The 72,089-nt window shown below is 41.4% G+C and overlaps 3 protein-coding genes across 6 annotated transcripts in view; 1 reads left to right on the top strand and 2 right to left on the bottom strand.

Annotated features, from left to right (window-relative positions):
• Window positions 1–9,962, bottom strand: part of LOC308086069 (uncharacterized protein) — a gene marked incomplete at its 3' end in the record, with an annotated part of 16,393 nt that extends 6,431 nt beyond the window's left edge. Inside the window, exons 1-9 of the mRNA XM_080429425.1 lie at window positions 9,793–9,962; window positions 8,112–8,165; window positions 6,248–6,448; window positions 5,569–5,693; window positions 4,910–5,312; window positions 4,551–4,710; window positions 3,191–4,163; window positions 1,982–2,142; window positions 1,054–1,274 (exon numbers count right to left, since the gene is read on the bottom strand). Of these exons, the coding sequence (XP_080285551.1) occupies window positions 1,054–1,274; window positions 1,982–2,074 (314 nt within the window). The 5' untranslated portion in view covers window positions 2,075–2,142; window positions 3,191–4,163; window positions 4,551–4,710; ... (3 more) ...; window positions 8,112–8,165; window positions 9,793–9,962. The remainder of the gene's footprint in view (window positions 1–1,053; window positions 1,275–1,981; window positions 2,143–3,190; window positions 4,164–4,550; window positions 4,711–4,909; window positions 5,313–5,568; window positions 5,694–6,247; window positions 6,449–8,111; window positions 8,166–9,792) is intronic.
• A 12,316-nt stretch (window positions 9,963–22,278) lies between these two features.
• Window positions 22,279–56,352, bottom strand: LOC308085044 (uncharacterized protein). 3 transcript variants are annotated; one of them, XM_080428066.1, is made up of 15 exons: window positions 56,219–56,352; window positions 49,530–49,874; window positions 48,524–48,799; window positions 42,400–42,454; window positions 42,165–42,223; window positions 39,007–39,126; window positions 38,661–38,684; window positions 38,367–38,411; window positions 34,392–35,015; window positions 27,728–27,846; window positions 27,015–27,251; window positions 26,609–26,694; window positions 25,274–25,354; window positions 24,774–24,830; window positions 22,279–24,302 (listed from the first exon to the last, which is right to left on the bottom strand). In XM_080428066.1, exons 1-15 carry the CDS (start codon window positions 56,346–56,348, stop codon window positions 24,233–24,235), a joined length of 2,328 nt encoding a protein of 775 aa, XP_080284192.1. In that variant the 5' UTR covers window positions 56,349–56,352; the 3' UTR covers window positions 22,279–24,232. The 3 variants fall into 3 exon arrangements, with proteins under 3 accessions (XP_080284192.1, XP_080284193.1, XP_080284194.1); XM_080428067.1 differs by lacking the exons at window positions 38,367–38,411; window positions 38,661–38,684; XM_080428068.1 differs by lacking the exons at window positions 42,165–42,223; window positions 42,400–42,454 and having other exon boundaries at window positions 22,281–24,302.
• Window positions 56,353–58,198: 1,846 nt separating this feature from the next.
• On the top strand, window positions 58,199–64,312 carry LOC308085062 (Fc receptor-like protein 5). Of its 2 annotated transcripts, none has more exons than XM_080428093.1 (7): window positions 58,199–58,277; window positions 59,314–59,355; window positions 60,152–60,313; window positions 60,478–60,582; window positions 61,164–61,418; window positions 61,503–61,649; window positions 64,155–64,312. In XM_080428093.1, exons 1-7 carry the CDS (start codon window positions 58,247–58,249, stop codon window positions 64,214–64,216), a joined length of 804 nt encoding a protein of 267 aa, XP_080284219.1. In that variant the 5' UTR covers window positions 58,199–58,246; the 3' UTR covers window positions 64,217–64,312. The 2 variants fall into 2 exon arrangements, with proteins under 2 accessions (XP_080284219.1, XP_080284218.1); XM_080428092.1 differs by having other exon boundaries at window positions 64,149–64,312.
• The last annotated feature ends 7,777 nt before the right edge of the window (window positions 64,313–72,089 follow it).

Here is a 72,089-nt window from a genome sequence, read left to right as displayed (position 1 = left end):
CGAATATAATCGAATATTAAAAATAATAAAGCATTGAAATTCGAATGGGATTATAGAGGAAAACTGACAGCCCTAATACATACACTCTCTGGTGGCAAGCTTGAAGACTTATCTAGGTCCTGTTGCGGACATGGCACCATTTCTCTACTCTATGTCTCATTGGTGGGCTGTGGACAGTACAGAAACCTGTCTACCAGTGACATCATCAGTAGGTTGGTTTGGCCATTTCAAACAAGATTATTTTGTATCTTTCATTAACACGAGAACAATGGCTTCCATTATAACATTGTAACTTTACAGGAATAGAAAGCCTGTAGTTTCTATTAGCTTGGATTCCACATTGATGATGTCACTGGTAGGCAGGGTTTCTAACTGCCCTTAGCCCTCCTCTGAGACACAGACTGAGTCGACAAAACTGGTACAATATTATAATGAGCATTAGTGAGGACTAATTATATGAAGATAAGTAACTAAAAGTACTCATTATGCCATTATGCAGAATGTCCCTTGTTTTCAAAATGTATAAAATCTTTTGAAAATAGCGGATCTACAAGCTCACAACACGTCACAAGCGCGGTAGCTATTTTCAAATAACCAAAGTGCAGGGCTAAAGTGGTTAATGTCGGTTTTTATTAATAATTTTAATCTTCAAAGTAATCAGTAACTAACGTTTTCAAATAAAAGTAGTGGAGTAAAAGTACAATATTTGCCTCTGAGATGTAATGGAATAGAAGTAAAAAAATAACTTGAAAAAAAACAACTAAATATTGAACATAGTGTTGTGTTCAGTACTTGAGTAAATGTATTTATTTTCCACCACTGTATAAACTTACATATAACAAACAGTACGTAGTGGATGCTTTGCCTGAAAAAGACCCCTGCTCTATAGCAATGTTTACTGAGAATATAAAAATTTTACTTCAACAAATGTGTTTTGTTTTAATCAAAAGATATCACTCACAACACTGTTATAGCAGCTGAAATAATGTTTAGACTTTAGTGAATGAATGAATAATATGTGGAAGGTAAATTGTTTGACTGTTTCTATCGTACCTTTCATTTGACCAGAAGAAGGGATGATCCAAGCAGTCCTTCACTGTTGGTCTTTTCTCTGGGTCTGCATTGATCATCTTCTCAATGAGATGCTTAGCCTCCACATCCTGAACATCATCCAGGTTGTACTTTCCATCATAAATGTTGACTCCACATTTAACTCCTGGGCCAAAAGGATGGTGTCCTCCAGACAGGATGTAATATATCAACATCCCAGCCACCTTAAGAATGAGAATGAAAATGATTAAATATATATTTTAGTAAGCTGATGTCATTAATTCAATTGTTCTCACAGAATAAAATAAACAACCTGGATATAACTGCTTATTTTATAAGTGATACACGCAGGGCAAGAATTTCATGGTGGCCACGACGGCCCTCGTTGCCCCTCTCTTTGGCCGTGTGCCCCGACACCACCAGTTGTCTGGTTGAGATTCTAAATTCTAATTGGACAACATCAAGTGAAATGCTGCACATATAACCAGTGGTAGGTTTGTTTTTGAGCCTATATTCCAGTTTAAAATGCTGCGGAAGCCAAGCAACGCTTTTGACAGAGAGAGCGAGCGAGCAAGAGAGAATAATATAAAAAATATTATTTAAATATTATAAATCTCTCAGAGAGAGAGAGAGAGAGTATTCCGTAGTACGATCCGATGTGCCCCCATGTTTTTTTATCATCATTCATTTACCCTACACTTGTCTTTTGGAACTTTGGAACTGCCATTTTACTAGAACTGCTAACAAACGGCATTTGCCCTTTGTGCCCTAAAAAAAAAAAAAAAGGCCAAGTGGCGAAATTCCAGGCCTGGATACAACCATGTTCATTCATCACTAAAGTCTCAGCCACATTAAGAATGAACATAAAGTATGTAAGAACATAATTATGTTGTTCTCATTCATTAAACTATCATGCAGAATAAATAACAACCTGGATGTCACCGCTTCTTTTATAACGGACAGGTTCCCCAGGCTTCCTAGGTTCCAAAGTCTCCTTTGCCATCCAGCATGTCGTTGGTGTCATGGTTGTTTTTCCTTCATCCAATTGTCGGCTTATTCCGAAATCAGCCAATCTTGCCTTGCCTTCAATATCTACAAAGAACATTGGGTAGGATAATATAAGTTTTACAGATTGAGCTAAATAAATTCAGCTTATGTTGCATATTATTAATATTATTATAATTTATACCAATTACAATTATCAATTTACCAATAAAGACATTCTGGGGCTTGAGATCCCGGTGGAGAATTCTAGGATTCTGACAATGAAGAACTCTTAAGCTCTTGAGAACTTGATGTGCAAGTTTTATCCTGTCCAGTTTAGAAAGGCTCCCAGCCAACATGTCCATCTGGGCCCCAGGTGGGTTTTAACTGGGCAGATGGGCATGGGTTACATCTGGTTTTGCACATGGGTTCCACCAAGCACCCACTTGTGGTAGCCCATATGGGCTTAAGTGGGTTTCTAACTGGGTCTTAGGTGGGTTCCAAATGGGCAATTTTATGTCGGAACCATGTGGGCGCCACCTGTGTTTGCCTATATGGGCTTGAACTGGGACCTGAATGGGCCTTAAGTGGGTTCCAGCTGGGCAAAAGTGGGTTTCTGACTGGGTCTTAGGTGGGGTCCAAATGGGCAATTTGATTTCGGAACCATGTGGGCGCCACCTGTGTTTGCCTATATGGGCTTGAACTGGGACCTGAATGGGCCTTAAGTGGGTTCCAGCTGGGCAAAAGTGGGTTTCTGACTGGGTCTTAGGTGGGGTCCAAATGGGCAATTTGATTTCGGAACCATGTGGGCGCCACCTGTGTTTGCCTATATGGGCTTGAACTGGGACCTGAATGGGCATTAAGTGGGTTCCAGCTGGGCAAATTACATGTGACCCATGTAGGCCACACTTGTGTTGGCCCATTTAGGGCTCCAACTGGTTTTGTACATGGGTTCCACCAAGCACCCACTTGTGTTAGCCCATGTGGGCTTAAGTGGGTTTCTGACTGGGTCTTAGGTGGGGTCCAAATGGGCAATTTGATGTCGGACCCATGTGGGCCTCACCTGTGTTAGCCCATATGGGCTTAAGTGGGTCCTGACTGGGTCTTAGGTGGGGTCCAAATGGCCAATTGTATGTCACACCCATCTAGGCCTCACCTGTGTTTGCCCATATGGGCTTGAAGTGGGATCTGAATGGGCCTTAGGTGGAGTCCAACTGGGCACGTTTGAGACCCATGTAGATCCCACTTCTAGCAGCCCAAGTGGGTAACATCCGGGCCCTTTGCCAACATGGGTTTCAAGTTGGTCCTGAAGGGATTTAAATAGGAGAATTAAACAGTATATTGACAAGAACCATGTTTAACTACTGCTAAGTTTTACCAGGGTGAAAAAACAATATCAGACAATATATCTTTTGACAATGTTTATTTCTTTTAACTTTCGGCCTCCTGGTTTTTAATAAACCAAATACAAATGTAAAAAAAACAAATACAAAATGCTTTGGTAATTGTAAAATATAAAATGTATAAATGAAAATAAAGTGCAAAAGCTTTCAGAAATTGTGAAAAAAAAATTAATAATACAAATAATATATATAAATGAAAATAAAGTGTAGACAGTATTATTGGGCCAATATATCTTCAACTCTCGTAAACAATCCCTTTAACTCTCGTAAATTATCATTAAGATAGAACTCTTGTAAAAATGACAAATAACAGTGCAAACTCTAAAGTAACAACTTAAATGTTCTGGACACAAACTAATGAGGAACCCATATCTCTTAACTCAACTTCAACAAAAGGAGGGTTCTTCTCATGAGGTAGTTAATTATTCCAGCAGAGGGCCATTTCAGCCAACACATCCTGAATGATAAACACACCACAAACTTCTGTGTGTGTGTGTGTGTGTGTGTGTGTGTGTGTGTGTGTGTGTGTGTGTGTGTGTGTGTGTGTGTGTGTGGGGGGGGCCTATTGGGCCTGTTCCTGATTTTCCTGTGTGTTTTCGAGGGATCTCCTAGCTCGTAGGGTCCGGTTTCCACCACGGTCTCGAGCTCCGGTGAACCATTTGGACACGGCCAACTCTGCATCCTTCTGGTTTATATGCTGCGTGACGGCGTTCTTCTTTATTGCCCCTAAAAATAAATGACAAGAAGCCAACTTAGTAATGCTGGCTTGATTTTTACATTATGAAACCTTATAAGACAGACTTTTCAAAAGTTTTATATCGCTGAGAAATGTGTATGCTTTTTAAAAACAACCGAGTCAAATCTGAGAACAGTTCAAGCTATTCACACGGCCAAGTGCTACAGGAAAAATGCAGGATTATGTATAGAACCTGACAGCTAAGGTGGCTAAGATGTTCTGATGCATTATTGAGGATTCTTTGCTGAACAGAAAAAGAAAACGGAACAATAATTTTAAATGTCTTGAGCTATGGTGGCAATTTAGTTTTCATGTAGAACAACAAAGTTCAGGTGGCACCATCATATGTTATGGCAATAACACAAAATCTAATTTACCATATAGAACCTCAAAAAGTGCCAGTCCTCGGAACTCCTTCTTGCCACTGCGTCCGAAAAGGTTATGCTCGAGTGCCAGCTTATTGGTCAGGAGGAAACCCATCATCCTCCTGACACAACGGTCCACGGAAGTCCCCCCAATGTCTGCAACCATGGCAACCTGAGTATGATAAAAGTCACAGGAAGGAAATTCTGTATTAAGTGAACAGCTAAGATGTCAATGCCCGTTGTGTGCATGCACTCAAAGGGCAGGTTAACAGACTACCAATGTGATTAGAAAATACAAGCACATTTTGAAGTGAATAAGAGATTTAGAAAATACAAGTACATTTTGAAGTGAATAAGAGATTTGAACTTACAACTGCAGACTTAAAGTCAGGGTCACCCAGCTTTAAGTTCATGGACTCGAGATCTGCCACCGTGTCCAGCGGGAGGGAACACAGCTCCTTCAGGCAGCTCCAGCGCTGGCAGAGATTGTTTCTCCTTCAGCAGTATGTTCAGCATCTGCCCATGGACCTTCTGAGTGCTCTTTACTTGCTCTAGGAGTCTCACGAGCTGGGTGAACATGTGTTCTTCCATGCCTGGTGCTCGTGGTGCTGGACTCGGGCTGCTCATCGGGGTTCCAGCTGTGGGTCGCCTTATTGGGGTTCCGGCTGTGGGTTGACTAGGGGTTCCAGTGGGGTGGCTCATTGGGGTTCTAGCTGTGGGTCGACTCATAGGGGTTCCAGTGCGGTGGCTCATCTGGGTCCCAGTGGGGCGGCTCTGTGTCACAGTTAATAATAATAAACTTTATTTGTAAAGCACCTTTCATGACATGAAATGCAGCTCAAGGTGCTTACAATTACAGTAAAGTAAAACTAATTTAACGATAAAGCAAAAAAAGGTAAGCAAAAGCATAAAACCACATTTAAAAATCAACCAAAAGCCAGAGTGAAGAAATAGGTCTTCAGCTGTGCTTTAAAGCTATTCACAGAGGCTGCCTGCCTTAGGTGTAATGGGAGTTTATTGGGGTGCTCACGTTTGTGGGTTCAGTGGGGCGGCTGATCAGGTTTGCAGTTGGGCGGCTTGCTCTTGGTCTTCCAACTGGGGTGTCCACACTCGGGATTCCAACGGGACTGGGGGTTCTTCTGGGACTCGGGGTTCCTAAACATAATGTAACATTTCAAGATGTTAAATTCTCTGTATATTTTATAAAAAATTACAAAATCTAATTCCATACTTTACATCAGAGGTCTTCAACAGGGGGTCCGGGACCCCTAGGGGGTCCTCAGAGTTACTACAGGGGGTCCGCCAAATCTTTGTGTGATTTTTACATTAACCACTTCACCCAAGCATCCCTATTCTGAGGAGAACTTTAGCCAAAAATAGCAGATCTACAAGCGCACAACGCCGTTGTGCGCTTGTAAATCTGCTATTTTCTGCAAAGTGGTTTGGTGTAGGGGAAAAAAAGAGCAGACTAAGTACAGAGTGAAAGGTCAGGTTTACTAAGTATTGTTTAAGTGCATGGTTAAATGTCTGGAAATACACATTAACATGAATCCAACATGATAGTGCTGTGAAACAAGTCTATGCAGCTGCCGATTAAATCTATGAAAAAATAAATATTTACACAATATATAATGGGGGTCCCTGCTTTATCTCGCTCTCAGCTAAGGGGTCCTTGGCCTGAAAACGTTGAAGACCCCTGCTTTACATACTTGTCTGAGAAGAGGGAGATACACCGGGGCTGCTGCTTGGGCTGCTGCTCGACTGCGGCTCCTGTGTCTTTTGGGGGGGGGGGGGGGGGGCAGCTCACTTTCTTGGACAGTGCACGGGGAGGTGTAGGTGGTAGCTGGTCATCATCGAAAGCTTCCGATTCCTCCTCACTCGTAAGCGCCTCCCTCTGTTTTGGCGTTGGCCTACATTCAGTTAAAAACATAAATTTTAGCAAACATAAAAAAGTTACTTTAAGCAGTAGTTCTCAAAATGGAGTCCGGGGACCCCCATGGGTCCTTGAGGGGGTTCCAGAGCATTCCCAGCAAAATGTATTAAAAAAGTACAGGCAAGAGGGACAAATCAGTTTTACCATGCATACATCAACCATTTGAAAATTGCTGATCTACATGCTCACAACACGTAGCAATGCAAGGCGTGGTGAGCTTGTAGATCGGTTATCTTCATTTCTTTTGTAACGATGAAATAGGGCATTCATTTACGAAAAAACTAAAAGTTTAATTATGGAGATACAAGGTTTCTGCCCGACGGCAACAATATCATGAATAACAGTGATCAAAGCTACAGAAACAACACATTAAATAATGAGTTGATATTTAATTTATACAATCATGCTGTTTGTTGTGCATGGTGAGGGCTTGCATGTCAAACAGCTCATATATGAGAAATATAGCATGACATGACATGGAGGAGCGAGCGAGCAGGAGTGTGAGGAATTGGAATGTGGTCGTCAGTCTAACCTGCTTGCTTCCTCCGGACTCGCATCTAATCTTCACCTCCTGGCTCGGAGGTGGGACTAATGCGTCTAATAATTATAATGGGTTAGACACAGGGGGAAATTCCAGGTTTCAGGGGTCCTTGAGGGGGTCCTCAGATAAATCCCCAGATAAATGAAGAATAGTTAGGAACCAAATGGACCCTTATGTTGCTGTAACTCTCAGGGTTTATATGGTGGTCCGTGGTCTAATGCAGGGGTTCTCAAAGTGGGGTCCGGGTCGACCTCCTGGTGGCGCTATAATAGGGAAATGTTAAAAGGGTGGCATTTGTTCCTCAACGTAGCGCGAATGTGCGTGCAACGTTTCACCGCAATCGGACGCTGCGTGTATGAAGGCTTAATATCAAAATACTTGTTTTACATAAGTCGGCCTCCTGGTGGCGCTATAAAAGGCATATGTAAAAAATGCAGGGCAAAGGTTTTTCCTTGGCCTCTAGGGAGTGCGCATACAAAGTTGTACACAGATCGGTGCAATTATAGGCAAAAACAAGAATCGGCCCGATTATAGCGCCAACATGAGGCTAATTTGAAAAATTGCAAGTTTCATTTCTTCCTCGGCCTAGTGGGAATGTGTTTTCACAATTTCACGGAAATTGCACGCTCTGTTCATGATTTGAGGCATTTTGTTCAAAACGGAGCACGCCTGCATACTTTGGAAGCTAATTTTAGCCAATCAGGATGGAATATGAAAAATCTGAAAGGCCCGTTTTGTTTAATGACTATAGAGATACTCTGTACTGATTTGCAGAATTTTTTGACAAAATCTGTAGGAGTACGGTCAAAAAATGTGTTTAGCATGAATTGGCCTCCTGGTGGCGCTATAAAAGGCCCATGAGAAGAATCTGGGGCAGAGGTTCTGCTCCGGCATCCAGGGAGTGTGTGTGCACAGTTTCGCTGCAATCAAGGCAACGGTGCCGGAGATTAACTGTACACAGACCGAATGACACGGAAGGACGGCCGGACAGACAGGGTGCAAAACATACTCTCTTGTCATGCCTTTCGGCCTGGGGAGACAATAAGGGTGGCTGAGAGCATCACATAGCTATATCTAGCCTATTATTAAGTCTACTTACCATGATTACAGTGGTCAGTTGACTCCAACACTGCCAAGCAGCTTCCACAAAAGCCTAAAATGTGAGAACACAAAACATGAACTATGAATGCTCTAACACAGACAAAGCACATAAAAAAAAAATCACCAAAAAAAAATCACTTACCCTACCTTTAAAAAGAAAAAAGTGTGTGTGTGTGTGGGGGGGGACAGATAAATCATGGTAGGTTTTTCTCTAGTAAAAGCTTCACTGTGCCTTAATTAAAATTTCCTTTGGCAAAAGGATTACCCAAAGTATATGAAGCAGTTTCCATTAACTACCCTTGGCAGTGGTGTAAAGTAACTAAGTACATTTACTCAAGTGCTGTACTTAAGTACAATTTTGAGGTACTTTTTCACAGAAATACTTCCAATTTTAAGTACTTTTACTTCTACTCAACTACATCTCAGAGGCAAATATTGTACTTTTACCCCACTACAATTGTTTGAAAAGAAAAAAAAACTTTGTAGATTTAGTATTACAAAACATACATTAGCCACTTCAGCCATTTGAAATAAGCAGATCTACAAGCTCACAATGCGTCGCATTGCAAAACATTGTGAGCTTGTAGATCTGCTATTTTCAAAAGTTTTTCTGCATTTCAAAACTTGAAATTAGACATTCTGCATAATGAGTACTTTTACTTTTGATACTTTAAGTACATTTTGATAACAAAAACTAGCATTCTAGCTAACATTATGCATTGCTTTTTCCCCCCCCATAACCACTAGCATTCCTATGAGGGAAACATCCGCCCAATTCTCCCAAAATAGCAGATATACAAGCCAAAATAAATAAAGTACATTTTTAATTCCGGACTTTTACTTGTAACAGAGTATTTCTACATTGCAGTATTGATACTTTTACTTAAGTAGACGAAGTGAGTACTTTTTTTTAACACTGAACCTTGGATAGGCTGGCTTGATGCTGCTTAAATGCAATCTAAAGCCAGCCTGGTATATCCGGTAAATTCACACATACACACACATGCAAACATGATGTCGTTTCCGTATCCGCTCTAGACCGGAACTGTTACCTACTAAGTGAATTGATACCAGACCAGTCCAGTTAGCCAGTTAGCTCCGTTCATTCTTTTTCTTTTGGTTCACCATTATAAATTAACGAACTGCTTCACAGTGGTGCTGGTTACAACTATGCTTATGCAATTATTAAAAACGCTAAAAATCTATAATTTTATACACACAGATAAACTAATGAGAATGCATTTTAATCACGAAACTTGTCAAAATGGCGGGCAACGTGAACTAGCATGCTAGCTAATATTATGCATTGCTCTCCGGACTAAGTTGCCACGGCAAAATAATACATAATAATAATAATAATAATAATAATAATACGTTTAATCAAACGATGACAGCCAGATGATGGTATCTGAACGGGATAATACATACTATTCTCCATACTAGGACTCACTTACCAGTTAGCTATCATGCTAATAATGACTACCAAGCATAGACTGTGCAACCAAGCTAGGCTAACAAGCCACAATGAACCTCCAGTCTGCACATAATTCACAAAACATTTAGTCAAAGGATGACAGCCAGATGATGGTATCTGAACGGCATAATAAATGGTGGTACAAACTATATTACTGGCCCCAAAAAATGGAGGGAAAACAGCTTGTTGTTACTTAAATACATACATATCTCTCAGTTCACTGCTCCAACACTCCGTCTCCTTGGAGTGTATCCAATCCAAGAAATAGATCGGGAGATTCTGGAACTACTTCTTTTAATGTCCAACAACCTTTTATTGATTTTATTTTGGTTTGTTTCATCTAAAAATCTCATTCTAACGAAGGGTTGGCGTACGGTTAATCCACCGGGCGGTTTGAGAATTCAAACGGGAATGACTGACGTGACGTCAGTTCCTGTAGTTGCCAGTGTTTCCATATTTTGCGAAAGAAATAAGCAGACAGGTCTATGAAAACAAGCCGAAAACTGTGTATTGGCATAAGGTCATGTGGTGACTAAAGGCCACATGGCCTATATATACATATATAAAATTAAGGGATCAAAGCTTTCCCTTTATTTTTATTTTTTTGTATATTGAAAATAGCCGATCTACAAGCTCACAACGCGTCTTCAAACAAGCCGCTTATAATAAGCAGACATGGCAACACTGCCGTGGGCTTACGATGCACGGCTGCAATGCATTCAGGGACTTGAAGTTGACTTTAAAAGTGTTAATGATACACACTGTTTTTAGCCAAACGCGGTAATGTCCGCTCTGCATTAGTTATCGACGCAAGTCGCGTTATTACTCTCGTAATTTTCATGTATTGTACATCCCAAAATAAAATTTATTAACCATGTTATGGTGCTGTAATGACTTTATATTTGCGCAACATAATACTGTTGCGCATTTTCTTCTTCGTTGGTGTAAACAATGACACGGTTGCCAGATTCTTGAGAGAAATAAGCAACCAGTTCAATGAAAACAAGCCCAAAGATTTAAGCGACTATTAGGATATATGAGCACTTTAAACCTATATGCATCGGCTATTTGAAAATAGACGATTTGGAAATAGCCGATCTACAAGCTCACAACAAAATAGTAATAACAAATAAAAAGCAGCTACCAATATTTGCAAGCAACTTTACAGAAAACGAGGTCGCTTATAATTAGTATACATGGCAACACTAGTTAGAAACAGATCTGCTATGAAAATAGCAGATCTACAAGCTCACAACGCGTCGCCGCATTGTGAGCTATTTTGTATTTTGATTGAATACTTTATTTAGAAAAGACATTAATGAAACCAAATGGACCCATTTGGGTATTTTTTTCATGTAAGCCAGTAGTGAAAAAAACAATTATTATTCTTCAACCCAACTTTTTGTTACTTGTAATTGAATTTATCTGCAGGTAGGAACCAACAATCTGATACAGTACCAAACTGACACAGAGGCAGTTATACTTATTATAGGCAGGAAAATTATTAAAGTTTTTTTAAGGTTTATATTATGTGTAATAAACCTTGTCTCAGGTATGAGAAATGTAAAGAGCCCGCCCACAGAATATTTCTACTGTAAGCATTAATAACGGAGGCAGAACTTCCAATGGACATTAACAGGATACTTTATTTATTTAACTATACTAAAGCAGAAAACACTAATAAAAGACGAGAGGTAACCATAGGCAAATCGTATTACAATTCATTGAATGATCAGTTATAAACTATAGTCCTAATTAAAACAGCTCGAGCATGAATTCATGAACACCTAGAATATAATCAAACACATTTACTAGAAACTAAAACTACTACTTAACTTTCCAAGGATAGGAAACCCCCCAACGGGTCTGGGCTTTGGCGCTGGGTCAGCAGACTTTGAATGACAGTTTTGTGTGAGTTGCCCCAGCCAGCACGCCCACGTGGGACCCATATGGTTTCAATGCGGGCTACTTGGGTACCAAGTGGGAATGGGCTTGAACTGGGCAAATTATGAGGGTCCCAAATGGTCTGCATATGGGCTAACTGGGCACGGGCTTGAACTGGGCAAGCCCATGCCGGGCCCACATGGTCTGCATATGGGCTAACTGGGAGTGGGATGGAAGTGGGCAAGCCCATGTGGTTCCCACATGGTCTGCATGTGGGCTAACCGGCATGGGTTGGAAGTGGGCAAGCTCTAGCCTCTATGTAGATGAGACGTAAACGTAATCTGTCTGTGTGTGTGTGTGTGTGTGTGTGTGTGTGTGTGTGTGTGTGTGTGTGTGTGTGTGTGCGTGTGTGCGTGTGTGCGTGCGTAGGTTTGCTGTGTTCAGCGCATAGATATCGATTCACATAGAACTGTTCTGACTGCTGCTGCTCATTCCAACTGCAGAGCTTCACTTTCTATGCTTATTATGTCTATGCTGACTGAGCTACGCTTCCACGCTCGACGGGATCATCGATGTACAAGCCCACAAGCGTTGTGGAGGCGAGTTGTTGTGCGTTTGTAGATCGGCGATTTTTGACGCGCGATACCGTCGTGCGTCGAAGTATAAACCAAGCTCATTGAGCCATGAAAAGCATCACAACTCATTGAGTTCTCAACGGATTTACACACGGTTTGGTTTGTATGATACAGGATTATTCTGGCTGTAAACATAATATAGTATAGCCTAACTTATAAAACCAAAAAACTTTTTGTCTGTTAGTTATTGCAGTGAAAGGATATGAATCATATAATACAGCAGTATTTTATTATTAGTCAAAAAGGTACAAAAAGGTATGCTTGCACATATTTTTACAAATTGGTACCACCCGTGACCATATATATATTTTTTTGTATTACTATGTCATAGCTTATATTTTGGTATGATAAATATGCCAATATAGTAGCACAAACCTACCCCCATGCCCACTTAGCCCATATATAGCCCTTATGGAACCCACTTTTGTGATACCAGTCCTAACCCATGCCCACTTCGCCCGTACATAGCCCATATGGAACCCAGACATGGGTGACCAGTTCTAACCCATGCCCACTTAGCCCACACATAACCCTTATGGGACCCAGACATGGGTGACCAGTTCTAACCCATGCCCACTTAGCCCGTACATAGCCCATATGGAACCCACTTTTGTGATACCAGTTCTAACCCTCTAATCGCTTTAAAAATATATATGTATATATATATTCCCACTTGCTTTTTGACGCTGAATCCAACGGTGCCAGTCTCAAAGCTGCACGACCCCTAGGGGCCAAGATAATCATAAATAACTGTCTCAAAGGCTTGGAAAAGTCATTTTTCAAAATCAAACACCAGATTCTGGGTCAGTGTGTTGCCCAGAACGCGCCCATATAACTTTTGTCATACACAGCCTTACGGTTCTCCTTAATTAGCTGGGGTCAAGGGGCTATCTTCTGCGCGTTATATCTCGATAGCGATGCGTTTTTGGAATCCGCCTTTTGGATATGTCGTACAGCTCATTAAGGCGCACGTGTGGATGCCCTTGGTGTCCCAATCCGACATTCCTACGAGAAATTTGTTTTTAAAAGTTTGCATTCACTATGGTCTAAAGGTCTAACACTCTATGTAGCTCCCTGAAAGTAGAGGACTCTGCGTGGGAGTGTCGTACGAGAAAGGCGAAGACATCGACGCGTGCGCCTCTGCGAGCTTTACAACATATCCGAAAGGCGGATTCTAAAAACGTATCGTTATCGAGATATTACGCTTTATTGCGCGTTCTAAGTCGACATTTGGTGACCAGTTCTAACCCATGCCCACTTAGCCCACACATAACCCTTATGGGACCCAGACATGGGTGACCAGTTCTAACACATGCCCACTTAGCCCACACATAGCCCATATGGAACACACTTTTGTGCTACCAGTTCTAACCCATGCCCACTTAGCCCATACATAGCCCTTATGGGACCCAGACATGGGTGACCAGTTCTAATCCATGCCCACTTAGCCCGTACGAAACCCATATGAGACCCAGACATGGGTGACCAGTTCTAACCCATGCCCACTTAGCTCGTACAAAGCCCATATGAGACCAAGTACAGGGTGATCAGTTCTAACCCAAGCCCACTTAGCCCATATATAGCCCATATGGGACCCACTTTTGTGACACCAGTTCTAACCCGTGCCCACTTAGCACGTACATAGCCCATATGGGACACAGAAAAGGGTGACCAGTTCCAACCCATGCCCACTTAGCCCACATATAGCCCATATGAGACCCAGACATGGGTGACCAGTTCTAACCCATGCCCACTTAGCCCATGCATAGCCCATATGAGACCCAGACATGGGTAACCAGTTCTAACCCATGCCCACTTAGCCCACCCATAGCCCATATGGAACCCACTTTTGTGATACCAGTTCTAACCCATGCCCACTTAGCCCATACATAGCCCTTATGGGACCCAGACATGGGTGACCAGTTCTAACCCATGCCCACTTAACCCACATATAGCCCATATGAGACCCAGACATGGATGACCAGTTCTAACCCATGCCCACTTAGCCCGTACAAAGCCCATATGAGACCAAGTACAGGGTGACCAGTTCTAACCCAAGCCCACTTAGCCCTTATATAGCCCATATGGAACCCACTTTGTTACACCAGTTCTAACCCATGCCCACTTAGCCCATACATAGCCCATATGAGACCCAGACATGGGTGACCAGTTCTAACCCATGCCCACTTAGCCCACACATAGCCCATATGGAACCCACTTTTGTGATACCAGTTCTAACCCATGCCCACTTAGCCCATACATAGCCCATATGAGACCCAGACATGTGTGACCAGTTCTAACCCATGCCCACTTAGCCCACATATAGCCCATATGAGACCCAGACATATTTGACCAGTTCTAACCCATGCCCACTTAGCCCACACATAACCCTTATGGGACCCAGACGTGGGTGACCAGTTCTAACCCATGCCCACTTAGTAGGGCTGTATCCAAACCCTGTTTTTAGGATTCGAACTTCGGGGAGGAATTTCGAACGGACGTTCGAACCATCGTATTTAATTATTTAATTAATGAAACGATGGTTCGAACGTCGAACCATCGTTTTTAATCAATTAATTAACAAAACGATAGTTCGAAAGTCGAACCATCGTTTTATTTATTAATTAATTAATAAAACGATGGTTCGAAAGTCGAACCATCGTTTTATTTATTAATTAATTAATAAAACGATGGTTCGAAAGTCGAACCATCGTTTTATTTATTAATTAATTAATACAACGATGGTTCGACTTTCGAACTATCAAAGGACGTTCGTTCGAACCATCGTGTTTATTTAATTAATAAAACGAACGCGCCTTTAACCAAGCTGCAATTCATTATAGAGCCGACATTGCATAGTCTATTGGTTTTTAAAAAAGTGGTTTCATAATGCCCATAATGTATTGAAAGGATTTAAGGATCAAACAAGACAAGATATTTCCCAAAGTTTAGGATTTATTGCTTAAGTCGTTCGCTCCCAGAACCAGACAGTATACAAGCAATGCAGAAAAATAAAAAATAAAACAGGCGCAATGGCGCATTCATTTTCAGTGTCTTTTTTTTTCTCCAGACAACTCGGTCTCTTTTTGGCCAATATCTAACAATACGACAGACACTATTCTGCACAGGGCTGTTAGTTACATTAAACAACTATAAAACATAAGTATGGCAGGGCGTGGAAGCTTGAAACAGTTAACAAACAATGACTTTTAAAATAAAATGTCTCACTCTCGTCACTCTCGTCTCGTGACGAACCAAAAAAAAAAGTCTTGCCGATTCGGCCCTCACCTCTCCTATACTCTCTTCATGTTGTGTGCCAAGAACACTAGTTTGTCCACATTGTCAGGGAGGAGGCAGCTCCTGGTCTTATTAACTATATATCCTGCCTTGGAAAAGATGCGTTCCGATGCTGTGGAAGTGGCTGGGATACAAAGGCAATGTTTTGCTGCCAACGCAAGTTTCGGGTAGCGGTCAGAATTCGCCTTCCACCACACTAGCGGGCCGGACTTTACTTTGGACCTGTCTTGAAGGTAACGCTCCATCTCTTTTTTAACAGAGTCTCCGTCGCCTTCCTCCCCCTCCTCCTCCTCACCCCCCGACTGAAGCAACATTTCGATCTCATGGTGTTTCTTTTTTTTGGGCAGTGGTCCCGCTGGGGCCTCAGTCTCCTCTCCCTCGCTCGCACCGTCTTCCTCCGGTGCGCCGATACTTACATTTGTTACATGAGCAGCCAGATTTGTTGTGCCACCGTGGAATGCCATATGTTTGTCGCATATTTGACACACAGCCTTTCTTTTATCCTCTGTTAATGAGAAGTATTTCCACACTAGGGATTTCTTCCCACTTGTTGCGCTTGCAGCTGCCATTATTGATATCCTGATTATGACCCAACTCGCTGACTGTGTGGAATCATTGGAGAGACACACTGTGCGTGCGAGCGTGCGTGACTTTCGTGACTTTCAAATTATTGTCAACACAACATAGTAGACCTACTGTGATATTCTGATATATATCACATTCTGATATATATTTTTCATTTTTTTTTTTTTTTTTTTTTTTTTTAATATATTTATATAAAAAAAAGCGGAGGTTCGAACTCATTAATTAAAATTCGAATGCTGACATAACGAACGAAGGTTCGAACCTTCGAACGTTTGGATACAGCCCTACCACTTAGCCCACACATAACCCACATAGAACCCACCAAACTTGCCCAGTTCAAGCCCGCGCCCACTTAGCCCATATAGAACCTATATGGAACCCACTACAATTGCCCAGTTCAAGCCCATGCCCGCTTGGTACCCAAGTAGCCCACATGTGCCCCACATGGGGCCCAGGTGGACATGTTGGCTGGGCTGTGTTTAGTGATGTATTCTTCCAGGGTGTATTCACATAACTGAAGAGCAAGGTAACAAAAGTTCTCATCCTTTGCCCAGTCAACATATTAGTACAATAGAAGGAGCGACAAGCTTGTGATATAATCTTATCTCATTCTCCAGAGCATGGAGATTTCTACTTCTCATTCTCTTCACTGCGACTTCAGCGCCATCATCTGTTAAACCCAAGAAGACCTCAGTTCCATTACTCCCCGTTCCGATGAGGAATGTGTTGTCTTTCCCGAACAAAAAGCTCCCAACTCTGATAACTTCACAGTCAGGGTCTGCAAGCTTCTTCAACTGTTGCCTCCATCTTTGACTGACCGGCTTCCATTTTTGTGGTTTGTCATCTGTATGTATATCTGTATGACATGGAAACATAACATTCTGATTTTATATATATATATATATATATATATATATATATATATATATATATAAATATATATATATATATATATATATATATATATATATATATATATATATATATATATAAATATATATATATATATATATATATATATATATATATATGTATATATATATGTATATATATAACCCACCCGAAAATAACAGTGGGGTCCTCCGAGCGTTAGCCGAATTTGGCTAATAGTTAGCTTAATGTCGTGACTAACACACTGTTTTTAGCCAAATGCGGTAATATCCGCTCTCCATTAGTTATCGACGCAAGTTGCGTTATTACTCCTGTAATTTTCATTTAATGTACAGCGAAACAAGCGTTTTTTGGCAAACAAAGGGGGTCGGCGACCCCTTAGTTCTGGCGCTATGGGGGCTGGGGGGCTGGGAGCTCCACATGCAAGCGCGAGCACGCACCGTCAGCTGCGGTCTTTAACACCTTAAAGTTTAAACAATAGCCTCTCAAGGTTTGCGCCGTCAGCGGCGAGCCGTTCTCAATAGCGTCTACCTGGCTGCTTTGCATAACATTAGCTACTCGAGAAAAGCCATGGACTTGAATTGAATGTGTTACATTCCTCTCACAATGAGAGACAACACTCTCTGCACTGCAGAGCGTGAAGGGGATCGCTTAGAGGACCCAGTTCTCTGAGACAAGACAAGTTGTCTGATTATTTTAACTACTTATGTGTGGGTGAGTCTATGTAAAGGGCTTTTATATAAAACTAAAAGGAAAATAAAATAATTAATTGAAACAAATAAAAACAACAAATTAACAATGCAACTAAATAATAAGATATAATTACTGTCAAGCATTCGAGCTGTGGTGCACAGTGTCCATGCGTAAATGGAGAATAAGCAAAGTAACTCTTTTAGTATCTTTAGCCTGCTGGCATATTTATTAGTAGTAGCGCATACAAACGCTCAGTGTGTTTACACTCTTCCCTCCGGAATGATCTGGCGCGCTCACTGAGAACGTGATGACGTCACATCCTGAGTGTACCGTAAGCCCTGTACAAGTTGTGCAACACAATACAATAGGCTACCGTAATAGACAGAGTAAGGGCGCCATCAAATAACAACACTTAACACCCCCACTCGCACTTAGCTCACTGGGTTATCAAAATAAAATACAATTTCAAAAAATCGGGAAAATAAAATATCAACCACATGGTTTCCCTTTCCCATGTAAACAAAAACACACTGCACTTTTAAGTGCCAAACATGTCCTGAGCAAAACTCTTTAGCTTCCTCTTGGTGGCTGGCTTTGTCAGTATATCTGCGATCATTTGCTCAGTAGGACAGTACTCCAAAATCACTCTTCCACTATTTATAGTTTCTCTTATGAAATGGTACTTGATATCTATGTGCTTGCACCTTTGCCTGTGCACTGCGTTTTTGGCTAGTGCTATAGTACCTTGATTGTCTTCAAACACTTTTGTTTGTGTATATTGGTATTTGTCAATATTCCTGAGTAGCTGCTCTAGGTAGATACATTCCTGCATGGCTGAAGCTAAGGACATGTATTCTGCCTCACATGTAGATAGTGCAACAGTTGCTTGCTTTCTTGCCTTCCATGAGATCAGAGAGCTTCCTTCACTTAGACTGGCACAATATCCTGATATGCTTCGCCTGTCTGTCACATCTGAAGCCCAGTCAGCATCACTGTACACTCTCAGACCTAGTTTCTCTGTCTCATTTCTTTTGAAGCATAACTCCTGTTCTGCTGTACCTTTGAGGTACCTAAACACATGTTTTACTGTGTTCCAGTGTTCTAGTGTTGGTTCAGCAAAGTTCTGAGATAGCTTACTAACCACAAAACTGATGTCTGGTCTAGTGCATGTGGATAAGTAAATCAGGCTTCCCACTGCTTCCCTGAACCTTCTTGGATCTGTCATTTTTTCTGCATCTTCTAATTTGGGCTCACAAGGGGTCTCTCTGGCCCTGCAATCCTGCATTTCAAATCTCTCTAGAATTTTCTTCACATATCTCTTTTGTGACATTTTGACTTTGCCTTCTGTTTGGTCAAAATCGATTCCCAGAAAATACTTCAATTTCCCTAGATCTTTCATTTGAAATCTTTCAGTGAGCATCAGTTTCACACTGTTAAGTACACCCTTATTGCTAGCTGCTATGATGAGATCGTCAACCCATACAATTAACATCACCTTCTCATCATGTTTCTCTCTTGTATACACACAGTAATCAGCGGGATTCTGTACAAAACCATTCTCAGTTAAACATGTGTGTAACATTGCATTCCAATTTCGGCCGGACTGCTTCAGGCCATAGAGAGACTTATGCAGTTTGCAAACTAGATTTTCACCTGTTGATGATTTTTTCACATAACCTTCTGGTTGCTCTATATAGATTTCGCAGTCAATTGGTGCATGCAAATAGGCTGTCTTTACATCCATTTGGTGCAGGACTAAGTCCTCCTGTGCTGCCTTTTGCATGATCACTCTCACACTTGTCATGTCGGCTGTGGGTGAGAATGTCTCTTCGTAGTCAGTCCCTGGTCTTTGACTGTAGCCTTTTGCTACGAACCTCGCCTTGAATTTATCTGATCCATCAATGTCACTTTTGAGTGCATAGACCCATCTGCCCCCCACTGCACGTTTGCCTGGTGGCAACTGGGTGAGGCTGAAGGTCTCGTTCTCCTCCAGTGATTTCACCTCATCATCCATGGCATTTTTCCACTGCCTTGACCTGTTTGACATTACGGCTTCTCTGTAAGTTTGAGGAATGTCACATACTGCTCTGTAGCAAGAGTCCACGCATGTCTGCAGTTTGTCCACTGCATCCTCAGACTCATAGTCTTGTAGATGAACTGGTCTCATTCTATTTCTCTGTGGGTATCTTCTGTTTACAGTCTCAGTGACTCTACCTGGCTGTGTGCTTTCAGTCTGTTCAGGTAAAGTCCCAGATACACCACCCTGTATACCTTGACCAGGTACATTTTCCTTGTCATCAACACAAATTTCCCTGTTGTCATTAACCTTGGGGTGTAGCTCCCCGTCACCATACCCCATGTCTGACTCACATGTTTGTGTTTCTTTTTCTGTTACCGTTTTGGTTGTGAACTTTACCAATCTGTGCTTTTGCACCTTTTCTTTCTCTGGGTAGTACACCAGTTAAGCAGGGCTGTTTTTATCATAACCCACAAAAACACCTTGCTCACACCTAGAGTCTAGCTTCCCTTTGTCTAGTTGCTTGTAAGCGTAGCACACTGATCCAAATGTTTGCAGTTTGGATATGTTTGGTTCTTTTCCTGCGAACAGCTCGTATGGCGTTTTCTTAGTACGCCTACTGTAGCATCAGTTCCTCACATGAGCCGCTGTCTGTACAGCATAGTTCCAAAGCTTATTTGGTAAGTTACTTTCTAACAGTAAGCACCTGCCCATATCGTAGAGGGTTCGCCAACCTCTCTCTGCAGTGCCATTTTGGTGGGGCGAATAGGGTGCAGACGTCTCATGTCTAATTCTATTCTTTATTAACAGTGCCTGGAAGTCTTTACTTGTGTACTCAGTGCCGTTATCTGACCTGAGACACCTGACTTCTCCGTACGGTGCTACATCTGCCAGAAATCGTTCTGTTGCCTGCACTGCATCACTTTTTGACCTTAGAAAATACACCATCATGGTACCCGAGTAGTCATCAGTAAAAGATTGGGCATATCTGTGCCCCTCTATGCTAGTTGTTTGCATGGGACCGGCTAGGTCAGTGTGGACTAATTCTAAGGGTTTCTTTGCCCTTCTGTCTGGTTCCCTGTTTCTCGTCTGAGTGAATTTGCCCTTTGTGCACACTTCACATAAATGTGCTGGTCTGACCGCACTCCCCTTGATCTCCATACCTTTCACTACACCTTGTAATTTTTGCACGTCTTCATAATTACAGTGACCCAATATTTCGTGCCAGGTTTGTACATCATGACATACTTTACATTGATCCACATTATCTTGAACAGTTGGCAAGTAATACAAGTTACCACTCTCGTGGATGTCAAACCTGCTACCATCCCTGGTGACCATGCGATTGTCCCCTTTTCGGAAGGTGATCGTCGCTCCTCCATTCGTGGCTCTTGCCACCGAAAAGATGTCATGTGGGTATGAAGGCATGTACAGAGCATCTCGTAGCTGTGCTCTGTGCTGTCGTCCGTCTATGTCGAGTAGGCTGATTGTCGCCGTTCCTCTTCGCTGTGCTATTCCACTGCACTTCGTCCCGTCGGCTAACTCCACAGAATGAGAGTCAGGTTGGAACGTGTCATCAAAACTGTTAAACTTCTCTAAGTCATTTATGATGTGGGAGGTCGCCCCTCCATCCACCATGATGCCTTTCATCTTCGTGTTGGCTGGTGGTCTCTCATTTCTTGCGTCTGTGGCCTTGAAGAAATGGTCCTCTTTGTCACCGTCTAGTTCCTCGCCGTCTCGTCCCTCTACGACCTTCCTGGCGCCGTCTCTTCCCCCCTTTTTCTTGCAGAGGGATTCTTGGTGTGTATTACTCTTACAGTAGTCGCACCACACTTTTCTGGTACACTTTCTTGCTCTGTGCCCTTTTATTCCACACCTGTAGCACGTCACGTTGGCATCTTCATCTTTTCCATGGCCAGCGTGTGCCTTGGTGGGGCCTCTTCCTTGTTTCACATGTGTCTTCATCACATTATCTGTAGACTCTGCTTTGTTCATTTTCTCACTCTCTTCATAAACCCGTAGTCTTCTTTTAAAGTCTGCAAATGTAACATTATCTTCATTTTGTGTTACATGGACTGCTAGGGGTTTGAAGGAGTCTGGTAGCCCGTTTAGTACCATGGCTACAATTAATCCATCGCTTATGGCTTCACCTGCATCTTTCAGGGCCATTATTATGTTCTCTGCTCTGATGATATATTCAGTAACACTCTCACCATCTTCCATGCATAGCTTGGTTAATGATGTGTAGAGATTAATGATCCTTGGCTTACTTTTCCCCGAGTAGTGTTCCCTCAGTATCTTCAGGGCTTTTCTGCCATCATCAGCCGCCTCGTGTCTTATTATGGATAAACTTTTGTCATCAATAAGTCTGATTAGCTCAGCGTAACAGTCAACGTTCTTTCTTCTGTCTTCAGCTCGTTGTTCTGCATCCCCGCCACTTTCATTCAAGAATTAATTTTAGAATGTGTAGGTGACCTAAGAACCTCGTTTCCCATAGGTCATATCTTTCTTCAGAGCCATCAAAAAGAAGTTGTTGAGCAGGGGCTGCCATTCTGTTAGCCATCTGTCTCACGTAATTCGTCGCGAAACTTCTTCCGAGTTTTATTCACTTATCTCCCAGTTGTCCACAGAAGCTCCGTGTAAATCCGTCACGTTTAACTTCTTCCGTGTCCAAAACAACTCTGCCTGGGCCCATAACCTGTCAAGCATTCGAGCTGTGGTGCACAGTGTCCATGCGTAAATGGAGAATAAGCAAAGTAACTCTTTTAGTATCTTTAGCCTGCTGGCATATTTATTAGTAGTAGCGCATACAAACGCTCAGTGTGTTTACACTCTTCCCTCTGGAATGATCTGGCGCGCTCACTGAGAACGTGATGACGTCACATCCTGAGCGTACCGTAAGCCCTGTACAAGTTGTGCAACACAATACAATAGGCTACCGTAATAGACAGAGTAAGGGCGCCATCAAATAACAACACTTAACAATTACATTAAAAATCACATGTTGAATACAGTATTTCAACTAGCACTGAGCTGATTGGCTATGTGCACATGCGTGTGCACGTGACGTCAGAAAATATAGCCCCCCTAGTTCAAAAATCCACAGCTCATCACTGTATTTACACTAGCGTGTGTGTCACCTACATAGTCATATATATATACCATTTTAAAGGTACGGGCCTTGTGATTAAAATGATGCAAACCATTCCAAGATCAAAACTGACGCTAAAATCAGCGTAACACAAAACATGTTTCGCGAAAATAGCAGATCTACAAGCTCACAACGCGTCGCCACACTGCAAATAATGCCCAAATTAAAACAAGCAAAATATTTTTAAATTGAGACATATCTTTTCATATCAAGCAAAAAAATCTGCCAATGGCGTCAGCATTTTTTTCTATACTAGAATTCTTAAAACTAGAAACAAAGTCTAGCCACTAAAAGAGCATACTGGTGCTTAAAACTAGACAAAAAGGCCTACATCTGAAGCAAGTTCTTGCTTAATACAAGCAATGAAGACTGTTATTTAGGAAATATCTTCTTAAATGTGGTATTTTCATCTATTGATTAAGCCGATTCTGAGGATTTTTTCCTTAAATCTAAGAAAAATAATAGCCCCAAAACTCTTACAATAAGAAGCAATTCCTTCAAATAATAGAATGAAAAGTCTTAAATTAAGACACCAGAAGCATTCTTATTTTCAGCATTTATTTTCTTTTATAAAGCAGATCAGGCCCACATGCTATAAAATAGTGGTTCTCAAAGTGGGGTCCACGCAGGGACCCCCCAGGAGTCCTTGAGGGGATTTGAGGGGGTCCTCATGAACATTTGTTGGCATAGCCTCAATGACAGTTTTACTACTTTAACTACTTTACTACTGATATAATTTTATCAACTGAAATCGTGTATGGGGACGCCCTAGCTGGCACATATTATTTTCAGATGGTGGTTCAAAGCCAACTATTAATTTGGGACTAGAATAAGTTTGAGAACCACTGCAAAGTTGGGCAGGGGGAGGACTTCACAGTTTACACAGCAGACACTCAAGTCCGGACACTCAACTGGAAACAATCAATTCTAAAAACATTTGAAACAAAATCCTTAACCAAAATAAATATATTTGACAAAATAATATGAAAACACGTGAAACAAAAAAAAACTACAGCACAAAGTAAAATGTCTATTCTCACAAAATAAATATATATATAAGTGCACTTTGAATGATCCTTGTATGTACATTTTCAATTAAGACCCGAAAAAAAGAATCCATTTTAAACAAAAGACCCCAAACAGGAATCCAGAGTGACAATACAACGTATATATAAAGTGCTTTGAAGGAGAGGCATAACTGAGCCTTACTTCACAGGGTCCATCAGTTCAAGAATAATTGTTACCAAGACGTCTTGGCGGTAATAAAGCAGTACCAAGCTCTGTTGGTGACTAACCTGAGTAATCAACTAACCGTATTACAGCAACATCGAGGAACTGAACTGGTGGCGTTTGGTCTTTTTCTAAGAGTCATGTTCCACTTGGGGTATGTGAGGTGAACGGTGTAATCACATGAGATACATAATGCTGACATAGGTGTCCTCTTTTGGGAAGGTCAACACAGGCATGGCTCCAATGGCATGTGCAGATGGTTTCACAGACAATCACGGCAGGGCTGAGTGGAGTGGTCTCGCCTGAAGAAAGGTGTTGGGGTCTTCTGCAGACTGACACAAACACAAACAGAAAAAACTAAGAACAGGGTCCCCACACATTTTTAGCAATGAATTTCCAAAACTTTTCCAAAACTTTTCCAGAATATTTAGCCCAATTTCCAGGCCTATAAAACAATCATTCAGCGCAATAATGTGTCTCTTACTCCTATGTACAATGCCCAAAGATAGGCAGTGTAGCAAAAATAAAGCATAGAATATAAAATAGTACAATTTCATTCAACATTTCGTGCAAAATTAGGGCATATTGACCCTGCGAGCAAAAATAGGAGGGGTGGACGACGTCGTTGCACGGTTCGGTTTACCATTTATCAGATGATAATATATTGGCTTCCAATATAACATGAACCCCTACTTATGATATATTGGTTGTTTGTAAAGCTGGTATTACTCTAAATAATGACACTCACTGGAAAATGGTGTGTGTGTGTGTGCGCGCGCGTGCGTGTGTGTGTGTACACTTACGGTTCAGCATCTAGTGTGTCATTCTTCTTCCTTTCAAACTGGTCTTTCGATATCATTCTGAACAAGCAAGACAAGTGGCAAGTGAGAGAGGTAAAGCCAAATATGAAATTATCATTACTCAAGCTTAAACAGATGCATTAAATTGCAGGCATGCAAACAGCCCCGAGGTGAAAAAGGTGACAACATGTTGTTTTCTTTCGGGTCAGGTGTCACACAATTGCCCTATTTGGGTTAAAAAAGGTGACTGTAGCTGAAAAGTGACACTTTTGCATGTCTGAAATTGTATTATGGTACCATTACTGTATGACATGAATGATTTGTTGGAAGATTTGTAAGCCACTTCAAAATCATTTGGTAAGACAAAATGAAGGACGAAGACGACAAACGATGAAATGTGTAATGTTGGCTCACAAACAAGCAGTTTAAATCATGAATGTCTGTGATGACAAGTGTATTAAAAATGTGAAATAACTGAAGTCAGAATAATTTCCTGGTCTTACGTCTGTGGTTGAGCGGGGTCATCCCCTAAGGTCACGCTCTCCCCCTGGATCTCATTGAAGCACTTCTCACAGAAATGATACCTGTTGGGCGGCACAATTAAAAGAATGTCATAATAACTCAAAGAATAATGTTTAGTTGCATAATTGTCGCTGTTGGAAGTAGTTTCTGCCCCCACATTCATCGTGAATGTAAAATAATGAAAATTGTGACGGTAAGTTCTCAGTGTGCATTGTGTATTTCTGAGATAGGATGAGCAACAGAGAGATAGAGAGGGAATCCCTGTGAATGGACCATGCTGCATGAGCCCATGCTGCCGGTCTGGCTATGCTGTATCATTACAGCCGCTGCACAGCTCCATTCTCAAAGTACCCTGTCAAAATGCCAAAGGTGCAGTTGCCACATTCATACAGCAGGGGGTGCAGGGGAACACAAGACAACTGGTCATCTGCTGGCTTACAGAAGAAGAAATCAAAATGCAATGATGCTTATGGCTTCATCCAAGGCAGTATATTTTCTGGTGATATGGGGGGGGGGGATTTTAATCAAACACATCACCTTGCAACACTATGGGTGGGGGTACAGTGTAACTGACTGTCTTTTAGCAGAGTCTGTCTTTGTGCCAATAAGAGAGCATGGCTGATTGTTGCTATAAGTTAAACGACTATGTTGTGCTGTGCTGCTCCGGTGGTGGGGGGGACCAACATCAGTGATGGAGTCCCTCCCAGAAAAAAAGGCTGTGTGTGTATGTGTTTCTCCCTCTGCGCCCGTGTTCTTCGCTCGTCTGCCACTCCTAAAGACCCATTTCATTTCTAGGCTATTTGACTTATTCAATATAGAAAATTCAAGCATGCTCGATTGTTAGACCATCATGTTAGATCCCCCCCCCCCCCCCCCAAAAAAGGACAGCAAATTAAGCTCCCTTTTCATGTTGTCATGGATGGTAGTGTACATGACAAAGAGCTGGTTGTGACATACCAGCCCACTTCAATTGATGTTTTAGCTTGTGAGCCTGACGCCATGTAAGTATGTGCATTACAAAACCAGACTCAAAAAAGACAAAGAAAAGAAGTTGGACAAAAAGTGGGAGGACAAAGTGGGAGGACATAATCAGACTTTCATGAAGTGTTTTGCACCCATGCACACAGGCTCCAACAGTGAAGGCTGAACTGCACCTGGTTTATATTGCTCCGTCAGTTGAATGACTGGGTATTGTGGTTAATGTGAGCATTTGGTTGTTTGAATTTTGTGGCATGTTCAAAAAGTTCAAAAGTGTATGGAAACGGTAAATAACAACATGCATGAATGTTGAGTCACAAACATGAACATAAACACACCTGTTCTGGTAGCTGTAGTATGTGCCTCCAGTAGGTATAGTGCACAGCTGTTTGCCATAGCCATAGGTTTGAGGGGAAAACTCGTACTGCAAACAAAAAGGGAGACGGATGATATAATCACATAAAAACTTCTAAACAACAGAGGCGCTTGCTCTATGACACTTGCTCTATTTTTCAATACATGCTCCAAACAGCTTTCCTTTTTTTTGGCAATATGGTGAATTCTTCCTATTAATTCACAAACACCATCTGCTTTTCTAATTAGAATCACCCCATGCTAAATCAATATTCCTCATCCACATGCCCATAGCAATAATCACACTTGTGTTCAGAATACAAGAAGCTGACATTCTTTTCATCATTATGAAATTATCCATACGATGGGTTCTCCACAGTGTTGCCTTACCTTCCTACCGCAGCAGTAGCCCAGGCCCTGCATGACTGGGTCGATCGCGGACTCAAACACCTCGGCCAGCTTGCAGTACTTGAACACACGAGATGTCTTGCGGTTGTACAGCCAGGCGTTGTTAAACATGATCCAGATGTCCTCCACATACTGCCAAGGCTCTTGGTACTGGCCAGTATCCAGCTTGCGCTTTATGGTCGACAGGTCTATGGGGGTCTTTACGATGTCAAAGTAATCCTGGAGATGAAGGATATTAGAGTAATGCCACGTCATTGAGCGCATGGAATGATGACGTGAAACGATGCGTTTGACATCGTTTCACAACGTCAACACCTTGCTGATGATATACTATATTGCCACACTATATTATTGACCTCCTCACATCAAAACAATGAGATTTAGTTAGCAAGTTTTGGTTGGTACATTTTTTTTTTAAGAATCAAATATAATGAGCTTTCCATGTAATGGAATATAATGACATTTCTCTGTTCAATACTACCAAAACTGATGTTCAGATGTTAATTCTTTAGTTACTTTGAATGACCCATACCAGGTCTTGTTTTAGCTACGGTAACCACAATTATCACTTGAGAGTTATGCAGTCAGGAAACAAAGCTGGGGAGTTATTACTCCCCCACAGTCAGCTAGATCTCCCAGAAAGATTTGGTCCTTAAAGAAAAAAAGCTTATCAAAGTTGTGAACGTGTTGCCTACCGGGATGCCCAGCTGCATGGGGTCTACAGGTAGTCTGAAGGGCAGCGACTCTGGGTCCTGCCTATAGAGAGATTCCATGGTGGGCATCAGAGCCTGGCGCAGCTTCAGAGCCTGGCGCACTGGAAGTGGTATAGAAGAGAGAAATAATTGGAAAAAGTCAAGTTAGAAAAAAACACACACACAGAGCCTCAAACGAGAGGGGAGATAAACAAGCGAGATAATGTAGGAGTCAGAGGAAAGGGAGAGAGATTGTCAGAGGAAAATAAGTCAAACTATTAAGGAGGTGCACCGATATAAATGAAACCAAATGGACCTATTTGGGTATTTTTTTCATGTAAGCCAGTAGTGAAAAGGGCAAACTTGCAGTTATGCATTAACAACTCAAGCCCTGTTTCAAACAGTGAAATAGAAGACAAGTTGTGAGCTTCACTTAAAGGCTAAATAATAATAACTTTAGTGTCAACTGTATTCTTGACTGGTTATGCAGGAATGCACTAGTACTTAGTGACTAAGTACTTCAGTTAATTGTGATGGAGATAAAAATAGATCTTTCAAATAGGCCAATTTGCAGGTGATCAGGTGCAGATTAATGTAACATTGTACCTCTGTTACTTACTGTATGTCTGCAAATGTTTGAGATGATGTTTGAACACTTTAGATTTTTTGCAATTTTTTTTATTTTATTTGCACAGTCAAGATTTTAGTCTGGTGGATCATACTTGATGTTCAGTGGTCGTGGTGTAAATACTTTCAAACATTTTAGTACTTTTACTTTTGGTACTTTAAGTACATTTTGATACCAATACTTTTGTACTTTTACTCAAGTCAATTTTGAATTCAGGACTTTAACTTGTAACAGAGTACTTTTACATTGCAGTATTGATACTTTTACTTAAGTAAAACATTAGAGTACTTTTCCCACCACTGTTGATGTTTTTAACATGACTGCCCTGTTTAAAAATGAATGAATAAACACTAATAACAAAGGTTACTGTAGCAACATTTTTCATGTAAGGTATTATGCCAGTAGCAACTAAGTCACTTTGTGAGCTCCCTGGGAGCTGAGCTCCAAGCTATCAAGTTTCAACCCCCCCCCCCCCCCACCCCCTCATTTGAGAACAATGCAACCTGGGACAGCACCTGGCCCCCCTCAGACCCCCACCTTTCAGCAATGCATGCTGGGATAGGTGTTAATGTAATAGACCTGTAAATGGTACCTGTACTGTTAACTTAATAAACATGACTGTACTATACCTGTACTGTTAATAAACATGACTGTACTATACCTGTACTGTTAATAAACATGATTGTACTATAACCTGTACTGTTAATAAACATGACTGTACTATACCTGTACTGTTAATAAACATGACTGTACTATAACCTGTACTGTTAATAAACATGACTGTACTGTAGCGCTGCCACACATGTGTAAAAGAGGATTTAGTTTTATAATGGCATTTAAAAGTTTATGCCTATGAATTAAAATATTCCTTAATTTAACGCCATCCTTTAAGGGTAAGGTCCTATCTTTTGTGATGTCTATGTTTCATTTTGTTATTGTTTGGGGGGGTTAAACGTTTATGCTTTCATTTTGATGTATTGTGATTGATTGATTGACATTGATTGACGGGTCTGTCTGGGAATGACTGACGCACCATATAGCGTGCGGAAGCTGCCGGCTCGCGGCCCCGAAACGAGACAACAAACCGACAGGGAGTCCACGGGAGACCTGGTCCAGTTTGATTATTTATTTGTCTAGTTCTAAGCTATAGGTGGAACATAGCAAAGGCCACATTAACTGTCAATACTCACCGTTTAAAGGGAAGAGCTGCGGGACATTCTTCTGACTGGTGAGACCGTTTATATTTTGTTTATATCCAGCGTGGATTACTTTTCTTTTCTCCGTGGAGATCCGAGCTTTTTGGATTATACCGCTTCTGGAGTGGATTAAGTTTCTTTTGGATTTCTTTTGGATTACTTTTGTCGTGCTGTTTGGGGAGCGTTTGGAGACGCTACACGGAACTATATTGGAACAATAGGAGCGTGCGCGCGAGCGTGCGCGAGACGCGGACTTTACCGTCGGCCGCTTCATGATCTGCTATATTTGGGCAATGCATGTATTATTTTCCTGTCATTAAGGAGTAGATAAAAGGGTTAAAATTGACACAAACTTTCGTGCTTTATTTCTGGCTGTGTTTATAGGCTGTATATTTATTGAAGTGCACTACTCACAGCCTAATCAATTGTATCTGAAGAGATCATTCACAACCCGTGATTTAAAAATTAGTAATAGTCAAATATATAATATCTGACCGTTACATATGGTGGCCCGTACGGGGAATGATTTAAATTGATTTTGTTTTGTTTGTTTTGTATTGAACATTGAGCAATATGGCAGAACACCCAGTAGATACAGCCGAAGTTATTGCTGCTCCCTCTACTCCAGTGAATGAAAGTATGCCTTTATTTGCTGACCCAGATTTCACTGCAGGACCTTTTGTCACAAGGAGAAATCCTACTGATGAAATATCCTCTTTGTCTGCCTGAGAAATATTTTAATCTAATTCTATCTTTTCTGTTGTGGATATAGTAGGGGAAACCATTTCATCTAGGAAGCACTGTATTTCCTCCACAGAACCATTATTTTCAGACCTGTAGAGTTTTTGATAGAAAGATCTAAATGTTCCATTTATAATCAAAGGATCTCTTGTAATGCTTCCATCAGGGCAGGTTATACTATAAATAGCTCTTTCCTCCTCTGCTTTTTTAATTTGCCATGCAATTAATTTGCCTGCACTTTCCCCATGTTCAACATGGTTCTGTTTGGCTTTTAAAATAGACATTTCAGCTACTTTAGTGTCTAACGTACACAATTTTAATTTTGCTTGATTTAATTGTTGTAAGGTGGCTTCATTTTTATCATTACTATGTCTTATTTCCAATTCTTTAATTTCCTTTTCTAAGACAAGCGTCTCTTTTTTAATTTTCTTTTTTAAGGAGGAGGAGTTAGAAATGGTACAGCCCCGGCAAAAAGCCTTAAAAGTTCCCCAGATTAATATGGGACAAGTGTCCTGTATCTGGTTAGCTTCCATAAAAATATCTATTTGATTATTCATGAATTCTATAAAATTTGTATCTGTTAGTAATGTAATATTGAAACGCCATGTTCTAGTTGGTTTTATTGTAGTATTGAGTTGAATATTAATAAACAAGGGAGAATGATCAGATATAATTCTAGGTAGATACTTACATTCTGAAGTGCAATTTATAAGAGTGTTACTTATCATAAAAAAATCGATTCTTGAGTATGAATCATGTACTTGGGAATAATACGAATATTCTTTCCTGGTAGGGTATAACGTTCTCCATATTTCGCATAAACCTATATCTTTTAAATTCTCACTTAGCACTTTGGACACGTTGGAGACAGGATGTCTCCGACAGGATGTTGTATCAAACTGATGAAAAATACAGTTAAAGTCCCCACCCCAAATAATAGGTTCTCGATAAGAAGACAATTTCAAGGTCAAATCGTTTATACATTTGGGGTCGTCATAATTAGGACAGTAACAATTTAAGAGAACAATTTCTACATAATCGAGAAAGCCTTTAACCAAAACATAACGACCACATGGGTCAATCACACTTTCTACTAATTGAAAGTTGACCCCTTTTTTCATTAAGATTGCTGCCCCTCTGGATCTAGAATTGAAAGGAAAAAAACATCCCTTCCCATTTGCGCTTGAATTTGTTGCTCTCAATTATTGAAACATGTGTCTCCTGCAAAAACTAAATATCTATTTTATGTTCTTTTGCATGTGATAAAACACGATTTATTTTCACTTGCTGATTAATCCCTCGAACATTCCATGTTGCAAATTTAATATTCTTCATTAAATCGTTTTAATCCTGCCAGGATCGAATGGTGAACATGATGGCGCTTTACAAGAAATGGCCGAAAAAAGGGAGTTCATAAATGTAACAAAGTCTCTCCTATAGGCAGGGCCGCATTAACCGCGGAACTTAGTGGAACTTGTGTTCCACGGCCTGCAGCCTGCAGGGGCCCTGTGTGAATTATGTATTTAAAAAATATATATATTATTGTAATTTTTTTTTAATTTATATTATTTTATTTTAATATTATATATATTATTATTATTATTATTTATAAAAATGTATACATTCGGGCCCTGCTGTGTGAATTATATATATTTAGAAACATATGTTGCTTTAGTTTTAATGTTGCGCGGCAGAACAGATGCAAACCTCTTGCATACCGTCGCTGGTACTGATGTGTCACTTCTACTTCCTGTAAGTAAACAAAAAAATAAAACTACTGTCGAGTAATCTTTACAAGCGGCTCTTATTTTGAAATCCTCCGCTTTTAGCGTAAGTTTGTTTCTGTTAACCAGTTTTACTCTGCTATCATGGTCTGTGACAGCGACACAAATAAACAAGAACCATGTGGATTAAACGCAAGATTTGGGCCAACGTTCATATTTACGATATGAAAACCAGCTCCTGTGACTTAAACATTGTACAAACTTTGGAAGTGCCGTGCGTTAAACTCTTTGAACCTCGGCGCAGCATGGTGAGTTAATCTTACAATGAAGATGTGTGTGTGTGTGTTTGTTTGTTTGAAGTTAGCTCCATAAAGAACCTCTCACTCCGCTAGCGGAGTGAGAGGTTCTTTATGGAGCTAGTTTGAAGTAGGCTTAGCTTAGACTGTATCATTCTCACGTGCTGTGTTTGAATAATGTAGCTCACAGTTGTTAATGTCATCTCTGTCTGTCTGTCTGTCTGTCTTAGTGCTACCTAATGTACACTGTGAAAATCTAAATGAAATATTCTTAATACATTTGTACTGCGCAAATAGCTGAATAGGATGGGGTAGGTCTACCTACTGTATTTTAACATCAGTAATGGTGAGCCATAATATTATTTTCTGAGGTGGTAAAAAGGTTGAGAACCACTGCGGTAGACTTCAATAGGTCTTTTTGCTTTAACTTTTCAAGTATATTTCAGAGCCTGTACTTTTGTACTTTTACTTGAGTAATTATAGTTGAATGAGTACTTTTACTAAAGTCGCTTTTTACATAAGTAAATGTATCTGAGGCTACTTCTACTTTAAGTAAAGAAAGTGAGTAGTACTTTTCCCATCTCTGCTGAGTATTGTTTTCTCAATTCTAAACTTGAATTGTTGAATTTCTTATGAAGAATAAGAAAATAAATATGAAACATTTGTTACCCATCTCATCACCATATGTCTAGTAGGCTACGACTGTAATGACCATAAAGTAACCTCCTTAATAATAAATGTAATTTGTAATGATAGACACTGTAGTTATAGCATAGACTGAAGTTGGAAAGGCTGTGCCCAGTGCCTGTGTCAGCACCGATCGTGCTGGCGGTGGCACGTGCACCAAACGCACGTGCGCGTGAACGCACCCAATATTGTTGTGGATGTGACTAGTTCAAAAGTTTGAACACAGTGGCTATGTCAGCAATGACTTCCTCTGAATCCTCCATCTTTTTTTTAAAGAAACTTTGAGCGACCAGGATCTCTTCTTTTTTCACTCTAATACCATAATGGGAAGCAAGGCTTTGCAAGGCTTTTTCAGAGAGAAAGGTCTGTGTGGTTGGGTTGCAGGCTTAAATAGCTGACATAAGTTCGTCTCCCACATCAGAGAATCGATGAGTGAGCTCAGCTAACATTCTGTCCAGGCACGGATAAAACAGCTTTTGTCTGAAATCCTCTGAGGTGGTCGGATTGGAGGCTGACTCACAGCTCACTCTACCACAAAACCAGCAAATCTTTTTGGTTTCTGCTGCCTGGGATCATCACGGAGAGGGATGTCATTTGCCTGACATAAGGCTATGGTCCTCTTGTACAGTTAGGAGCAATATAAGTTACTAAGTACAAGTATCTAGATGAATGTAAATTAATTTAAAATAAACGTTTTTATCAGCTAGCTACTCATTGTTGGTGTAATTTAGGTCCACTTGTCTTTCATTACAAAAGAAACATGTTTTATTAGCTGCTACAGATTCGCAAACCTGAAACATTAACAACGTCTGCTTCCTCGTTCTCAGTCCACGCCTGGGGTTCACTGCCTGTAGCTGGTTGCAGCCTCTTTAAGTAACGCTGTATGTCCATGTTGTTGATGTGACTCTGCAGCTGCGTCCGTCTATGGCGGGGTCCATGGAGGAATGAATGAATGAATGCTCACAGTGTCTTCTTCCGCCTTTTATGGCCACCTGGTTGGCTGTTTAATACTGTGTAATACTGCCTCCATTGTTTAGGAGTAGTAGTACTGCATGTTCACGTCGCAAAATAGGTCCAGACTGCAGACCATGCTGCAGACAGACTGAATTCACTGAAACCTTGGGGCTAGTGCAAAATACACTATTGAATTTGTAATAATATGCTTACTTTTTGTTGCTTCTGTAATACTCTGTATATAGATATAGAATAGATATATCATTTAAAATAAAAAATAAAAATATATATATATTTTATTGGTGGCTTTGGATAAAACATTGGTGTCTATAGCCACCGAAGCCCCCGCGTAAAGCCGCCCCTGCAGTATGACAAAACTCTTCCACCAGTTATTCCTCCAGTATCAGCTCACCTTAATGAGTAATGACTTGTTTCTCTCACCTTGTCTCCTTACTTCTTCCTGGAACATCTGGTTGGTGTAGTGGCTTCCACCGTTCTCCTTCACCATCTTCTTGATTTTCTCCAGCAGCTCAGTGACCTGAGAGGGATCCTCGGTATTGTTGTTGTTAAAGACATGATAAAAACCACTATATTTGTTGATTAATTCATGTAGTTCTGGAGATTCATTCACAAATTCATCAATTGTTTGACCTTCTAGCTTGTCACCATGAGTGAAGAGAATCATGGTGTATTTATCTGAACTTTGTCCAAATGCTTTCTGAATCTTTGCCACAACGTTCTTCTCCTCATCTGTGTATCTCCCTAGTTGGATCACAGCCAAGAACACATGAGGACCAGGAGCAGCACAAGTAATACAGTTTATGACCTCTTTAATGGTTTTAATATTACTGAACCCAGTGTCAAACAAGCCTGGAGTGTCAATAACAGAAACCTTTCTACCAGCCACTACACCACTGGCCTTATTACAGGTCAATGTCACAGAATCGGGTGAAAAATTGGATTTAAATGCTTCAGGACCCAGGATGGTGTTTCCTGTGGCACTCTTTCCTGCTCCAGTCTTCCCCACCATCACAATACGAATTTCTTCATCATTTGTTATGAGATCTGAGGAATGAAGAAAGAAAGACATTAATGACGGCATCCGTATTGCATAAGTGAATGTTTAGGCTCTCTACGTTATAGAAGTAACTTAGAGACCCTCACTATAATTATCATTGTATTTTGTACACATTTTATTTAGTGAAATACTGTTGTAAAAACAGGCCTAGTCAGCAATGTATTTCCTCCCCTTTTTTTATTACTATCAGTCAGATTGTTGATATTTTGTGACTAAGAAATTACTAATTCAATACCATATTTTTTCATGTTTTTAAGTTATTTTACATGGAACACTAATAACTAGAAAATGTGCTCCTCGGAGCACAAGTCTCCGCCAGCAGACTATAGCAATTATATTATCATAGCAATAACTAATGAGATACAGTAGAGTAAAAGATATATACTGTAGTTAAATAAAAAGGTGTATGTTAAAGAAATATTTATTTAAAAAAAAATGATTTAAAAATCATATTTTGTCTTCTAATGTTTAAAAATATGTTTAAAAAAATGTTTAAAAAAATGTTTAAAAAAAGATAGGATGAAAAAAAGAGATCCAGAAAATTATTTATTTATGTATTTCTTACAAAAATGTATATACTATGACGCATCTGATATATATCAATTATATTATAATAGCAATAACTAATGAGATACAGTAGGGTAAAATATATATCTTTTAGTTAAACAAAAAGTTCTAATACTTCCAATGTTAAAAATAAAATAAGATGAAAAAAGAGATTAAAAAAAGATTAATATATTTACGTAATATTTACGTATTCCTTAAAATAGAACAGACAATAATATTAATTGTCAGAAATGTATTATGCTTTCTTAGCTTTGGCCTTCTGCGCCTTTGCTTGACCAATGTCAGGTGTTCTCAAAGGGACACACACACGCACGGACGGGTGATTTGGACTAGAAGATACTGTTCCAATCAAGACTGATTGATCCTGTCTTACCTCGCTTCAAAAACGTAAACGGCTTTTTGAAGTGACACACCTTTTTATTATAGGATTGTATTTCGTCATGCGTCCCTCTAGCCAATCAGAGACATTGATGTCAACATATTGACACGTATTAAGAGTTCGGCTTTGTTGTGGGATCATTTCAACTCTAGTCCTCTTCTACGTTACAATTGTAGATGAGTATGCTTTCTTAGCTTTGGCCTTCTGCGCCTTTGCTTGACCAATGTTAGGTGTTCTCAGAGGGAAACACACACGCACAGACGGGTGACTTGGACTTACTGAAGGTACTGTTCCAATCAAGTCTGATTGATCCTGTTTTACCTCACTTCAAAAAGTAGGTGCTTTTTGAAGTGACACACCTCTTTATAGAATTTTATTTCGTCACGCGTCCCTCTAGCCAATCAGAGGCATTGGTGTCAACATATTGACACGTGTCACGTGGAGCTTGCCCAATGTTAGCTTGGCTAACAATGTTTGCTCACACAAAGCGAAAACATATTCTCCACCTTCGGCGGAGACAATAATGTCATGGCAGTTTGACTGTCCTCTCTGCTCTGACATTCTATACTTCTCTTTCTTTGTCTACCAGGTTGGAGCTGCATTCCACAGGTGTGTGTGTGGGGGGGGGGGGGGGATAGAGTGTGGAGGGCAACGATTCAGGAGTCCAGAGTTTGTGTTGGCTAGACCACACTCTAACATTGCATCGATAACAAAGACTCTGTCACCAGGTCATCAACATAGACTTAGGAACAACCAGTAGAACTGAACTAGAAAAAGTGCTCCTCGGACCACAGGTCTCCTCCAGGTCAGGTAGGTTATTGTGGGCCAGCAATGTTCAAAATTCGCCAATCAGGATGGAATATTAATAATCTGATCGGTCTTGATCACATGACTATAGAGATAATGTGTACCGATTTGTGATGTTTGGACAAAATCTGTAGGATTAATATCAAGAAATGTGTTTTGAAAATAAATTGTTTAGCAAAAATCGGCCTCCTGGTGGTGCTATAAAAGGACAATGTGAAAAGGGTGGCATGTCTTCCTTGGCCTAGTGGGAATGTGTGTGCAAAGTTTCACGGCAATCGGACGCTGCGTTTATGATTTGAGGCATTTTGTTCAAAACAAGCCACTCCTGCAAACTTTGGAAGCCATTCTAAGCCAATCAGGATGGAATATGAGAAATAGGACAAACCCGTTTGGTTTAAAGGAGTAGTTCACCCAAAACATTTCTTGTTTTCTATCAATGACCCAGGTCTCCGCCAGGTCAGGTAGGTTATTGTGGCCTCCCGGTGGCGCTATAATAGGCCAATGTGAAAAGGGTGCGATTTGTTCTTAGGCTTTTCACTGCATCGGACACTGCATTCATGATTTGAGGCATTTTGTTCAAAAAAATGTGTTTAGCAAAATTAGATCTGCTGGTGGCGCTATAACAGGCCAATGGTAAAAGGGTGGCATTTCTTCCTCGGCCTAATAGAAATGTGCGTGTGAAATTTCACGGAAATCGCAAGCTGCGTTCATGATTTCAGGCATTTTGTTCAAAACGGACCAATCCTGCAAACTTTGGAAGCCAATTTAGGCAATCAGGATGTAATATGGGAAATCGGACAGATCCGTGTTGATCACATGACTATAGAGATACTGTGTACCGATTTTGTGATGTTTGGACAAAATCTGTAGGAGTAGTATCAATAAATGTGTTTTGCACAAATCGGCCTCCTAGTGGCGCTATAACAGGCCAATCTGAAAAGTTTGGGCCAGAGGTTCTGAATTGGCATCCAGGGAGTGTGTGTGCACAATTTCGCAGCGGCCGGGCCAACGGTGCCAGAGATTAGCTGCTAACGGACGGACAGGACACACGGACGGACACACGGACGGACACACGGACGGACGGACGGACGGACTGGGGGTAAAACATACTCTCTCGCCATGCCTTTCGGCCTGGCGGAGACAATAAGTACTTTTTTGGGTGAACTACTCCTTTAATGACTACATTCGGTACAGATTCGGTACATTCAGTACAGATAATCTGTACCGATTTGCATGATATTTGGAAAAAAATCTGTAGGAGTACTGTCAAAAAATATGTTAAAAATCGGCCTCCTGGTGGCGCTATAACAGGCCGATGTGAACCATTTAGGGCAGAGGTTCTGCTCTGGCATCCAGGGAGTGTGTGTGTACAGTTTCACATCGATCGGTGTGAGAGATTAGCTGTTCACAGACGGACACACACACACACACACACACATGGACGGACGGACGGACGGACGGACGGACGGACGGACAGGATAGGGTGCAAAACATAGTCTTGGCCATGCCTGCCTGGTGGAGACAACCAGTAGAACTGAGTAAGAAGACCTCAGAATACAGAGTGATAATAAAACAGAAGACCTACCTGAATACGTTATAGGCTGGTCTGCTGGATTCAATGGAATCATCTCTGAAACACATAAGAGTAAAATCCTGTTTATTGATCTGTTCTAAATCTGTAGACTGGAGCTTACAGTATGTGTGGTAACACTTCATGAATATTACATTTAATTAAAATGTTGCTTAAGGGACAGAGCAAATGAATATATATTTAATCATTATTTAGACTGAAATTTATTTAACCATAATAAAATAACAGATGCAGTACAGCAGTTAATTGCATGAAGTGGAATTCAGTACATCATGGATTTGATCTTACCTGCATCAGGAGTCCTTTTCACATCTACAGGGGAGAAAGATAACAGGTATGTTGGACATAATGTTATGTAATGCTCTTACAAACACTATATATACAATTAGCCTACTACATGAACACATGTTTGATCAATATAATCAATATATAGACGAAGGTTTGATATGTTCTGTACAAGTACAGATGTGAGAGTGATCAGTCAGTGTGGAGAGACATTTACATTTTCACATTGTTATCATTATAGATACATAGATGTTATCATTATAGATACATAGATGTTATCATTATAGATACATAGATGGATGGTTTTATCAAATATAGATTTAAAATAAATAATCAGTTCAAGACTCACCAGGGTGCTTCTTCTTCCAGTATAAATATCCCAGTCCTGCTGCCACTAAGATGATGATGGGTGTAAAAATCCCTGCAATCACTGATCCAGTTGATCCTCCCTCTGTGGGAATGTCACTCTCTGAAACACAGTGAGATTGATTGATTGATTGATTGATTGATTGATGGATTGATTGATTGATTGATTGACAAGTTGCAAACAGTACAGAACTACAATGACACAAGTAATGTTAAAATAATAACACAGAAAAGCCTTGTTTCCATTGTGGTCTATGTGAGTCATGACACAACTGTTACAACATTATACAATGAAATCAATCAAATCAACAGTTGTGTTAAAGGAGAAATCCGGACATTTTAAGTGTTATCTTTGACGTGTAGTTACTCACTCACGAGTTATGAAGTGGCGTTGAGTTTTTCGAGGAGCGCAGTGAGCCGAGGACGGGAAATCTCGCGAGACGCGAGATTTCACGCAAGAGGAAAACATTCACGTCGCTGACTGTAGGAGCCGATCTACAATAGGCCACATTTATGTGCCATGTCTAATACCCCTGTCAGTGTGCTTTGTCACCCTCTACAGACATGGAGGAGAGGAGAGCATAAGAACCTGGCCTAGAGAGGGCCAGGTGTAGTTGATTGGAGGTTCACAGCTTTTTACGTCTGGTTTTGTTGCTGCTGCCTTTTATTCTAAGTTATGCTATATGCTCCAGTCTATTTATGTTATGTTTTCAAGCCTGGAACAACACAATATGGAATAAACCTTTTTTGAGTTCAACTTTAACTTTTGGACATTCCTCATTTCCCTTTTTTGGTCATGTTTGCTGCACAAAGCCAGTCAGTGCAAAAAGGTACTCTCAGTCAACCACCACAAGGACAAAAGGTCACTACATTGGTAAAAAGCTACCTTTTTGGAGTACAGGACTGAATGGACAATATGGATTCATGGATTGTTTGATGGATTTCTGGATTGGAAGCAAAAGGCCAAGGAGAGTGGTATGTAAGAAGTGAACATGTCATGCAACTCAAAAATGAACTTTGCTGCCTATGGACATGTGAACTAATGGATTTTGTGTTGGCATTAATGGACTAATGAAAATGATCATGACATGCTCTGATGCAAAGATGGAAAATGGCACATGAATGAACTATGATACCTATGTGAACTGAAACAGTTGAATGAAATCAAACAAAATGAAATGAACTTTGAATACTGAGGTCTTTGAAAAATGGTTGAAGAAATGGCTACTACAAAACTGCCTACTGAGTCTGCCTCACTGGACTCAGGAGAGGAACCAGGAAACAAAGGCAGTCTGACTGAGGAAATGCAAGAAATGCGCCATACTCGGAAAAAGAAAGTGACACAGCTCACTCGACGCATGAATATAATCAAAGACCTGATGAAAGATGCCACTAATGTTCACTGGGTTAAAGAAAACGCTTCCCAGTATAATGGCACATTGGAACAGTTTAAAGATGCTCACACACAATATCAACAAATGTTGAGTGAAGAGGAATGTGAAAATGATACTAAATCATGGTACCAACCCAAATGGGAAATTATTTCTGAATTTGTTGATTCTCTTTCTAAATGGATAACCAGTTTTAATCCAAAGCCACCTGCTGGTGATCTAAAAGAAGTGGCCTCAACAGCCTCAAGTCATAGCTCAAACATGAGCCACAGAAGTGAAAGAGTCCAGGCCGAGGCTGAAAGGGCAGAATTGATGGCAAAAAGAGCAGCGCTTAAGGAAATGCATGAATTGGAATTGGAAGAGGAGAAGTTGAATCTTCAGAAGGAAGAAATAAGGAGAAAAAAGGAAATGTTGGATATTCAGGGAGCACTGACAGCAAAGTCAGCCAAAATTGCAGTCCTGGAAAATGCAGATGCAAATACGGATGGCATGAATGAGTACTTAAAGGAAATGATGGATAAAAATGGAACAAAAACTGAAATCAAAGATTTTACTTTACCATCTACAACACAGCCTGCAAGTGTGAGACCAAAGACTGAAACTCGACCTCATCCCACTATCTCTAGAACACCAAGACAACCAGCTCAAAGTACATCTCAAATGCAGAATGCCAGTTCTCACCTAACTGCACCAACCCCAGGGGCAGCACGGGGTCCTGTGGGGTCTGATCAGCTCCACAGAGTCCTTGAAAGGCAAAATGACCTCACAAGTCTTCTTGTAAAGCAAAATGAAAATGCCTTTCTGCCGAAAAGAGACATTGTTACCTTTGATGGGGATATTTTGCAGTACCAGACATTCATTAAATCATTTGACCAAGTCATTGAGTCTAGAGTAGAGTGTGATGAAGAAAAACTGTATTTTCTCGAACAATACACAAAAGGTCCAGCTCAAACCCTTGTTAAGAGTTGTCGATATATGGCTCCTAATAGAGGTTTCAAAAATGCTAAACAACTGTTGCAAGACAATTATGGTAATGAATACAAAATTGCAAGTGCCTACATAGAAAAAGCCCTAAGCTGGCCTTTAATCAAAGCTGAAGATCCAAAAGCTTTACAAGCATACTCACTCTATCTCAGAGGCTGCTGTAATTCAATGCAAGACATGGCATACATGGATGAGCTGAATGTGGCATCCAATCTTAAGGCCATAGCACTCAAGCTACCATTCAAAGTGCGTGAAAAATGGAGATCATTTGCCTGTGATTTGCAAGAGAGGAGAAATGGCAGAGTGAGATTATTGGATCTTGTAGATTTCTGTGACAAGCAAGTTCGAATTTTCTCTGACCCAATCTTTGGCAATCTTTCCCAAGACTCATTACCATATCAAGCCAAAGCAAGAGAGAAATTCAAAACTCAGCCCCCCAAGCCCAAATCAACTGGAAGTTTCGCCACAAGTATTGATTCATCAGCTCAACCAGCCCACTGTTCATTCTGCAATGGTGAGCACCAAATTGCAATATGTTCCAGCTTTAAGTCAAAGTTGAACAAAGATAAGATAGACTTTTTGAGAACAAATGGAATGTGTTTTGGATGTCTCATGAAAGGACACATGAGCAAGGATTGCAAAAGGCGCCTCAAATGTGATGTGTGTAACAAACTGCACCCAGGAGCTCTACACATACAGTTCAAGGAGAAGATGACAAGCCCAGGGACAGAGCAACGTCCACAAGATGGAGACAAAAACACTTCACCTTCCAATCTTGCAGCCATATTGGGGCCGGTAAGAATGACATCACACTTTCCATTGTTCCTGTCCAGATCAAAAGTAGCAAAAGTGACAAGATTATTGAGACATATGCCTTCCTTGACCCCGGAAGTACTGCTAGTTTCTGTACAACACAATTAATGTCAAACTTGAACATCAAAGGCAGAAAGACCAGTATTATGTTGCGTACCATGAGCCAGGAGAAGAATGTGACATCTCACCTTGTCACAGGTCTTGAGATCTCTGGATTGGATAAATCAGATTTCATTGCTTTGCCTGAAATATACACACAGAAGGAAATGCCTGTAACTAAAGATAACATCGTCAGAAAGGAGGATCTTTCCAAATGGCCATATCTGAACAATGTGCACATTCCTGTCATTAATGCTGAAGTGGAGTTGCTGATTGGAACAGACGCCCCAAAAATCATGGAACCCTTAGAGGTAATTAACAGCAAAGGAGATGGTCCGTTTGCTGTGAGAACACGTTTGGGGTGGATTGTTAATGGACCACTTGGACGTCATGATGGCACAGACACAGCCTGCCATCCAACTGTCCAATGCAATAGAATTTCAATTGCCAAAGTAGAGCAGCTCTTGATCAGCCAATACAACCAAGACTTCAGTGAGAAGGCATCTGAGGATAAGCCTGAGATGTCAATGGAAGACAGGAAATTCATGAAATGTGCAAATAATAGTGTAACACTGAAAGATGGACACTATTATCTGGATTTGCCTTTCAGGAGAAATGACCTCATCATGCCAAATAATCGTTCAGTTGCAGAACAACGCCTCCTAGGGCTGAAAAGGAAATTGGAAAGGAATGCACACTTCAAGAAGGAGTACATTAACTTTGTAGCTGATGTAATTGAGAAGGGCTATGCCGAAGTGGTACCATCAGAGCAGCTTAAAAAGACAGACGGGAGAGTTTGGTACATTCCACATCACGGTGTGTATCACCCCAAAAAGCAAACTTTAAGAGTTGTATTCGACTGTAGTGCTTCCTACCAGGGAAAGTCACTCAACTCTGAGCTGCTACAAGGCCCTGATTTGACAAACAGCCTAATTGGAGTGCTTCTGAAATTCAGAAAGGAGCCAGTGGCTGTGATGGCAGATATCCGCTCAATGTTCCATCAAGTGAGGGTGTCTGCAAAGGACATTGACTTTCTAAGATTTCTGTGGTGGCCTAATGGTGACGTCAGTAAAAGCCCAGTCGAACACCGCATGCTTGTTCACCTATTTGGAGCTACTTCATCACCCAGCTGCTCAAGCTTCGCATTAAAAAGAACTGCAGAGGACAACGAGGCTCATTTTCACCCAGAAATAGTAGGCACCATTAGAAATAACTTTTATGTTGACGATTGCCTAAAGTCCATGCCCTCAGAGCAGGATGCTCTACAACTGGTTAAAAACCTATCAAACGCCTGTCACATGGGAGGATTTCATCTCACAAAGTGGGTGAGTAACAGCCGCGCTGTGCTCTCTGCTATTCCTGAGGAAGACAGAGCCAAAGAAGTAAAAATGTTGGATTTGGATAAGGAGGAACTGCCCATGGAAAGGGCACTGGGACTACAGTGGAATGTTGAAAATGACACATTCATGTTCAAAATCACACTGAAAGAAAAGCCACTCACTCGAAGAGGAATGCTGTCTGTAGTAAGTTCAGTTTATGATCCACTTGGCTTCTTAGTCCCACTAACTCTTCCTGCTAAAAATATGCTCCAAGAACTGTGCAAACAAAAGTATGGATGGGATGAGAAAATTCCACAAGCAACATCTAAAAAATGGACTGACTGGACATCTAGTCTGACCAAGTTGACTGATTTCAGTGTGCCTCGCTGCATCAAACCAAAAGACTTTGGAGAACCAACAAGTTTCCAATTACATCACTTTTCAGACTCCAGTGAGGATGGATATGGCACTGTGAGCTACCTGCGGATGAAGAACAGCAAAGGGGAAGTGTCTGTTTCATTTATGATGGGAAAAGGAAGAGTGGCTCCCTTGAAGCAGATCACAGTACCCAGGATGGAGCTCACAGCCGCAGTGTTATCCGTAAGAGTGGACAAAATGCTGAAGTCAGAGCTACAACTGGAACTTGAAGATTCTGTCTTTTGGACAGATAGTCAGACAGTGTTGAAATACATCTCCAATGAACAAACACGATTCCACACCTTTGTAGCCAATCGCGTAGCTGCGATCCGGGCGAACACCAGTGTGTCACAATGGCGGTTTGTAAGCACAAAAGTCAACCCAGCTGATTATGCATCCAGAGGATTAAGTGCCAAGAAATTTGTTGAATGTGAACAATGGATACAAGGTCCAATGTTTCTCATGAATTCTGAAAATGACTGGCCAGCTAACTACATTGATTTACAGTTCAACCCAGTGGATGACCAGGAGGTCAAAAGAAAAGTTGTCTCATATACAACCAACGTAAACAAACAAAGCCCAACAGACCAGCTGCTGTCACACTTCTCAGATTGGCTGAGACTCAAGAAGGCAGTGGCATGGTACTTGAAGTTCAAAAATGTTCTGAGAAAACTTGCAAAAAAAAGAAAAGAAATGGAACTCAAGAAAATTGGTGTAACTACACGTTCCCAAAGCAAAAAAGTTGCTTCAAAAACGCAAGTATTCAATTCCACTGTGAGTGGTCAGAACATCACTGTGGACGACATGGAAGAGGCTGAAAAAGTCATCATTGGAATTAGCCAGAGTCGAACATTCCCTGAAGAATTGGCAAAGTTGCAAACTGCGCCATCTTGTGTGCAAAAAACAAGCTGCATATTCAAGTTGGATCCAGTGTTGGACAATGGCTTATTAAGAGTTGGTGGACGGCTCAACCGTGCTGCCATGCCTGAACAGGTAAAACATCCCATCATCCTGCACAAAAATCACCCAATTTCTTCTCTGATACTACGTCACATACATGAGCGCACAGGCCACAGTGGAAGAAATTACATGCTTTCTGAGCTTCGTAAGAACTACTGGATCACGAATGCAAACTCAGCAGCAAGAAAGGTGATCACCAAGTGTACTGTGTGCAGACGTGTAGCAGGAAGGACCAAAGTGCAGAAAATGGCAGACCTGCCCCAAGAACGACTAATGCCTGATCTTCCACCCTTTACAAATGTTGGAATGGATTACTTTGGACCATTCCAAGTAAAAAGAGCAAGAAGCCTTGTCAAACGTTATGGGGTGATCTTTACTTGTATGGCCAGTAGGGCGGTGCATTTAGAGATGGCATACTCATTAGACACAGACTCTTGTGTTCATGCCATTAGGAGGTTCATATGCCGGAGAGGTCAAGTATCTCACATCCGTTCAGACAATGGCACCAATCTGGTCGGTGCAAAGAAAGAACTAGGTGAAGCCCTAATGAGTCTAAACCAGGACAAACTCAGAAATTCTTTACTGAAAGATGGCATCAAGTGGACTTTTAACCCTCCTGCAGCATCACACCACGGCGGAGTGTGGGAAAGACTCATCAGAATGGTGAGAAAAGTTCTATTATCAGTTATACACCAGCAAGTACTCGATGATGAAGGCCTATTTACCATCCTGTGTGAGGTAGAAGCGATTCTCAACAGTCGGCCCATCACCACCATGTCATCTGACCCACATGATCTGGAGGCACTGACACCCAGCCACATCCTGACCTTAAGATCTAAACCCACTCTCCCACCGGGGGTCTTTCAAAAGTCTGACATGTACCTCAAGCGCCGATGGAGACAAGCTCAATACATGGCCGACTTGTTTTGGAAGAGGTGGACCCAAGAATACTTGCCATTGTTGCAGGAGCGACAAAAATGGTCAAGTAAGAAGAAAAACATTCAGACCGGTGATGTTGTCATGATTGTCGACTCAACAGCACCTCGAGGGTCTTGGATGCTGGGAAGGGTGATGGAAACCATGCCAGATGCCAAAGGCCTAGTTCGTTCTGTGAAGATCAAGACTAAGACCAGTGTTCATGAACGCCAGCTCGTGAGTGATAAACAGTGCATGTGAAAGTATCAGGAGACACCATGAGGAGGATTTGTGGGAAAAAAAAGAAGTTTGGAGCTGTGGAATTAGGCGATTTTCACTGAGCCACGCGCCTCCCACTATGCCAATGTTGGGGGTCGACCAGACTCACAGACAGGGGAATCGCTGGAAAAACTCAACGCCACTTCCTAACTCGGTGAGTGAGTAACTACACATCAAAGATAACACTTAAAATGTCCGGATATCTCCTTTAAATGACACATCCATGTGTCCTACATGTTACACTAACACTGTGGTCTATATTAACGTGTGTCCTACATGTTACACTAACACTGTGGTCTATATTAACATGTGTCCTACATGTTACACTAACACTGTGGTCTATATTAACATGTGTCCTACATGTTACACTAACACTGTGGTCTCTATTAACGTGTGTCCTACATGTTACACTAACACTGTGGTCTATATTAACATGTGTCCTACATGTTACACTAACACTGTGGTCTATATTAACATGTGTCCTACATGTTACACTAACACTGTGGTCTACATTAACATGTGTCCTATATGTTACACTAACACTGTGTCTACATTAACATGTGTCCTACATGTTACACTAACACTGTGGTCTATATTAACGTGTGTCCTACATGTTACACTAACACTGTGTCTACATTAACATGTGTCCTACATGTTACACTAACACTGTGTCTACATTAACATGTGTCCTACATGTTACACTAACACTGTGTCTACATTAACATGTGTCCTACATGTTACACTAACACTGTGTCTACATTAACATGTGTCCTACATGTTACACTAACACTGTGGTCTATATTAACATGTGTCCTACATGTTACACTAACACTGTGGTCTATATTAACGTGTGTCCTACATGTTACACTAACACTGTGTCTACATTAACATGTGTCCTACATGTTACACTAACACTGTGTCTACATTAACGTGTGTCCTACATGTTACACTAACACTGTGGTCTATATTAACGTGTGTCCTACATGTTACACTAACACTGTGGTCTATATTAACGTGTGTCCTACATGTTACACTAACACTGTGTCTACATTAACATGTGTCCTACATGTTACACTAACACTGTGGTCTATATTAACGTGTGTCCTACATGTTACACTAACACTGTGTCTACATTAACATGTGTCCTACATGTTACACTAACACTGTGTCTACATTAACATGTGTCCTACATGTTACACTAACACTGTGGTCTATATTAACATGTGTCCTACATGTTACACTAACACTGTGGTCTATATTAACGTGTGTCCTACATGTTACACTAACACTGTGTCTACATTAACATGTGTCCTACATGTTACACTAACACTGTGGTCTATATTAACGTGTGTCCTACATGTTACACTAACACTGTGTCTACATTAACATGTGTCCTACATGTTACACTAACACTGTGTCTACATTAACATGTGTCCTACATGTTACACTAACACTGTGGTCTATATTAACGTGTGTCCTACATGTTACACTAACACTGTGTCTACATTAACATGTGTCCTACATGTTACACTAACACTGTGTCTACATTAACATGTGTCCTACATGTTACACTAACACTGTGTCTACATTAACATGTGTCCTACATGTTACACTAACACTGTGGTCTATATTAACATGTGTCCTACATGTTACACTAACACTGTGGTCTATATTAACGTGTGTTAATAGAGATTTCAATTACTGCTCTAAACTGATCAAACACATAATATTAAAACATTGGCCTATTTACAGATGCTTAAAGTCAATAACATAACGCAGGGGCGCAGCCATGGGTAGGCACCCAATCGATTTTGCAAAAATAATTGAAAATAAAATGTTTTTATAATTACTTTTTTGATAAAAAAAAGAATCGGTAAAAACAGGCAAAAATAAGAATTAAATAACCTAACCCTAACCTTAACCCTAAAACCAAAATGAAGTTTTTAAAAAATGCCCAAAAACACCCAAATCCACCCAATAACCGCACATTTTCGCACGAGCGCAACGGTCGGGCATGCGCGTGCATGCGTGCCCACCTGCTCCTGCCTAAGGCCAGCCTATACTGGCGTTCTAGATGATTTCAACCATGATTTATTATAAATAATTAAAACCAATAGTGTCTGTGATTTCTTCATGATCTGTGATTTTGTGTACTGATATTGTGAACTGCTGTATTGATTGTGATTGTGTTATTGTGTAACTGATTAACTGCTTTCCAAGCAAGGACCATTCAAAATGGTTCAGAATGCAGCTGGTTCAGAATACAGACTCATTCATGAATCTCTAATGGGGATCCTTTAATAAACATTAACATAAACATTACCTGAGATGTAACGTTGTGTCACAACAGTGTGGTTGAAGTGTGGCAGGTGAACTCTACAGGTCACATGACCTGGTAGTGTCACTGTCAAATTGCTCTGGACAATGTAACAGTGTTGAGAAGGTTTCTGTGTCACTGAGGGTTCAACAGAGATGTTGTTTTCATCACCGTCCAGCCAAGATATCTCAGGTTGTGGATACCAGCACCCAGAATCACATGACAAAGATACACCACCGTCTGTTGGTGCATTTGAAGAGATCACTGGCTGAGACACTGACCCTGCAAAAACATAAACATATAAATATGATAATAAATCAATACATCCATCTATCTATCTACAATGCAGACAATATTTACAAATCTAAAATCTAAAGCTATGGACGATACAACAAGAGAGAACATGTAAAACATTATTTACAGACACAGCTCAGCGAGTTCTACTGTAATTACATTAATTAATTGATTGATTGATTGAATACTTAATTAGCAACAGTGTTTCCCCTAAATGCATGTAACAGCGGCAGGTGAAGCTACAAGGTTTGATAACCCCTTCATTTTTATATAAATTATTATTATTAGTATTTCTTAATGATGGAAGACAGCTCTGTCTCACGTCTTTACAAACTAAAGTTATACTATTTTGTGCTATCAGTAGGCCTATGGACGCTTCACGCTTCAAGGTTTTTAACGGAAGATTGGGAAATTGTCTGTCTGTCTGTCTGTCTGCCTGCCTGCCTGCCTGCCTGCCTGTCGCCCCTAGAGGAAGGCAGAGATAAAGTGATGCTATGAGTGATACAGGTATTTAAGGGTTTTCTTAACAGGCAGGTAGGAAGTTACCAATGTTTGGGTCCTCACAACACCACACAGGTCACAGTGTTGTGAGAGGGAGGTTTCCTTGCTCTATGGAGTGCAGTGTTGTCTTTGATGTGAAGTGTACAATGTTGTGTTGAAGTGTGACTCAGGCCTGTTGGCTCTCTGGTCACAGCATCACTAGAACAATAACACTTACCAACAAGGAGCTGGATCAAAGTGAAGCTGTTCTGTAGTGGAGCAAAACATCTGTACTTCCCCTCGTCTGAGAGCTTCACCCTGGACAGCTTCAGTGACATGTTACCAATAGGAAGCTGATTACGAAACAGAGACGTTCTATCTTTGTACAACGGGTTCAGGTCTTCGCCATGTCTGTAATGTCCATCTTGGAGGAGATAAATGAGGTACGGCTTCAGGTCAGGTCTGGACCACTCCACTGTCTTCGCCTTCATATTGACTGGTGGTTCAATACGACATGGAAGGATCACCTCATCTCCCTCTTTGACCAGGATGTCCTGAGAAGACCCGATCACCTGATGTTGTCCTTAAAACAAAACAAATGATGCATAGAGTTAGTTCATGATGCACACTGTAGCCAAAGCCTACTGATGCCTTAAAAGTGAGCATATACACATTTAAAGACACACAGGCATAGGCCTACACAACAAGGAAGCAAAAGTATAAGAAGGACCAGTTAAAAGATGAACTTGTATGAACTTAATGAAAACAGGCACAATGATTAGTCCATCAGTGGATACTATAGTATTAATTGTTTGCCACCGACTTGAAAAAAATTGCTGCTGGTGCTAATTAACAATAATGCATTGCACCTGTGCTGACCTACTAAACCGGGGAATATACCATTTGTTAAGATAGGGGGGATACTAGCCCTGAAACATGACTGTCATGGTGCCGAGTCCCCCTGGTCTAAAGTTGTGTTCGATTTTTTCACATTGCCATCTCTCACATAAACATAAACGTTCAGATTTCAAATATAAAGTGCTTACCACCGAGCCACGGATGTTACAAGGCGATGCGGACCGCGATGAGTACCCGTATCTCCCGTATTGTTCAACAAAAAGCATTTTAATCCCATCGCCGGCCATTTTTTTTGTTTTGTTTTTTTTGTTTTGTAATGTATCAGAGTGCAATACACCTCCCAACCATTAGTGTCGCATGGTTGAAAGTATCGGAGACAATTTGGAGAAAATGGCCGGCGATGGGATTAAAATGCTTTTTATTGAACAATACGGGAGATACGGGTACTCATCGCGGTCCGCATCGCCTTGTAACATCCGTGGCTCGGTGGTAAGCACTTTATATTTGAAATTTGAACGTTTATGTTTATGTGAGAGATGGCAATGTGAAAAAATCGAACACAACTTTAGACCAGGGGGACTCGGCACCATGACGCTTGTATACAAGCGTCATGTGAACCATGGCTAGGGGGGATACAAGTGATGTGGAGAATATAATAGTGTAGTGAACCTGCACTATGAGTGACGTTGACAATGACGCGTGTCAATCACAGGCTGATGGCACGCACCTGATTGTGACTGACAGACGCTGATCAATCACGGCTGGACATGATTGTGTTGAGGGTGACGGGGGACTATAAAAGTGTGGACTCAGAAGAGACAAGTGTGTCTGGAGAGCGGAGCTCGTTCAAGTTTAAGGGCGAAGCCAGCTGAGCTTCTGTCTTGCACTCACTGTGGGGGGTGGCTGCTGCTCGCATGCCGGTTAGGGCTGCCGGCAGTGAAGATAGATAGGAGGGCGAGGGACAGGTTGCTGTGCTAGGCAGGGCGAGATATTAGTATAGCGGGGACGAAATAGGAGTGCTTCATCCCGCTCTCCAGTTGTGCGAGTGGTCTCCTAAAGCCAACGGAGGCTGCTCACGGCGTTGGACGGGTAGACGCAACTCACACAAAACTGTCAATCAAAGTCTGCTGACCCAGCGCCAAAGCCCAGACCCGTTGGGGGTCTCCTATCCTGGGAAAGTTAAGTAGTAGCTTTAGAGTTTAGTACAATGGTATGATTATGTCTATGTGTTCATGAATTCATGCTCGAGCTGTTTTAATTAGGACTATAGTTTATATCTGATCATTTAATGAATTGTAAGGTGATTTGCCTATGGTTACCTATCGTCTTGTATTAGTGTTTCTGCTTTAGTGTAGTTAAATAAATAAAGTATCCTGTTTATGTCCATTAGAAGTTCTGCCTCCGTTATTAATTCTTACAGTAGAAATATTCTGTGGGCGGCATAGGCGGCGGGTAATGAAGGCTAGGGTAGGCTAAGCCTTCCCAAATGTTATGCTGGGAAATTCTGGGAATTGTGCTAATTATATATAATATACGTGCGCAGCATTATTTAGTAATTTTTTTGACAATAAAGCAATAAAAACAGGCAAAAATAAGAATTAAATAACCTAACCCTAACCTAACCCTAACCCTATAACCGAAATAAAGTAACCAAAAATCAAAAAGAAACTAACAAAATCCACCCAGAAACCGACTTCGCGCGCGTGCACGGATTTCGGCGCACGGCCGACCCCCAGCCTTCCCAATTGTCAAGCTCACCCGCCGCCTATGGTGGGCGGGCTCTTTACATTTCTCATACCTGAGACAAGGTTTATTACAATACGTTCATTTTGTTCCAATTTGCATTTGTAGTTATTTTACAATAATTTAATAACAAAATTATCAGCCCAGATAGTCATAGAGACATTCATGAATCTGTTTTAAAAAGTAAATGAATAGTTTTTTCCCCTGGAGCCAAGGTATGGCAGCTACCATACCTTGCCATACCTAATTGACGCCCCTGCAGTCAGCTGGTTGTTTATAGTCACACTTTTCTACATGAAGCTGCGTAAGAGCCTCCACGCAGCTGCGCAGTAGCAACCCCGCTACGCACTATCTTCATTAGTAGCAGCTGGTTGTGCCCTACGTGTCTATCTAAACTGGCTTCAGGAAACACCATCGTCGTAGGTTCTCAAGTGCACGGCGTTACGTGTCTGCTAAACTAAATTCGGGAAACAGCACGCACGTAAGACCTCCTGGACGAAGCCTACGTAAACTATTACAACGCTTAACGTGCAACGCTTACCCATGCACCTCCATGCATGAACCCGGCGTTTACAAATTGTACTCTCACACGGATGATTCGATCATCTGATAAAAAATACTGTAGGTGACAGCCTACTGTCAGATGTCCTGAAGCAGTCCACTCCAAATACAACGTTTGAATAACATTTATGAATGAAATTACAGCGGTGAGGTGACATCTGCAAGGTAAATGTATATGAAAACACTAAAGTGTCCCCATTATGCAAGTAAATTAAATGTACTTAAAATACCAAAAGTAAAAGTAGGCTACTCATTATGCAGAATGTCCCATTTCCTTTAGTATGTATTAAAATATATACTATGTCTAACCCTAACCTTATTCCTAACCTTAACCTGTGTCTGTGTCTTAATCTCTCAAGAACAGATTCTGCTCTGCAACTAAACAGCAGAGGGTGCTGTTTTTCCTTTTCATTTGGCACTGGGTTCCCAGATTGACTATGTCTAAACCTAACCTTATCCTAAACTTAACCTCAGTAAAACTAAGTCTAAAGCTAACCTTATTCCTAAACATAACCTCAGTAAAACTATGTCTAAACCTAACCTTATTCCTAACCTTAACCTCAGTAAACTATGTCTAAACCTAACCTTATTCCTAACCTTAACCTCAGTAAACTATGTCTACACCTAACCTTATTCCTAACCTTAAAGGGATACTTCACTTTCACATAAAATAAACATTTAAAAAATATATTAAAAATAAATGAAAAAAGTAATGGAAAAATCACGGCCCCCTCATGCATTAGAGTGTCCTACTAATGTGTGAGGGGGCCGTGATTTTGCCATAACTTCTTTCATTTTTTTTAAATATTTTTTTTTAATGTTTATTTTATGTGAAAGTGAAGTATCCCTTTAACCTCAGTAAAACTATGTCTAATCCTAACCTTATTCCTAACCTTAACCTCAGTAAACTATGTCTAAACCTAACCTTATTCCTAACCTTAACCTCAGTAAACTATGTCTACACCTAACCTTATTCCTAACCTTAACCTCAGTAAACTATGTCTAAACCTAACCTTATTCCTAACCTTAACCTCAGTAAACTATGTCTACACCTAAACTTATTCCTAACCTTAACCTCAGTAAACTATGTCTAAACCTAACCTTATTCCTAACCTTAAAGGGATACTTCACTCTCGGGCCGGGGACACATTTAAAAAAAATATTAAAAATAAATGAAAAAAGTTATGGAAAATTCATGGCCCCCTCACGCATTAGTAGGACACTCTAATGCGTGAGGGGGCCATGAATTTTCCATAACTTTTTTCATTTATTTTTAATATTTTTTTTAAATGTGTCCCCGGCCCTAAAGTGAAGTATCCCTTTAACCTCAGTAAAACTATGTCTAAACCTAACCTTATTCCTAACCTTAACCTCAGTAAACTATGTCTAAACCTAACCTTATTCCTAAACGTAACCTCAGTAAAACTATGTCTAAACCTAACCTTATTCCTTACCTTAACCTCAGTAAACTATGTCTAAACCTAACCTTATTCCTAACCTTAACCTCAGTAAAACTATGTCTAAACCTAACCTTATTCCTAAACGTAACCTCAGTAAACTATGTCTAAACCTAACCTTATTCCTAACCTTAACCTCAGTAAACTATGTCTAAACCTAACCTTATTCCTAAACGTAACCTCAGTAAACTATGTCTAAACCTAACCTTATTCCTAACCTTAACCTCAGTAAACTATGTCTAAACCTAACCTTATTCCTAACCTTAACCTCAGTAAACTATGTCTAAACCTAACCTTATTCCTAACCTTAACCTCAGTAAAACTATGTCTAAACCTAACCTTATTCCTAACCTTATTTCTAAACGTAACCTCAGTAAACGATGTCTAAACCTAACCTTATTTCTAAACGTAACCTCAGTAAACAATGTCTAAACCTAACCTTATTTCTAAACGTAACCTCAGTAAAACTATGTCTAAACCTAACCTTATTCCTAAACGTAACCTCAGTAAAACTATGTCTAAACCTAACCTTATTCCTAAACGTAACCTCAGTAAACGATGTCTAAACCTAACCTTATTTCTAAACGTAACCTCAGTAAACGATGTCTAAACCTAACCTTATTTCTAAACGTAACCTCAGTAAAACTATGTCTAAACCTAACCTTATTCCTAAACGTAACCTCAGTAAAACTATGTCTAAACCTAACCTTATTCCTAAACGTAACCTCAGTAAACGATGTCTAAACCTAACCTTATTTCTAAACGTAACCTCAGTAAAACTATGTCTAAACCTAACCTTATTCCTAAACGTAACCTCAGTAAAAAGGGTGCCAGGATTTCCACTGGTTCCTAAACAGTAAAACTCAGTAAACTATGCCCCTAAACGTATTTCTAACCTTATCCTCAGTAAAACAAATACAAGAATACAAGAACCGCCCCAGTGTGCGGTCGGCGGGACAAAAATGGGGGCGAGCGTGTTTTGGGTTGAGCCTTCCGGTTACCCCCAAATTAATATGTATGCTGTATGGCTGCAGAGCCAGAGACCCATCTGATACGTTGTGCCAGGGACCCCCAGATAGAAAGATTTGTGGTTCCAAAACATTATAAATGATTCCAAATGTTTCACATAAAAAATAAAAAGTCGATCTACAAGCTCACTTGCATTGCTATGTGGTGTGAGATTGTAGATCAGCTATGTTTGAAAAGTGGAAGGATAACGTAGGTGGCTTAAAGCGGTTAAACCCTTCAAGGACCCCTGGGGGTCCCCGGACCCCACTTTGAGAACCACTGACATGTTTCATGTTGTTATGACTGACACAGGGTCTAAAGGAGATATTTAGTCTCTCAGCAGGCAGAGGAAATCACATTAAAACTAAATGAAAATAATATAAAAATGAGAATGAAGAGGAGGTGGTTAGGCCTGTCACAATGATTACATAAACATCTCATCGCAATTATTTTGTCATAATCGTTTCTACATTTCCACATAGGCCTACATTTATATAAAAAATGATATTTCAATTATTTGACATTTTCCCACACAATGACACTGACAGTTTACATCAACCAGCTGTCTCTCGAATCTCACGCATGCACGCGCGCGCGCGCACGCAGCACGTACGCACGCGCACGCACGCACGCGCACACACACACACACACACACACACACACACACACACACACAAGAACACACACACACACGAGAGTGTGCACGGCCTTTTGGCGTGTAGATGAAGCGCAACTGCGCAAGGGGGCGGGGGGGGGGAGACTCAGCGCACAGAAGTCGCAGCACTGAGCACAGAGTATAGCCTACTGTGTTGTTGACAGACAACGGATGCACGCTTATGAGAAACAACACAAATAAAACCTGGCAAATTAAACAGTTGCGTGCATTAGCACAAGATGAGGATAAAGGAAACATTCAGTCTAAATGTACAGTTTGATAATTATGTTTGGTGATTATCTGGCACAACGACTGTGCGCTTCAACTACAGACAAAAGTCGTTCGCAGTGCGCACTCTGTGTTAACTGAGCGTCACCCCCAGGGTCCTAGTGCTATTAGCATACAGCACTCAAACACATTAGGCAGGCAGGTGCACAGAACAAAATATATTTTATATGCATCTTCCCTTTACCCAGGACAACCGTACGGGATGCGCCTCTTTTGGTCAAAATACGGGACCGTTATTCCCGGCTAATACAGGACTGTTGGCTGACAGACACTTCCTTCCCTGACATGTGTCCGTGACTTCACTATTAACACGTTTAATAATAAGTTATAAAATGTAAGTTTTAGTTATAAAGTTACCTGTCACAGTGTAACAGCTGCTCATCATCACCATCAGGAACATGTAGAAATGAACACACATGGTTGACTTTACTGTTAAAACACTGACTGAGGAGAACAGAGAGACAGAGAACTGTTGAGCCGCCATCATCTCTACTTTTACCGTCAAGTTAAAAAGCCTGAAAACAAAATGGATTCTTTACTTTCATACTTTCGGTTTCTCCATAGAGTTACTTATAAGGACCGTTATATCAACGTGATGACCTATTCTACTGTGTGCCAGTAGAGGTCACTGTTCCATGTTCTATTGTAGACTATTCTAGTCCCCACATGATATTTTTTGGGGGTCCCCACATGACAGTAAAGTGATAATTTAAGGACTTTCAACACCTTTTTAATACCTAAGAAAAAGACCATTACTGCATAAAAAGTAATCAACAAACTATACTACACAAACTGATCAAACATTGACCAAATTGTCAAATAATATAAGAAAGAGGCAAAACTTGTGAAAATAGTCGATCTACAAGCTCACACAATGCCTGCATATCGTCTATTTACACAATATGTATGTGTGGAATCAGGGTGGGGGGGTCCCCAGTTCAAATATGATTATTTTGGGGGTCCCCAGTTCAAATATGATTATTTTGGGGGGTCCCCAGTTCAAATATGATTATTTTGGGGGGTCCCCAGTTCAAATATGATTATTTTGGGGGTCCCCAGTTCAAATATGATTATTTTGGGGGGTCCCCAGTTCAAATATGATTATTTTGGGGGGTCCCCAGTTCAAATATGATTATTTTGGGGGTCCCCAGTTCAAATATGATTATTTTGGGGGGTCCCCAGTTCAAATATGATTATTTTGGGGGGTCCCCAGTTCAAATATGATTATTTTGGGGGGGTCCCCAGTTCAAATATGATTATTTTGACAAACAAGCGTTAAAGACAGTTTTTTTTTACTTTTTTACTTAAGTAAAAGTATCAATAGGCCTACTGCAATGTAGAAACGCTCTGTTAAGTAAAAGTCCGGCATTAAAAATGTACTTGAGTAAAAGTATAAAAGTATTGGCATCAAAATGTACTAAGTTACTGCTGCGTGCAAAACCATCTTGTCTGTCCTGTTGTGTGGCTCTATAGCAGGGGTCTTCATCAGGGGGTCCGGGACCATAGGGGGTCCTCAGAGTTACTACAGGTGTGGCCACAAAATCTTTGTTAAGATTAGATTTTTTTATATTAACCACTTGAACCCTAGCATTCCTATTCTGAGGGGAACATTAGCCAAAATAGCAGATCTACAAGCTCTCAACGCCTCGCACTGCGAGGCGTTGATCGGCTATTTTCGGCAAGAGGTTTGGTGAGGAGTGGGGGAAAAAGAGCAGACCAAGTACAGACTGAAAATCTATGAGAAGTGTAATCTGCAACACAATGTTATACATACAGGGGTCTCTGCTTCATCTCTCTCTCAGCTAAGGGGTCTCTGCTTCATCTCTCTCTCAGCTAAGGGGTCCCTGCTTCATCTCTCTCTCAGCTAAGGGGTCCCTGCTTCATCTCTCTCTCAGCTAAGGGGTCCCTGCTTCATCTCTCTCTCAGCTAAGGGGTCCCTGCTTCATCTCTCCCAGCTAAGGGGTCCCTGCTTCATCTCTCTCTCAGCTAAGGGGTCCCTGCTTCATCTCTCTGTCAGCTAAGGGGTCCCTGCTTCATCTCTCTGTCAGGTAAGGGGTCCCTGCTTCATCTCTCTCTCAGCTAAGGGGTCCCTGCTTCATCTCTCTGTCAGGTAAGGGGTCCTGTTTCATCTCTCTCTCAGCTAAGGGGTCCCTGCTTCATCTCTCTCTCAGCTAAGGGGTCCTTGCTTCATCTCTCCCAGCGAAGGGGTCCCTGTGTGTGTGTGTGTGTGTGTGTGTGTGTGTGTGTGTGTGTGTGTGTGTGTGTGTGTGTGTGTGTCTTACCAAAAAGGAAATAGACCCTCACCCATCTAGCAGCATCAGAGGGTCTAAATGTCAAACCACATCTCTCTGCTCTCAGTCACTTTCACTTTGTCCGTTTGTCAAGATGACATTTACATCATCCTACATGTTATCATGTGAGTACTTTATTTATGTCTTATATGCATCATCTGCACTAATGTTTTAATTAACAACATGTTTAATGAGACCCTATTGTGTTACTAAATAAGGTTATTAAAGTGCTGGGGACGGCTTAGAGTTTGTATCTGAGCAAATGGAAGCTCAGGCTGAAAATGGATGCATTTCCCTGATGTAATATTAAAATTAAAATAGAATAAAGTTAGGATACAGACAGTCTAGAAAGACAGACTATGGTTTTAAAGCTTGACATAAATAATTGAGGGTTAATAAAGTTAGTAGACAGACAGTGACAGGTTATGTTTTTTAAACTTCAGCTGCAGCAGCGATTGCCTCATTCACAAAGCGTGCGTACGCACAGACTTCATTCTAAACGGCCTTATATGAGTCATCGTTATCTGGGTCACTGGTACGTGACATGAGCGCATGCATATGGCTGTCATTAGAATTATTCTTATAAATAAGGATAATTAATGTGTTGTAAAAATAAATGTTCAAACTAAAATGTGGTTGTGCCCAACATACATTACAAACCAAAACATGAAACTAGTTTAGAAGTAAGGATACCTACAGGTTTTACAGCATGACACACTTTCAAAGCCATGCAGCTCCAGATACCTGAGCTGCATGTTTCATGTTGAACTGTGACACTTTACTAGTGAACCCCAGGAAGAATAGTCTCCACTAAGGTGTAGACTAATGGGGAGGATTCTTAATAAACAAACAAACAAACTAGTGAAAGATTCTTTAACTATGAAATTAAATAATGATTGATCTGGACTGAACATGAATTGAATAAACCCTGGACTAATAAAGATAAGATCAGATATACAGTGTATAATAACTGGGCACACATCTGGATTTCATCAAGTCTCAGTGGTAACTTTAAATGAGCTTCTTCCAGTGGTGCAGTGTTCCTTTATCTCTCTCTCTCTCTCTCTCTCTCTCTCTCTCTCTCTCTCTCTCTCTCTCTCTCTCTCTCTCTCTCTCTCTCTCTCTCTCTCTCTCTCTCTCTCTCTCTCTCTCTCTCTCTAGTGGTGTATCTCTTCCTCTGCTGTGGACCTGCGCAAACAGATGGTGAGGAAACTTCAGTGCATTGCATTCTGGGTAGTGTAGTGTGAGACAAGCTGTCAGATCCTGTTGATAATAATAATAATAATAATAATAATAATAATGGATTTTATTTATAACGCACTTTACATTTACAAGAAATCTCAAAGTGCTAAAGTAATACACAACAATACACATTAAATCAGGGATTGTTTTTTAAACCACAATCCACCTCAACAAATAGAATGTAGGCCTATTTAACTGTTATGGATTCATAGAAAGTGAAGAGGCAATACTGTCCATTTGAATAGTTATATAGAGATCAGAATCAGTTTGATTTGCCACATTTTTACAGATAGACAGCTGCTATGTTGCAAAAGATGCAAATATTTATATATATATATATATATATATATATATATATATATATATATATATATATATATATATATATATAAATGCCATCGAAGCTTCGAATATTCTTATTATTTGGGTCAGCCCTAGTATATACGGCACATGATAAAATCTCATTGTCTGTCTGTCTGTCTGTCTGTCTGTCTGCCTGCCTGCCTGCCTGCCTGCCTGCCTGCCTGTCTGCCTGCCTGCCTGCCTGCCTGCCTGCCTGTCTGTCTGTCTGTCTGTCTGTCTGTCTGCCTGCCTGCCTGCCTGCCTGCCTGCCTGTCTGTCTGTCTGTCTGTCTGTCTGTCTGTCTGTCTGTCTGTCTGTCTGTCTGTCTGTCTGTCTGTCTGTCTGTCTGTCTGTCTGCCTGCCTGTCTGTCTGTCTCTCCTGTATGTAACTGATAATGTGTCTGTCTGTCTCCAGTGTCAGTGAGGGTCAGTCCTTACAGAAGTCAGTACTTTCAGAGTGAGTCCATCTCACTGAGCTGTGAGGAAGATGATCAGTCTGCACTGGGATGGACTGTGAAGAGAAACACCAGCAAGAGAGCCAATGAAGTCTGCAACACTGACTGGGGAGCAGCTGATGGTATGGAGGGAGAGATACATAGATACATATAGATTCATATATTCATAGATAGATAGATAGATAGATAGATAGATAGATAGATAGATAGATAGATAGATAGATCGATCGATCGATCGATAGATAAATAACTGAAACCTCTCTTTCTTCTCATTGTGATTGTATAGGAGCTTCCTGTGTCATTGCATTCCCTTATCGATGGGACAACGGAGTGTTCTGGTGTGAGTCCAAGTCAGGAAAACGAAGCCCGTCCATCAACATCACCTTCTCTGGTATAATCACTATAATTACAGTAGTGGCTAGACAGACATCACATTCTGTCATTACACATTGGCTGCCAATTACTTCAGATTTTTAGCTGTTGACTGCCAGAGATTTTTCATTGAAAAAAAAAGTACTCAGGAGCCGAGATACAGATTTTTTAAGTTTTAAGATAACAAGGAAGTGGATAGGAGTTTAAATCTTTGATAAATCATATCTCCTTGGTCTTTGGGTCAAAAAAAAGAAAAATAACAAATAGAACACAGATCTGCGTCTTTGGCAGCCAGGCGAGCGATTAAATAGAACGCAGATATGCGTCTTTGGCAGCCAATGTGTTCAGATTAAGAGGTTATATGATGTCACATTATGTCTAACTATGTCTATCAGTATTGTGTTAACTTGACAAGTCAAGTGAAAACTCAACATGTTGGTTCTATAGATGTTCATAACTCAACATGTTGGTTCTATAGATGTTCATAACTCAACATGTTGGTTCTATAGATGTTCATAACTCAACATGTTGGTTCTATAGATGTTCATAACTCAACATGTTGGTTCTATAGATGTTCATAACTCAACATGTTGGTTCTAGATGTGTTCCTAGAGAGTCCTGTACTTCCTGTGACAGAGGGAAGTGATGTCACACTCCGCTGCCTGTCCAAAGACCAGACAACTGGTAAACCATCCTCTGACCTCCCAGCTGGTTTCTATAAAGACGGATCCTTCATCAGAACAGAGTCTACAGGACAGATGACCATCCTCCATGTTAACAAGTCTGATGAAGGATTCTACAAGTGTAACATCTCTGACCTTGGACAGTCACCAGAGAACTGGATGGAAGTGACAAGTGAGTCTTGATATTATTTGACCATTATCACCATGAGAAGATAAACCAGTTTTTGGAAACTGAAAACCATTGTTTTCTTTATAGATTCATCTTCCAGCGCTGACCCAACCCCCGAGTCTGAACCCATCATCACTCTGAACCAACTGATCATTAAGATGCTGGTGTTCACTCCTTATGTGATTTCAACCTTCCTCTACTTCTCTATACTGAGAGACAGAGCTAGAGCTAGAGGTGAGTTATATAAACACTTTAACATGTGTCTTCATCTACTTCTCTATACTGAGAGACAGAGCTAGAGGTGAGTTATATAAACACTTTAACATGTGTCTTCATCTACTTCTCTATACTGAGAGACAGAGCTAGAGGTAGAGGTGAGTTATATAAACACTTTAACATGTGTCTTCATCTACTTCTCTATTCTGAGAGACAGAGCTAGAGGTAGAGGTGAGTTATATAAACACTTTAACATGTGTCTTCATCTACTTCTCTATACTGAGAGACAGAGACAGAGCTAGAGGTGAGTTATATAAACACTTTAACATGTGTCTTCATCTACTTCTCTATACTGAGAGACAGAGCTAGAGGTGAGTTATATAAACACTTTAACATGTGTCTTCATCTACTTCTCTATACTGAGAGACAGAGCTAGAGCTAGAGGTGAGTTATATAAACACTTTAACATGTGTCTTCATCTACTTCTCTATACTGAGAGACAGAGCTAGAGGTGAGTTATATAAACACTTTAACATGTGTCTTCATCTACTTCTCTATACTGAGAGACAGAGCTAGAGGTGAGTTATATAAACACTTTAACATGTGTCTTCCTCTACTTCTCTATACTGAGAGACAGAGCTAGAGGTGAGTTATATAAACACTTTAACATGTGTCTTCATCTACTTCTCTATACTGAGAGACAGAGCTAGAGGTGAGTTATATAAACACTTTAACATGTGTCTTCATCTACTTCTCTATACTGAGAGACAGAGCTAGAGGTGAGTTATATAAACACTTTAACATGTGTCTTCCTCTACTTCTCTATACTGAGAGACAGAGCTAGAGGTGAGTTATATAAACACTTTAACATGTGTCTTCCTCTACTTCTCTGTACTGAGAGACAGAGCTAGAGGTGAGTTATATAAACACTTTAACATGTGTCTTCCTCTTCTTCTCTATACTGAGAGACAGAGCTAGAGCTAGAGGTGAGTTATATAAACACTTTAACATGTGTCTTCATCTACTTCTCTATACTGAGAGACAGAGCTAGAGGTGAGTTATATAAACACTTTAACATGTGTCTTCCTCTACTTCTCTATACTGAGAGACAGAGCTAGAGGTGAGTTATATAAACACTTTAACATGTGTCTTCCTCTACTTCTCTATACTGAGAGACAGAGCTAGAGGTGAGTTATATAAACACTTTAACATGTGTCTTCATCTACTTCTCTATACTGAGAGACAGAGCTAGAGCTAGAGGTGAGTTATATAAACACTTTAACATGTGTCTTCATCTACTTCTCTATACTGAGAGACAGAGCTAGAGGTGAGTTATATAAACACTTCAACATGTGTCTTCATCTACTTCTCTATACTGAGAGACAGAGCTAGAGCTAGAGGTGAGTTATAGAAACACTTTAACATGTGTCCATCATACAGGCCCACTGTCCCTCCAGGTTCTAGGATGTAGGACTCTACTTGGTTTTCACTGGCCCCACACCACACCACACCACACCACACCACACCACACCACACCACACCACACCACACCACACCACCAACTCAAGGACCCCAACGGAAACAAGTCCGCAAGGACTTTTTTGGCCAGACCTTTTAGACAAAAGCATTATAAATGTAACTGTGTTGTTTTACATTCTTTTGCCTAATAAAAATTTCAATCAATCAAAAACCACACCACACCACACCACGCCACGCCGCGCCGCGCCGCGCCGCGCCAGCCCACCGCTGTTATAAGGGTCCATTTGGTTCTTACTAATAGCTGGAGAACTCCTGATTTGCATTACATTACCTTACAAAGGAGCGTCAATGACCGCAGTCTGCTACACGCACCAGCTTTTGCCACGAAGTTATAGTGGCCTCGCCCTGTAGGGCCCCTACGGGGCATTCGGCCTACATTCGGCCTACATTAAAAGAGTTGTGAACGGTGGGCGTTGTCACATACTAATACAGCCCGAATACCCCATCTCACCACCGGCCTCAGTGGCTCGCCTCGGCCTCGTTAATCACTAGACTCCCAACCCACACCTCCAGGGTTCGACTTTCGCTATCGATACTACTTTTTCCAATAACCGTGCAGTCCTTTTTTTCGCCGATAAAGTATAGTTTTGGACCACGACGGAGGGGCGCAGCCTCAAGCGAACTTGAGCCACGGGTAGCACGTAACGAAGTTGCCGTGCCGAACGTTGCAAAGTTCGCTTGAGCCTACTCAGCCCCGTCCGAGTTATGTACCAATAGGCACAGAATCATAAATGATCGAACCCCCCCCCCCCCCCTTGGCAATGCCCACCACGGAGCACTGCATGACTAGGGGCGAAGCAGGGGGCGTGTTACTACAACTCGAGGCCAAAATACCCTTCAGTATATAACATCAGTGTAGCTGAACCTCTCTCTCTCTCTCTCTCTCTCTCTCTCTCTCTCTGAGAGAGAGAGAGAGAGAGTGTCTCTCTCTCTCTCTCTCTCTCTCTCTCTCTCTCTCTCTCTCTCTCTCTCTCTCAGCTGCAGCAGCCAATGCCAGGAGGAACAGAAGGGACAACAATGATGTCATCATGGAGGTAGCTGTGTAGCCAATCAGAAGTCTTGAAAGTGATAGTTCAGCGCGCGCACACACACACACACACACACACACACACACACACACACACACACACACACACACACACACACACACACACACACACACACACACACACACACAGGTTTTTTTTCTCACTTCTCTACTCAGTCTGGAAAGCCTCCTATATCTCCAAGGGAGGCGGGAACATGCCATACGAGTGAAAACCACTCGCGGCTTCTGATTGGTCTGTGGTGTGGGGCGGGACAAACACAGATCAGAATCAGAATCAGAATCAGAATCAGTTTTATTGTCACATCACAGGTTTACAAGGTAAAAAAGTGGGTGAAATTCTTTTTTGTACATCGTTCCCATCGCAACGTTAGTTTCCATAGAAAGAAGAGGGGGGGGGGGGGGAGAAGAAGAGGGTGGGGGGCAGGTGGGAAGGAGATCAAAACAAGAGAGCAACAGAAGGCCAGACAAGTTATCTACATATTTACAAATTACCTGAGATAATAAAAAAAACTAAAAAAACTAAACTAAGGTGCCTGAGCATAGCAGCAATGTATTGTATACTGTGCATGTTATACTTATATTGTGCATGATAGACAATGGACGTTAAGGTGCTTAGAGGAAAAGGAGCACAATAAAAAAAACCAAAAAAAGTCAGTGCGTTATACAAGGGATTAAGGTGCAAAAGGTCAGTGCGTGTCCACCTAGAGTGGACTGACCCTAGTATAATCCGCAAGTAGCTCCATGAGAGAGTGCAACAAAAAGTCATTTGTACCTGGTGTAGTCCACAGGTGTGTCCGAGGGGGGGGCTAAAGTCCAAGTCATTGTCCCTGGTATAATCCACAGGTGTGTTCAGGAAGAGCCAGAAAAGTCTGCGCCGCCTGCTGTCAGGCTGCTGAACAAGGCCTCATCCAGGCTTATGCCCCATTCAGCATTCTGACAGCAGCTGGATTGAAACTACACCAAAACAGGGGCACGGTGGCACAGTCGGTAGTGCTGTCGCCTCACAGCTAGAAGGTCCTGGGTTCGATTCCCGCAGGGGACGCTGTGGGCGCTGGGGGCGTGTTCTCTCCTCCGCGTCATCAGTGCCCATACCCTAGGTGGGGTTGGCGAAAGGGCCTTTCTGTGTGGAGTTTGCATGTTCTCCCCGTGTCTCCTAGGGTAGATACCCTCACAAAAACATGCAGTAATCCTGGTCACTATACTGCCTCCCCCTGGCCAGCCGGGGCGCCTGATGGAGGGGAAGGGAACTGGTTGGAATAACGTGTTCCTTCCACGCGCTACGTCCAACCAGGGAAACTCTCCCCTGTCAGGTGACAAGAAGGTCAGTTGGCTCTCATGCATTGAAGGAGGCATGAGCTCGGCCCTGGCCTCCCTAGGTTGGCAGAGGGAAGGTAGTGCCCAGGATTACATAGACAATTGGCACTGGGTGTAAAAAATAGGGTTACAAAATCGCGGGATAAAAATGTAAAGAAAAAAAAAGAAACTACACCAAAACCTGGTGGTGGAACTCTTGATACTGCGGTAGAGCCCCTTGCCCGGTCGCGGTCGTTGTAGGGGGTTGAACAGTCTGTGACTTGGGTGGTGCTTGTCCTTGATGATGCGCTTGGCTTTGACCACGCACCGCTTTTTGTACAGTTCCTGGAGCGCTGGGAGCTCGATTCCCATTATCCGCTCTGCCGATCGCACTACTCGTTGTAGGCTGATCTTTTCTCGGGCAGTGCAGTTCCCGTACCAGGCCGTGACACAGCCTGTTAGGATGCCTTCAACAGAACTGTTGTAGTACAGCCTGAGGATGCGACGTCCTACTCCGAGCTTCTTCAGGCGGCGGAGCCAGTACAGTCGCTGCTGAGCCTTTTTCCTCACGTGTGTGGAGTGCGTCTCCCATTTGAGGTCCTCCTCGATGTGTACTCCGAGGAACTTGAACTCGCTGACCCTTTCCACTGCAGCACCGTCGATGAGGATGGGCGCATGGTCTCTCCGCGGCCTCCTGAAGTCCACGATCAGTTCTTTGGTCTTGTCGACGTTAAGAGAGAGGTTGTTCTCCCGGCACCAGTGTGCCAGTGATTTGATCTCCTCTCTGTAGTCAGACTCGTCGTTGTTGACGATTCGGCCTATCACTGTCGTGTCGTCCGCGTACTTTATGATGGTGTTGGAGACATGTGTGGCTATGCAGTCATACGTGTACAGGGAGTAGAGGAGAGGGCTCAGCACGCATCCCTGGGGTGCTCCGGTGTTGAGGGTCAGGGGGTCGGATGTGATGCTGCCCATTCTCACCACCTGATGTCGGTAGGACAAGAAGTCCTGTATCCAGTCGCACATGCTTGGGTGTAGCCCTAGGTCTCTGAGCTTTTTGTCAAGTATTGCTGGGACAATGGTGTTGAATGCTGAGCTATAGTCCACGAACAGCATACGTACATATTTGTCCTTCAGCAGCTTGTTGTCCATGTGCGAGAGGACGGTGTGGAGAGCCATGGCAATAGCGTCGTCGGTGGATCTGTTTTTGCGGTATGCATACTGCCACGGATCCAGCGAGGCAGGTAGCGTGGAGCTGATGTATTCCCTCACCAGTTTCTCGAAACACTTGCTGACGATCGGGGTGAGAGCAACAGGTCTCCAGTCGTTCAGGCATGTCACTTTGGCCTTTTTGGGAATGGGCACAATGGTTGACATTTTGAACCCTGCAGGGACCACAGCCAGGGAGAGGGAGAGGTTAAAGATGTCAGCGAAGACACCCGCCAGCTGGTCTGCACATGTCTTAAGGACCCGGCCTGGAATCCCATCAGGTCCGGCTGCCTTGTGGATGTTGACCCGTGTGAAGGCTGTACGCACTTCTCTCTCCGAGATGGTTAGAGGGTTCTCCTCTGCTGGTGCTGCTGATGGCCCCGCTTGGCTGCCGCGGTTGGAGCTGATCTCAAACCGGCCGTAGAAAGTGTTCAGTTCGTTGGGGAGGGAGGCAGGCGGGTTCACCTCGCTTCTGGTTCTTGTTTTGCAGTCTGTCAAGGTGTGTACCGCCTGCCATGTGCTCCTGATGTCGCCATTGCTGAGTTTGTCTTGCATCTTTTTTGTGTAGGCCTTTTTCGCCTTCCTGATGGCGCTGTTTAGGGCCGCGCGCGTCGTGTTGCGCGTTTCCACGTCGCCAGATTTGAAACCAGCATCCCGTTCATGCAGATGTGCACGTACTCCGCTGTCCATCCATGGTTTCTGATTGGGATAGATCCGAACTGTCTTTTTTGGGACTATGTCATCTATGCACTTGCTGATAAAGCCAGTGACTGAGTCTGAGAGTTTGTTGATGTTATTCCCAGCGGCGTTCTTAAACATCCCCCAGTCAGTCTGGTAGAAGCAGGATTGTAGCATAGCGTCTGTGTCCTCAGACCAGATTCGGATTTCCTTCTCAACGACCGGCTCCCTTTTTAGCCTCTGTTTGTAGGCAGGTAGCAGCTGGATGGCGTCGTGGTCAGAGCTTCCTAGCGGTGGGCGGCGGAGAGCTTTGTATCCATCCTTGAAGGGCGTGTAGCAGTGGTCAAGAATATTGTCACCACGGGTACTGCAGGCGACATGCTGGTGGAATTTGGGAAAGACCTTTTTTAAGTCTGTCCGGTTGAAGTTGCCTAGGCAGATGACTGCGCAGTCCGGGTGGCGATTTTCTTGTGCACTGATCGCCTGGTGTAATTCCCTCATAGCTGTGTCCTTATTAGCTCCAGGATGAATGTAAACAACGGCTACAATCACAATGCTGAAGTCGCGTGGTAGGTAGAAAGGACGGCAGGCTATGATTAAAAGTTCAAGGTCTGGTGAGCAGTGACTATCTAGGATTTTAACATCTTTGCACCAGTTGTTGTTGATCAAGGCACACACTCCCCCCCCACGTTGCTTACCGCTCAGTACAGGGTCTCTGTCCTTCCTATACGCGGTGAAGCCAGGAGGAGTGATAGAAGAATCAGATGCTAACTCCGTTAGCCACGTCTCTGTTAGAACAACAATGGACGTGTTCCTTGTCTCACTGTTATACTTTACGCGCGCTAGTAAGTCGTCCATAGTGGTCACTGTTCTTGATTCACACAGAGATCTAACGTTCGCTAGCAGGATTGAAGGCAGTGCAGGTTTATATCCACGTTTTGTTGTTCTTACGAGGAGACCCGCTCTTGTACCTCGTCGTCCAGGTCTTTTCCGTCGCCTTGGGTTTGTTGTTATTCCAGCCGGAACAAAGGGAACCCCTCCCCCCACCCAGCTGGGTGGAAGGTTTTCGGCAAAAAAGTCCGGAATTCTGTGTGTAATCGCTGTGCTGATGTCCATAAGTGCTTGTCTGTCATAACTCCTTAGACACGCGACGGTGTAGGGAAAAAAGAGAAGGCTAAAGAATACTAAAAAGATGGAAAAACGTTGCGATGTTACGGAGCGCGTACGGAAGCGGCCGTCCTCCATGGCGCTCCCAGCTACGCCAGTGTTTAGACACCCTTGGTCCCTTGCCCTACTCTGATTTGTTGGAACAACGTCCAATCAGCAACGACGTTCTGAAATACAATAGATAGGCTGGCCAGACTGATAGCAAAGTGAGAAAAAACTATCCTCTTAACGTAGTGAATCAGGCTGGATCACAGGCTATTTTTACTCCCTTTTCTTGCCATTTTCAGCCCTAAAGCTACACCTAACCCTATTCCTAACCCAACCCTTACCTTAAAGGAGAAATCCACCCTTAAGTGGTATTTGCTTTGATGTGTCGCTAATCACTCACCAACATACCAGGGGCATGTGACTTTTTTCATAGAAGCCCCTGTTGTCCATTGTGGAGACCCCAGAATAGGACTACTGTGTATAAACGAAAATCGTCTATTTTAGCAGCTCCAAACTTCTTATTTTTTTCACAAATCCTCATAATGCATTGTCCTGACACTCTCACATGCACTGTTTGTCACTTATGAGCTGCCATTCATACAGAACGACGTGATACTAGTCCTCTGTGAGATTATCGTGTCTCGTGAGATTTCGTGCAGAGCGTTTCCCCCTCCCCCGTCTGTTTACATTCCAAGATGGGGAATTTTCTTCTTCTCATTCACAGAGGACTAGTTTCACAGTACTCCCATTCTGCCGGTGGAAGGGGGCTTCTATGAAAAAAGTCAAATGTCCCTGGTATGTTGGTGAGTGATTAGCTACACATCAAAGCAAATACCACCTAAGGGTGGATCTCTCCTTTAACTATAACCATAACCCCTAACCTTAAACCAAACCTCTTTATGTCTAATCCTAACCCTGAACCCAACCTTAACCTCTCTATCTGTAACCTTAGCTCTGAAACCCTTTGTTAACCAGCAATACAACATCTGTCATATTGACCCTCAATATAGGACAAACACAATGTTATGAGGTTAGTCTGTGAGGTTGGTGATGTAAGGAGAGAAAGTTCATTTGACCACATTGTCATCGTTAGCCTCAGAGCATGATTGCAAGTAATCTTTTTGGTCAAATTTACATTTCTGTCTAACTCTACTCTCCTAACACTGCTGCTTTGTTTTGCCTCATTGCCTATGTCCTAAGCCAATCAGAATGCTTGTTACATTCCAAAATGTCAGAAAGTGATTTTAAGTCAAGTTTTTGATTTAAGCAGACATTTTTTTATGTAACAAGCATTCTGATTGGCTGAGAACATAAGGCAGGATGAATCAGCAGTGTTAGGAGAGTAGAGTTAGACAGAGATAAATAAAGGCAGATAAACATGACTTAAGCTAAATTAGTGACATGATTGCCGAAGTGACCTAGATACATACTGTACTGTAGGCAAAAAGTGCAAGGCAATGATGCTATGAGGCAAACATCATGTAATAATGTCACAGATTCATGTAAATACTTGAAGTGTAAATGTAACGTCAAATATCATCATTGTTTTCATTGGTAGATGTAATAATGTGTCAAATATAATCATTGTTTTCATTGGTAGATGTAATAATGTGTCAAATATCATCATTGTTTTCATTGGTAGATGTAATAATGAGTCAAATATCATCATTGTTTTCATTGGTAGATGTAATAATGAGTCAAATATAATCATTGTTTTCATTGGTAGATGTAATAATGAGTCAAATATAATCATTGTTTTCATTGGTAGATGTAATAATGAGTCAAATATAATCATTGTTTTCTTTGGTAGATGTAATAATGAGTCAAATATAATCATTGTTTTCATTGGTAGATGTAATAATGAGTCAAATATAATCATTGTTTTCATTGGTAGATGTAATAATGAGTCAAATATAATCATTGTTTTCTTTGGTAGATGTAATAATGAGTCAAATATAATCATTGTTTTCATTGGTAGATGTAATAATGTGTCAAATATCATCATTGTTTTATGGGTGTGGCCTATATCGGGGGTTGCGTCATGATCCAAAATATTTTTGACTACACAGCCTATGAATACCAAGGCCCTCATTGGAAACAAGTCCGCAAGGACTTTTATGAATGGACCTGTTAGACAAAGTATTTTAAATGTAACTGTGCTGTTTTACATTTTTTGCCTAATAAAATATTCAATCAATCAATCAATGGTTCAGGAGTTATAGGCCAAAATGTCAAGGTACTGTTATAGCGCCACCATGAGGCCAATTTGTAATATTTGTGCAACGTTGCACCGATCGGTCCAACGGTGCCAGAGATTAGCTGTTTACAGACAGACGGACAGGCAGACGGACGCGCACAATTGAAAACATAATCCTCGCCTTCGGCCATTCCGGCCTCCTGGCGGGATAATTATCTCACAACAAACCAGCTCTCTCTACCTGAGGTGTTGATGTGAATAAAGTAGAGCTCTTCACGGGTCCAAAATTCTTTGGACCCGTTCATATCTAGGTTTGAGAGACTACGTTTGTAGTTTTGTCGGTGATGTAGTTAGAGTTTAGTTACTGTATATATTTGGATGGTGGCTCTTGGAGTCCGAATTAATCATGTTGTACCATGTTTCCTTCTATTTTCTATCTTTTACATTTCACACATGTACTTGTGGAAATATTCAGCATTATTAATCATAAACTATTGTCTTTTCTCTATTCCTTGTAAAGTGTTTTCTAAAGATTTTTATTTGAAAACTTCCTGCTTCTGTCTATGAAAGACATTCACTGCATGTAGAAGGAGAATTATAATCAAGTATAACTAAATGCATTTGAAATTAAATAAAAATGTTAGTTTTCAGGATTCCAATAAAAACAAATCTAAAATAGCAGATCTACAAGCTCAAAACGCTTTGCACTGCGACGCGTTTTGAGCTTGTAGATCTGCTATTTTTTTATTGGAATTTTTTGTTGCTGTTTTTTTTTATTGGAATCCTGAAAGGTAAAGTTTTTATTTTTACTTTTGTGTGACAGAATGTAGGGTTAGGGTTAGTACGGCATTAATTTACGAAAAAAGTTAAAATACAGAGATAAGAGACAGTATAATGTGTTCCTTGGAGTGAGAGTGTAAATAATGGGCCTCTCCATCATCAAAGCTGCGGCATCACCTGTGCCCTAGGCTGTGTGTGCGTGTGTGTGTGTGTGTGTGTGTGTGTGTGTGTGTGTGTGTGTGTGTGCAGGCAGCATGTAGTTTTCATTGTCCTTCTATTTCATGTCTGTAGTTGTGTAAACATTACAGTATTAATCATTATAAACTATCTTTATTGTTATTTTCTTCATGCTGTACATTGTATATTCTAATAAAGAGTTTCTATGAAAGACATTCAGTGTAATGTACTAATGTAATAATTATAAATATGATGTAAATCCATCATGTATCTGTTTAGAGGTTTTAGCTGTAAGAGGAACTAAAAGCAGCTTCATGTTACTGTGTAGAGAACAGGAAGTCATGTGACAGGATGCTCCACCACCTTACCCTGACATTCAGTG

This window comes from Gymnoscopelus braueri, assembly GCF_963280865.1.
Source record: "Gymnoscopelus braueri genome assembly, chromosome: 5".
Lineage (NCBI taxonomy): Eukaryota > Metazoa > Chordata > Actinopteri > Myctophiformes > Myctophidae > Gymnoscopelus > Gymnoscopelus braueri.
The sequence above is the reverse complement of the archived record's forward strand: the minus strand, read 5'-3'. Positions and strand labels throughout refer to the sequence as shown.

Coding starts and splice junctions, on each gene's coding strand:
- LOC308085044 (XM_080428066.1), bottom strand. CDS start 56,348: ATGATGGCGGCTCAACAGTTCTCTGTCTCTCTGTTCTCCTCAGTCAGT. Junction 38,685..39,006: donor CTGGAAGAAGAAGCACCCTG/GTGAGTCTTGAA, acceptor TCTCCCCTGTAG/ATGTGAAAAGGACTCCTGAT. Junction 24,303..24,773: donor GACACACTAGATGCTGAACC/GTAAGTGTACAC, acceptor TGTTTGTGTCAG/TCTGCAGAAGACCCCAACAC.
- LOC308085062 (XM_080428092.1), top strand. CDS start 58,247: ATGACATTTACATCATCCTACATGTTATCAT. Junction 59,356..60,151: donor TGGACCTGCGCAAACAGATG/GTGAGGAAACTT, acceptor GTCTGTCTCCAG/TGTCAGTGAGGGTCAGTCCT. Junction 61,419..61,502: donor GAACTGGATGGAAGTGACAA/GTGAGTCTTGAT, acceptor TTTTCTTTATAG/ATTCATCTTCCAGCGCTGAC.